This window comes from Phlebotomus papatasi, chromosome 3 (assembly GCF_024763615.1).
Source record: "Phlebotomus papatasi isolate M1 chromosome 3, Ppap_2.1, whole genome shotgun sequence".
Lineage (NCBI taxonomy): Eukaryota > Metazoa > Arthropoda > Insecta > Diptera > Psychodidae > Phlebotomus > Phlebotomus papatasi.
Window position 1 is genome coordinate 8,153,037 of NC_077224.1, and position 72,089 is coordinate 8,225,125.

Below are 72,089 nucleotides of genomic sequence, written 5' to 3' on the forward strand. Positions count from 1 at the left end.
CTCATGAACCAAAGGGTAACTCATTCCCTTTATTTTCCGACAAGGTTTTGTGTTTTCGCTGTGCAATTCTTGGGTTTTTCGGTATTCGCGATGCAAAGAGTGAATTTCTCAGGTTTCGCAAAGCGTTTCTCGAATATTTGGCAAGGGTTTCCCAATATAAGTTACCCTTGTTATGAACTCAAATATTTTATAAAAGTCAACCGGTTTAAGACCGATTTACGGATTATCAACAAAAGATTGACCAAATTGTCACATAAGTAATGTAATTCAAATTGGAAAAAATACAAATTTATAGATTCATTAGCCAATTGGAACTTATTCAAGCTTGTTGTCCTAAGGTTACCAGATACGCTCTTTTGTAGAAAAAAAAATAGTTTAAAGCCATTTTATAAATGCTACTTCGAAAAACAGACCTTAATTAATAGGGCGTTTTTCCATAATTGTTATAAACACAAGTAGACTTTGATTCTCCAATAGTGTCTTGGATAAAAAGTAAATGGAAATGGAACTCTATTTTCACAAAAAGGCATTGAAGTTCGAAGAATTCAAATTCAATTTCGAATTTTCCATACTAAATTTTCGAACAGGATGGGGAAAATTTATCAATATCACACTAAAAAGCTGGAAAAAGAGTTACTCAGTGATTATGGAGTGATTAAATACTGGGGCAAGAACAGTAAACGTCGTTGTTCTGTTTTTTTTCCCACAAAATGTGAAGACCGTCATATTTTGACACTTGAGCACTTCGGAATTCGAACAGGTTGTAACTTCCGACACCTTGCGAAAGCATTAAAAAGTAAGAAAGTCTCTTTTTTGGATCTTCAAATAGATTTTCGAATTTTTCAAGATCTACTTCTGTACGGAAAGATTCGCTTCAGAAATCGCAATTTCGAAATGAGGACAGAAAGACCAAAAACGATTGAAAATGCCGATCTAGAAGGGTTATTGGGCTAACACGATTTCACTAGTTTACAAGGATATTAAATATGATTCGGCAACACATTTTCAAGCATTTCCATTCCATGAGAAAAATAAAATACAGGAAAATGAATGCAGAATAAGTTATCTGAAGGATAGACCAAAATTCAGAAATGCACTTCCGAAATTGATCATTTGCGGTACGAAGGAAAAAGTTTCCAGCAATGAGGTTTAGTATGAGGTGATACCTAGAAATCATCCAATTTAAATTAATCAGAGTATATCTATACCAACTCAGATATTGATCTATCAACTGGAGGTTGAAGTTGATATCTGGCCACTCACCTTACACTGTGGTTACATTCTTGTGGTTTATCCAGAGACCAAATTACAATAAGGGTGAAGTATAAAATTCAAAATAACAAAGATGAGAATTCGTTGTGGAAATTGCATTTGGAGACTATCAAATTTCCAACTCCAAGGCTTCATCTTCAGAACTTGGTGGGACTTCTGAATATCTTTGTCATTTCCGTATGCAAAACAGAAGTATCAGGGAATGTTTGTCCATATGAAATTCCACCCCTTAAATACGTATTCAGAATTAGGGTGGCAAATCCACTGTGCATCTGAGCTAATTTTAGTGTCATCTGTGGATGGCAACTGAATTCCTCAATACCTTTGGGACATTTTGCCTCAGTTCCCATTCTCTTGCCCCAAATTTCCATGCTCCAGAGCTGCTTTCTAGATCCATGACCCATGACCACTTGAGGTCAAATGCTTGATGATTGGACTGAAAATTTGGCTATTCAATAGCAAGAGAACCATGATAGACTGGACAAGAAGATAGGAGAGACATTTCTTGTACAAATGAACAGAAAATCAATGAATTTCCTTCGAATGGTTTTATTTTGGCAACTAAAAAGTCAAGAATAGAAACCAATTGAGACGATTGCCGAATAATATTCGAGTCACGTTGATCAAATAAAATCAAAGATACATTTTAAATTGTCTCTATTGCTTTCGCAAATAAGAGCAAGGAAGTTCTCCTTCCAAAATTCATCCCAGTGATGTTTCTTTTAGACTAGCAATTTTGCAAGTTTTATTTGGACTTACGGGAAGGATTCCTAAATAGCAATGTCTGGCTCTGTTTGTGTTTAAAATTTCATGCCGTAAAGGAGGAGAATTACCTGGTAAATATCTATCTTAAGAGAAGACTCACAAAGGAGTAATCCTCCTGAAATTTCTAATTAATTTCCGGGAAATTTCTTTTTGAATTTTGAGTTTTATAATATCCTTAAAGCATTATTGACATACAAAGATAATAAAATGGTAAAAGATAAATGAGCCAAAAATGATTAATATTGATATAAGAAATCTCTATTCCTTAGAAGAATGGCTTTTATTTATTATTTATATAAGATAGTTACAAGAAAATTGAACATCTATTTATTTGGTCCTTACCTAAATGAGCAATACAGAGAATAGATTTAATTAGTTACCGAATATGTACTATTTATATCTGTTCTAAGTATGGCTGTACTAATCTACTTTTCTACTTATTGATAATCTACTTTCTACTTATTGATAACTTACTTAATCGGTGAGTACCGAAAATTATATAGGATGAGTTAATCTTAACACTAAGTGCTTAACAAAGTCCTTAAAAAAGTTTTTGATTAAGTTGATTTACTTTTTCACCAAACGTGCTACTTTCACGAGCATTAGATAGGCCTGCTGTCGCTAAGAAACCAGCCGAGAGGAAAGAACACTCCCCGCGGTACCAGAATCTAAGCTCAAAGTAGCCATAACTGTAATCTCGTTTAAGGATCGTGCCCTAAAGCTGAGACTAATCAAGAATGTCTAATGCCAGCTTCAGACTGGAGGTTTTGCCCAGTTCCCGAAGGTCTCAAAAATCTAAATAACAAGCAATTTTATTGATTTTTCAAAATCTATTGGATCATTTGCCCTTAATATCCAATTCTAAACAAGAATTTCCTAAAAAATCGTGCCTGATAAGGAATTAGAGGAGTTACAAGAATAAGGATAGGTAGTTTATTGAGATCAAAAGAGATAGGCCAAGAAGAAAGGAACATACTATCCCTGCAGAACCCACGCTGGCATTTCTTATCCATATCCAGGGTATCAACAAGTTGCCCTCAAAGTCTGCAAAATCCTGCAGCTCTTCCGCCTTCGGTAGTCAACAATGCAATGGAGCAGAGGTACGCAAAAACCGTTTGAAATCGAACAAACGTCAAATAAAAATGGTACAGTAGACTCTCTCAAATTCGGGCATATGGGACAGAAATGTCAGCCGAATTAGACAGAAATTCGGGCGACAAACTTTTTGAAATGCAACGATTTTTTATTCATGTGCATATAGATACTGAGTTTACACACTCATATAAAACGTGAATTGCATGAAAATCCCTCAATAATGCAAAATCACATCAAAACTAAGACAAACCATGCTAAATTTGAGCATATTTGATTCATTTGATAATCATAATCAAACTTGAAAAATGACAACAAACTTTTTTCAAATGTAACCGCTGTCCGAATTAAAAAGTAGCCCGATCTTAAAAGAGCCGAATTTGCGAGAATCTACTGTACGTCAGTCAATGGTCGAAACCCTGAACAAATTTATTTTGGCGTATGTTCGGCTTTCAAATGGTTCTTGCACACCCTTGCAATGGAGTATTTTTGAAGCTGAACAAGGCCACCATCAATATGCTGCCAATCTATGAGCTCTACATCGCCTGGGGCTACTTCAACTTCAAGTCCATCCGGGATTTGATCTAGAAGCGAAGTTTCCTGAAGATCAAGGGACCGCCAATTCTCATCACCTACAACCCCCTCTTCCAGCCAGGGTTTTGCCTTTACATAGTAAAAAATATTTTTTTTTTACATTTTACATGGAAAAAATATGTAAAAATGTAAAAAAATTGCATTGAAATTTGTTTAATTGAAATGTCAAAAACATCTTTACAAAACAGAAATTATAAAGGGATAAAATTGCAAATAAACAGTTCACAGCTTCAGCAGAAGATGATTAAAATCGTGAACAAAAACGCGCACAGCTGTAGCATAAAACAGTTAAAGTTGAATGTAAAATCCTCACAGCTTCCGAACGAAACGTTTAGCCATTTAGATCGTTTTTACTCGAATTCTGTGCAGATATTATTAAAAACCGTTATAATATCATAATTTCTGTGTTAATTTTTGTTTAATGCGTTAGTCTCATTTTAATAATAAAGCATAATAGTTTTTAGAATATTAAAATAGAAACATCCATTACCACAATATCAGTGTTAGCAAAGAGACACTGATTTGTTTCATGAACATAGTTTTCTGGAATGTGATGTCTTGGACAAGGTATATAGCAAAATCCCTCAAAAAAAATATCGTTATGAAGAGAGTAGGAAATAAATCTTAATTTCAATGATTTTTACAATATTGATGATTAGCAGAAACCACAGAACAATTGGAAAATTCCCTGAGCATGTAGATATAGAAGTTCAAAAGTTATTAATAGTTTAGATGGTTACTAATTGTATTGATTTAACCGGGTAATAGAAAAAATAAAAAAATATGAACTTGATATTTGATAGGTATCAATCAATTTTACATTTTTTTACATTTTAACTTTACATGTTAAAAATGTATCACATGTTAAAGGATTTTTTTTTACTATGTAAAATATGATGTAAAATGTAAAATATAAAAAACTCGACCAACCCTGCTTCCAGCGTAAGCCGAAGGTGAAGAGCAATATTCAGTGCGTGGAGGATAATCGTGCATGAGATCTACACCGTTGAGCCTCACTTCAAGTACGTTACCAACTTCCTCTGGGCCTTCAAGCTGATCACTCTCAACGGGCGGAGACGCGGAGACTGACAATTGCGAGGACAAGATCAATGCTCTGCTCAAGAGAATGGTCTAACAGACAGCTTTTTGTGAGGAAAATGAAAGATGACTGACTTTAGTACTTTAGTATCTTTAGTTACTCGAAAGATCATAAAACTTCTTTAATAAATCATATTTATTTTATTTGTAAAAAAACATTACTCAACACTTGTTTTCTTGTCATAATTAACAACTTTACTCTGAACTCCCTTGGACCGGATGTACTTTACTTGAATGGCTGCAACGTCCCTTTAAGATACCGGACCTCTCGCACTATCCTCCACCAGTCCTGGCGACTCTCCGTCATTTCGCTCCAGAAACGTAGCATAGGTCGCTGTCGAAAAGTTCGTCCTATCGGAGGCTTCTTGCGAGTTTTCGTAACAATCTTGCTTTTACCGGGAGGGGTTGTTATTCCTTTTTCCAGACTCTCTCTAGAAGGATCAGATCCCTTGTTCGTTAGACTCAGGTTCGTGACTTCCCACTGGGGTTGGTTACCGGGCTTACCGGGCATCTAGCCTGCTTGTAGGTGAACATAGGAATTTAGGGGGAGAGGCTATGCGATTATGTACGTTCTGGTGGACTGCACTATCTGGTGAAAACGGATTAAGACCTCTTTTCTTTTCTTTCAAGTTTTATTCGTCACAACGTTTCGGGAAGACTATTATTGTATTACCTCTATGACATCTTTTCGGTTCTTTCAATTTTGTTAGCGAATAAAAATTGAAAGAAGCGGAAAGAGGTCTTAATCCGTTTTCTCTAGATAATGCACTCCACCAGACCGTACATAATCGCGGAAAACGATCATCGTATTCCCGAAACGTTGTAGCGAATGAAGAATGAAAGAAGCGAAAAGAGGTCTTTATCCGTTTCCTCCAGATATTGCACTCCACTAGACCGTACATAATCGCGGAATACGATCATCGTATTCCCGAAACGTTGTAGCGAATAAAATTCGAAAGAAACGAAAAGAGGTCTTATTCCGTTCTATTACGTGCGCTAACCGTTGGCGTTTTAAATAGAAATTATTGCAGCGTGAAGTAGGCTGAAAGTGTCACCGGGATCTCCAATTGGGTGTACAGTGTACTTTTGTGTGTATGTGTGTCTCTCGTCCCATCTTCCGGGTGGTATTAATTATCACTGGGCAAAATGAGGTCAGTCTGGATTGGATTGCGAAAGAGGAAAGGTGATTTAACATTTCTCTCCCCCTCAGGAAGAGAAGACAGTAGTGAGTGGAGTGGAGTTAGTGGGTTAAGAGGACATCGGAAGATAATCCTGGTCAACCCTCAATACCACGGAGGTATCGAGGTGAGGAACAGCGCAAGAAGTGTTAAGCCAGATCCGGAAACCTATTTCCTACGGAGGAAAATCGGCGGAGGCAAAAAACTTCGGTCTGATCGGAAAAGTCTTCGGAGAGAGTCTTCTGTGTCTACACGGTTACCCTCCACAACGAGAAAGTAGTCACCTGAGGATCCGGGAATTGTGCCACCCGACGTAATCAGCGTGCGCATCACCACTCAATTGGAATCTGCAAGAGCCCACCCTGGCACAAAGAATCCCAGCATCTTGCTAGTCCCTCAGAATTTGCGGGAGCCCCAATACGGAGAGGGAGAAAGAACGGCCACCGGACTCAAATAAGCGAACAAACCTTAAGTAGAACTCTGTGTTGTATAATTGTTTAAATTTCGGTAGAATATAACCTATTTTATATGGGCTTTAACTGAGGGTCTCTTCGGGAAATCAAAGGGGGTTTGTGATTAATTCTGCTGAGGAATAAAGTGTTTAATTGTGGAAATTGAAGAGAGAAGAATTTGTGTTTATTTGTGAGAGGGAATATTGAGAAGAATTGAAAGGTGAAAGAATCCTGAGTCGGGTGTTTGGGTTTGATGGATATCGGGTAAGGATTGAGAAAAAGTGCCATCAGAACTTCAAATTAAAAGCAGAAAATTAACCGGTAGCAGAATAATTCTTACATTTGGCGCCCAACATTAGCTCGTTTATCCCATATTTGATACGAGTCTCAAGTCTTAACTGAGTGTTAGATTGATTTCTAGTTTTAGTATCATTTTCGGCCCATTTTAATAGTTTTTGAAATAATTTTAGATTTATTTAATACAATTTTCACCTAGTTTCGGGAAACTGGGAAGCCTTCTTCGCTATCCAGGCAATAAAAAGTGATAAAAGATAAAAAAAAAGCTTTATAATTAATTGGGATAAATCTGATATTTGAATATTTGTTTGCTTTTGTGCTGTTTTTGGTGTAGGAGTGTGCTAAAAAATTAAGTTTCTGATTTAAAATAATTGAAATTGGTTCTCATTTGGGAAAAATCGGGCTTAAATAAAATTAAGAGCGTAAAATTGTCTATAGTAGATTATCAGTCTATAAGTACAAAGACCACAGATTGTGGAAGTGCAAGGCAGTAACAGTTGGTCAAATCGGATTAACGGTTGGACCATCTACTCTTTGTACTGGGGTTTATCTCGTCTATACAATTTAAATTTTCTGTGCCTCATTTCTATACAAATATATAATATCATTTAAATTACAATTAATTTCGGGACCATTTTTCATATTCTAATAATTATCGGCCTTTGTTAAATTAAAATTTTTCTTTATCCAATATAGCAGTATTTTGTAATTTTAATCACATTTTTTTCGTCGAACTTTGAACATTTTTAACATCATGGTGATCACAAGAGACGATCCACGCGATCGTAGACCCCAATCCCCTACTGATTCTGTGGCATCTGGAAGTTCCGCTGGAAGAGGTCGTGGGAATTTAACAATCCCTATTAGTTCGAATCTCCCATCTACGTCTATGGAAACTCGAATGTCCCAGATGGAAAATTCCATAAGAGGTCTTAGTGATATAATGGCTTCCATGATGACGAGATTTGATAGGATGCAAAATCCAAGTCCAGATTTAAGCAATTTTCGAGATAGGGGGAATGATCAGCCTAATCCAACTTCAGGAAACCCTTTGCCTAACCCTTTGAATAATTCCGGTCGTCCGAATGATTCGTCCCAAACTGAAGAAGTGGATCTCACATCCGGTGGGTTTAGTGTCCGCGGAAGGCAGGCATACAAGCCTATCCCAGTAAAGGATTGGGGTATTATCTTTTCTGGGGATTCTAAGGGGTTGAAAGTTAAGAATTTCCTTCGAGATATGGAAAAGATGGCCCTTACCCAGAAAGTACCTATTGATTCTACCCTTTCCGCCATACATTTGTGTCTGGCTGGTGATGCTTTGACCTGGTACCGCTCATGTGAGCTTTTCCCTACCTGGACAGAATTTTCTAGGGCAATATCTGCCACTTTTGGGCGATTGGATGGGGATCTTTCGGTGAGACGTAGGCTAGAGGATCGCAGACAGAGAGATGGTGAACGGGTAGGGGTATTTTTAGCGGAAATTTATTCCCTTTTCCGGGAATTAGAAGTCCCCATGGACCCTCGTTCACAAATCCAATTAATCAGGCGTAATCTAGCACCTCAAATCCGCGATGCCATCCTATTTATGAACTTTAATTCCTTACAGGAGTTGGAAAAGGCCGTGATTACCGTTGAAAGTAATTTCTTACTCGCCGCTCCTGAATCTCGTTCCCGCAGTGCTAGGGTCAATGAAATCGACGAAGTTTCCGCCATTTCAAATTCCTCGAGACCCGGCAATTCCCAGCAAAACTGGAGGAACAATTATTCATCACACAAGAAGGAAAATCGCAATACCTCCTCAAAGTCACCATCGAGCTATCCCCTCTGTGTGAATTGCTTCTTGGGACATCACTTGGTGAAAAATTGCACACAACCTCAGAGAGCCCCCTTCCTATGCTTTGGCTGTGGGAGGGAGAACACAATCCGCGAAAACTGTCCTAATTGTCGTGACGCGGGGGGAGATGGTTCGGGGTCGTAGGGAGGACGCGAACCTCGAAGAAAAATTGTGCATCGGTCCTCCGGAAGGGAAGGAATGGGGGGAGTAAGAAGAACGTGAGTTTGGAACCCATAGAATTCTTTATTGACGATGAAGTGCATGATTATTTTTTGTTTGATAATTTTTCGGGATCACTTTCTTCAAATAATTCATTATCTTCTTTAAATTCTATTGATCAGCTCCTTTATGATAATGTTTCCCCTCAGGAAGCATTATATTCCGATTCACTCGAACTCGACGATTTTTTGGATGAGTTTGATCCACCTTTAATTAATTTTGATGAGCCACAGAAATTCTCAGATGAGTCTCTTATAGATTTTTCCTCCGAAAATCTTCAGCCACAGCTTTCCACATTACCCGTTAGTGTGTGTGAGGTGAATGACACTTCCATTGGAAAGGAATATGTGGGTGACCCTAGGCCTTATGCCACAGTAGAAATTTTTGGGAAGAAAATGGTGGGGTTGTTGGACAGCGGGGCAACTCACACATGTATTGGCCCTATGGCAGAGGATTTGTTTAGGGATACACCTCTTATGAAGAGAAAGAGCTCATCTCGAGTCTTTATTAGAACGGCCGACGGACTTATCCATGAATCTACTGAGGTCTCCGATATACCTTTTACTTGTAATAATGAAACGAATCTACTATCAGTATTATTGGTCCCAAATTTATCTTCACCTCTCATTTTGGGGGTAGACTTTTTTAAGAAGTGGAGGCTCAAGATTGTTCAATCTCCACCCCCGGGTCTGTGTGAAGTTAAAGCGGAAAGTTCAGCCCACAGTTTGACCCTCGAACAAAAATTGGAGGTTGATGCGGCAATTTTAGCCCTTCCGGCTACAACACCTGAAAGCTTTGGATGTACTCCGTTAGTGACGCATCACATAGATACAGGCGATCATCCCGCGGTGCATGAACGATGCTATCCGATCCCCACACATCTTATGAGTGCCGTGGATAAGGAGATCGACCGCTTGGTTCAATTGGGAGTTCTTCGCGAATGCGAACCTACTCCTTGGTTAAATCCCATAACGGTGAGCGTGAAAAAGACTGGCGCTATTCGTTTATGTTTAGATGCGCGAAAGCTTAACTCGGTGACCACTCGCGATACCTTTCCATTACCACACATTGAATGCATATTGTCTCAATTGTCGGGAACAACATACTTATCATCGATAGATCTTTCCGAGGCATTCTTCCAGATTCCCTTGGACGAAGAAAGCCAACCTAAGACTGCATTTGCATTGCCTGGTAGGAAACTTTATTGTTTCAAGAGAACCCCATTCGGCCTTGTAAATTCACCGATGTCCATGGCAAGATTAATGTCGCAGGTTTTGGGTCATGATCTTGAAAACCAAGTTTTCCATTATCTCGATGATATCTTAATTGTCACACCTGACTTTGAATCCCATATCAAAATGTTGAAAGAGGTAGCGAGTCGCCTGAGGAAGGCTAATCTTACAATTAATGTCGCTAAATCTAAGTTCTGCGTAGAAAGCCTTACCTACTTGGGATTTACTTTATCTTCTTTCGGTATTGCGACAAACAATGAAAAAGTGAGCGCTATTTTGGAGATGCCCGTCCCAACGACCGTCAAGTCCCTCCGTCAGGTCGTGGGCATGTTCTCTTGGTATAGGAAATTTATCCCTAATTTTGCAACTGTTGTCGCTCCGATGACTGATCTTCTGAAGGGAAACCCGACAACTATCCAGTGGAATGCTCAGGCGGACCAGGCTTTCCAAACCCTTAAGTCCCTGTTAGTTTCTGCCCCTATTTTGGCCACACCGGATTATTCAAAACCTTTTCGGGTAAAAACCGATGCTAGTGACTTTGGCTGTGGGGGGGTTATTGTTCAGGAGGTTGGGGGGGAGGAAAGGGTTATCGCCTATATGTCTCGGAAATTTACATCTGCAGAAAAAAATTACACCACTACTGAGAAGGAGCTCTTAGGGGTTTTATACAGTATAGAGAAGTTCAAGCAGTTCCTAATAGGTGCTAAATTTTTCCTAGAAACGGATCACTCAGCCTTAATTTGGCTGTTAAAACTAAAGGATGCGAAGGGTAGGTTGGCACGGTGGATTCTCCGGTTACAAGGCTTCGATTTCGAAGTAACCCACCGACCAGGCCGTGAGAACGTTGTACCGGACGCGTTATCACGATGTTTGAACGTCGATGCTCTCGCGTATTCCATTGATCCACAATACAGTTCCTTGTGCTCTTTGGTAGCTGCTGATCCCCAAAAACACCCTCAATATCGTACTGAGAATGGCAAGCTGTATAAAAACTGCCGAGAAAAGAACTCTCTAGGAGTGGTTGAACACCATTGGAAGTTGGTTGTGGGGAAGCAAGATCAGGAAAGTTATCTCAAAAAGTTTCACAATGACCCCTCGGCTGGACATTTAGGATTTATGAAGACCTATACTCGTCTTCGGGAATTTTATTATTGGCCGAAGATGAGGAGTGATATACGGCGTTGGATTAGAAATTGTGAGGTGTGTAAAGCATCCAAGTCGCCTAACACCGCGTTGGCTCCTCCCATGGGAAAATTTGTAGAGGCTAAGCGCCCTTGGCAGACAATTTGTCTGGACTACGTTGGCCCCTTGGTTCGGTCTCGGCAGGGGTTCACCGACCTTCTTGTGGTCCTGGACAAATTTTCAAAATTCGTCCTGCTATTTCCCTTGAGAAACGCAAAAACGCCACTCCTTGTCCAAACGTTATGTAAGTCTGTGTTTTATGTTTATGGAGTTCCGGAAATAATTGTCTCGGATAATGGCGTCCAATTTCAGTCTAATATGTTCAAACAAATGCTCGACCAATACGGAGTTAAACACTTTAAGACACCTTTTTACCACCCCCAAGCAAACCCAACTGAAAGAATGAATAGGACTATCATCACCTCTATTCGGTCCTTTATTCAGAAGGAACATAGGGAATGGGCGGACCATCTTCCCGAAATTCAAGGGGCAGTGAACTCATCGGTTCAGGAGTCCACTAAGTTTTCTCCGTATTTCTTAAATTTCGGTCAGCATATGATAACTCACGCGGAACAATATGATATCCTTAAACAGCGCCCTCCTGAAGATTTTAAAACTCGGTTAAAGGAATTGGAAAAAGCCCGTAAACTGGTTCCGGAAAGGTTGAAACAGGCTCATGATTTAGCTGCAAAATATTATAATCTTCGGAAAAGGCCTCAGACTTTATCGGTCGGTCAAATAGTCTGGAGGCGCAACTTCGGCCAATCGGATGCGGCTAAAGGCGTTCAACACAAATTTTTGCCTTGGATCAAAGCCAAAGTAACGGCGCGTCATGGAGACACTTATCACCTGGAAGATGTTCTTACAGGCAGCACCGGTCGTTACCATAAAAAGGACATTAAGCCAGATTAGTATCTTTCTCTTGACTTTTTTCCGGTATGTTGGGAGTGAGGGTATTGTAATGAGTGAGTAGCAAGTCATTCCGTTTTTACTCTAAACATTCACCCTGGACTGCTTCCTTCAGAAGTTCGGATTATGTCATTCAGGGTTCTTCTAATTTCATCGGAAAATATCCTACCTTGGACTTTCTCTTTTGGGAATGTGGGCTTAGGCCATTCAAGGTCTTCAAAACTTTTTCGGTATAATAATCTCGGACTCGGACAGCTTCCTCCGGAAGCAATGGCTTATGCTATTCGAGTAGTCGGACAGAGATATCTTGTGATATACTCTTCGGTATTCACCCTTTTAGGTTGTGCGCACGGCCTCTAAGGTGTGATCGGTTTATCATCGGAAGATCGGGTCAAAATCGGATCAATTAGTCGGATAGCCCGTGCCCACCTCGGAGCCTTATAAATTCCGCAAGGGAAGTGCTTCTAGGGCGGGTGCAGCGGCTTGGACTTTGCTCATAATGAGTATTTTCGGTACAGAAATCGGTCTTTTTTTTCTCTTTTTCGGAGAATTTCTTCACTGTTTTTTTTTCCTTATATCCTTTTCCTTTATCCTAATTTAAAATAATATTTTTCTACACAAAAATACTCGGAGTAAGTCTCAAAACCGGAATTCTATTCTATCAAATCTAAAAAAAAAAAAAAAAAAAATCACTTTTGGATACCATTTATATTTTTAATTTTGAGCGTTGGGTTCTTTGCTGTGCGAATGACAGTTTGAAATGCGGAATTGTCGGTCGGATCTCTACTTTTCAAGGTAATGATGTTCAAACATGAAAGCTTTCCAGACATTCCCTGTGGCGACACTGGATTGGTTCCGAGAGTTGCACAAGTACCCTGCCGAAACGGTGTTCATTCCGGTGTTTAGAGGGGTCAGTGTAGCTCCCATAATCTTGTAACGTCAGGTTATTCTATGTTTCACCTGCCAGTGTGATACCCATTGAGGGATGATCCGACGGCTTTGGCATTCCGGCCATTGCCTTTCTGAAGGCAACCTTTAAGGAGGCCTGCACCAGACATTCCCAAGATGTCCTCACAGTCAAAAACAATGGCGAACACCTGAAACATGAACTAGCAGATGAACACATCCACCATGCAGAACGTTAAAAGCCTGCGAACATCTGAAGAAAGCCTCACCGTCAACAATGAGGTATTAAATCAATGAAAGGAAGCAGGAAGCAGGAAGCTTCTGTGGTGATTCCCCATGACATCTTGAGGATCAGAGTAATCCACCGGTCGATGTGGTGGTTCTGGTATTGACAACTTGTTCGGAGCAATCCACCAGACGATGTAGTGGTTCCGACGCTGGTGCAGCAGCAGGACAATCTCCAACAACGTTGAAGTGTTGAAGTTCATCTCGTGGACAGCCATAGACCCCAAACAGTCAAACGGAGTGGTCTCAGTCAATCACCGGGTTCCGGATCGCAATGCTGATCATATCAAGAAATGAGCAAGTCAGAAGCTCAAAAGAAATCGGACCGGATGGCTGGATAATAATGGAGTGTTGGAGATACGCCGAAGTCAATCCGGCGAATGGAGAGAGAAGGTACCGTGGTTGGGTGCATCCGAGCGAGGGGGTACCGTCTATTGGGTGGACACTGGTAGTGGAATATCGATGACAGTCCCTAGTGTCAGCTTATTAATTTTTTTTGGTCCCTTTGGCACATCCGGTGTGCATTCTTCGCCGAGTGGACTTGTGGAGCTGAGTAGGGGTTCAGCGGGCTCCTCTAGGGCGGTTCTGGAAGCTGATAGAAGTTTATTCTTTCCTATCCGATTACAGCAGAGATCTTTCGTTCATTATTTTGTTTTATTATTTTCCTCTACAATGATTATCTGAGACTCAGAGTATCTCAGAGGGGAAATGCGAAAGGAGAAATTGAAAATGATTAATTCAATCTGAGTATATTATTTACCAATGGTATCTTTTCTGATTTTGAGCATCCAATTTACGGAATTTTTGTTTCGTAAACCACTTTATTCCTCAATATCCCTTCCTAACCTACCTGAAATTCTCCTAGAGAGATGAGGATTGTATCCATTGGGTGGTGGGAGGAAGGAGATCTTCACTGGAAGATTATGAAACTTAATTTTGCTTACAACTTATAATATATACTTATTACCGGATACGGAGACTTGCGAACCCTCTTTATGTTCTGATCTTTCTGGCCATTCCTTTTGGTAACGAGTCTTGTGCTTTTTCGAACACTGACAGACTGTCTTCTACCGCTATTCTTTGATTTGATAGAGTTTTCAATTTTTCTTTAATTTAAACCAGTTTTAGATATCTAATTTTTCCTCCTAAACTACATTTTTTTTTCTCCGGACACCTCAAGACATTTTTTTCTTTTACCGTTTTCTTTTTTTCGGAAGAAAGGGGAGATATTACGTGCGCTAACCGTTGGCGTTTTAAATAGAAATTATTGCAGCGTGAAGTAGGCTGAAAGTGTCACCGGGATCTCCAATTGGGTGTACAGTGTACTTTTGTGTGTATGTGTGTCTCTCGTCCCATCTTCCGGGTGGTATTAATTATCACTGGGCAAAATGAGGTCAGTCTGGATTGGATTGCGAAAGAGGAAAGGTGATTTAACATTTCTCTCCCCCTCAGGAAGAGAAGACAGTAGTGAGTGGAGTGGAGTTAGTGGGTTAAGAGGACATCGGAAGATAATCCTGGTCAACCCTCAATACCACGGAGGTATCGAGGTGAGGAACAGCGCAAGAAGTGTTAAGCCAGATCCGGAAACCTATTTCCTACGGAGGAAAATCGGCGGAGGCAAAAAACTTCGGTCTGATCGGAAAAGTCTTCGGAGAGAGTCTTCTGTGTCTACACGGTTACCCTCCACAACGAGAAAGTAGTCACCTGAGGATCCGGGAATTGTGCCACCCGACGTAATCAGCGTGCGCATCACCACTCAATTGGAATCTGCAAGAGCCCACCCTGGCACAAAGAATCCCAGCATCTTGCTAGTCCCTCAGAATTTGCGGGAGCCCCAATACGGAGAGGGAGAAAGAACGGCCACCGGACTCAAATAAGCGAACAAACCTTAAGTAGAACTCTGTGTTGTATAATTGTTTAAATTTCGGTAGAATATAACCTATTTTATATGGGCTTTAACTGAGGGTCTCTTCGGGAAATCAAAGGGGGTTTGTGATTAATTCTGCTGAGGAATAAAGTGTTTAATTGTGGAAATTGAAGAGAGAAGAATTTGTGTTTATTTGTGAGAGGGAATATTGAGAAGAATTGAAAGGTGAAAGAATCCTGAGTCGGGTGTTTGGGTTTGATGGATATCGGGTAAGGATTGAGAAAAAGTGCCATCAGAACTTCAAATTAAAAGCAGAAAATTAACCGGTAGCAGAATAATTCTTACAGTTCTTACCAGAAGAGGCTATGTGGCGCATTACTCCTCCCGTTTAGATCCCCGTTGATTCGGACGCATACCCTATTATGAACCGTTTAATTACCTGTTCATAATCGATAATCAATTTTTATTCAAAATTTAATTATATTACTTTTAAGATATTTTTGGCAATATGAGTAATCGTCTATTCAAATCGTCTATGAACCGGTCGAGAAACGGTTAGAAACCGACAAGGATATTTGTATCATTTCTAAGTCTATTTTGGGGGATCTTTTGCGCGTTTTATGAATCGGTTCAGATCAGGAGAACCGTACTTTTGAGGTATAGCATCCTCGAGCATTTCGCGAAGCGTGAGGCGCTTCGTCACCTCTTTTGATATCTAAAGTTAATTTTTACAGCTTATTTGCATAGTGCCAATATTTAATAATAACAAAATAAATAAATTCTTACACGTTTTCTATTTGGCTAGAGATTTAAAGTTTTCAAAGCTTAAGTCCTGCCGAGAATGCGATGATACTAAAATATTTGTGTGATTGAAAATTTAATCACTTTTGGTCAGTTCAGTTCTCTTTAATTCAATTGCAATCTTCGTCTGAAATAGAAACTACTTATCTTGTTCTCTATATCAGAAATTTATTGAGAAAATCAATAATTTAGAACTAATGTGTATAATTCCTTGAATTATTGTTCCATAAGACAAATTAATACGTTCGTCTTAATACGAATTTCGTGAGAGGGAATTTCGTTCAGCAATTTCTTGCTTGTTCATCTGCAAATAAAGTGATTTGCTAAGTTTCTTTGAGGAAATGTAGAAGAAAAAAGATGTCTTTAGGAACAAATTTAAACAATTGTTCTGCAATTATACACGACTGAAAGAATTTTATAAGAATATCAATGGATTATGCTGTAGACAAGGCGACACGATGCAAAGTATGCAATTGTCTATGAAACTACAAAATGAAACTTTAATGGAAAGTTAACTGAGGAGATTGGATAAAAGACGGTTTACCTTCTGGAATCCTGGTGCTATTCAACTAGCATGCTTCCTAAAGAGAGTATTTCGTGTCTGACATCACTCAGATTCTTCAATTTACAAAAGAGAGACTCCCTCTGAATTTTCTAAATGAGTTTGTGTGAGCTCTTTTAGCTGTATATGACCATATCATATTAAAATGTGCTTGCAGAAAGTTTATTGAGATTTGTTTACGCGGAAAATCTTGGAAAATGGTAAATTAAATTTTAGACAATAATTGAACATTTAATTTGAAAATAGAGAGTACGGAATTATAAAGGGCTTTTATTTGAACGGGATGTTAATTAAATTTTATTTGATGTACTGTCTTAGAATTGTCGAAGGTCTTATTTAAAAATTATAAAGATAACCTTAAAAACTTTATTTTTTTCTTTTTTTTTTAAATCATTGCTTCTGAAGTAGCCAAATGAAGTAAACGTATGGTAGTGGGTCTCCAATAATGGGTTGGTGAAAGGTTAATTTTCTGATTAGGCTGGAAGACCCTAGCTATAGAGACTTGAAGTATCTATAGTAAGGTGCGGTAACCGGATCGTTTTCCGTAGAGTGGTACTTAAACACTTCTTTTTGGACTGATGAAATTCTTTTTTACTTCTTCTAAATCCATAGAATTATTCACTGTTTCATTCAGAAACATAATATAAAAAAAATATATAAGAAAATTTATCAAATAATGATAATACTGAAATAACTTAGCGTTCACTAAGTGGATCGCCTGTTTGCTAATTGGGTCAAATGGTCTTTTAATAGGATCACTCAATTTATAAGCATATTAAAACAAGAAAATAATTTTTTGTTGGAATACTTCATTTAATGTGAACGGCAATCTTTGGTGTAATATCAGTTATATGAACAAACATAGGAGGAATAAGTTGGTCAGTAGCAGACACCACGAAGAATGTTGTGGCATATGCCTTCGGTCCAGAATTTTTAAGAGATGGCACACGTGAACCTTCCTGGCCAATACATTTCCATCTTCTGGTGTCAAGAAAAAGGCACTTTCGTGGATATTAAAAACCCAGTCTGATGAAATTCTGAAGCCATTCCGTCAGATCTTTAGCAGTAACCACATCCCTTTCCAATGAGAAAGATTTTGGCTTGCGCATGCTGAGCTCTGGATGACACTTGAGAAAATTCCTGAACCAAGCATCTCCAGGCCTTCTATCCGTGAAATAATTTGGAATTTAGAAGGTCTCGCAGATGATTTTGACGCTGTCCAGAATTTGTTCCTTTCCGATGGGATGCCAACCATCCGGCCATCCCAGGATCCACACCAATCCACACGACAAGTTCTTCTTCTTGCTCTTTTGTAAGTGTCGTTGGCCTGCCATTGGGGCACTCTTCTGGGTATCTCCCAGACAATTTGTTGTACCGTTGTACAATGTCCTTGGTATTCCTTGGTACATCAAATATTTTGGATGCATAGGTTATGGTAGAACCATCTCGTACACGTACACTCTTCAAGGCATTCTTTAGATCTTCCTTGGGAATCTTTTCCTTTGTTCCCTTCGGCATTTGAAATAGTAAAACAGTGCTGAACAATGCGATTCCCGGAAAGATAAATTTATTTGCGAAGAATCCATTTAGAGCAAAATGTAAACAGCCACAAATTCACTAATTTCTTTACAAAATATTATTTTTTCATTAAAATTGATTTACTCACCTTGTAGAGGAATGATTGCACTTCACTTTTAATTAAACCTTTGGATTTAAAACGTTTTTTCTGAAGGAAAAAAAAAACAATAAATATTTTCAATTAACGAAAATGTTTAGCGAAAATATCTCTGAAAAAAAAAATTTGTTACAGAACCCAGCTAGTACAAGATTGAAATGAGTCGATTACACTTACTTATTTAATGGATATAGGGTAAAGGCTCATAATTTTGGACAGTCTGCTTATAAGTATCGATGTTCCAAGTTTGAAGTGCGATATTTTCAATACTAATTGACTTTTTTTGTTACACTCTTTTCGGAAGGGTTGTTTATAAACTTGGCAAGGGTTTATTGTCTTTGTTTTTACTAAAATTAGTCTTAATACGTTTAAAAATGAATTGATATGTAGAGCTGAATTTGACTCTTATTTTGGACAACTTGCTTATTAATTTTGGCAACTTGACTGTAAATTTGGACAGCTAATCCGTCTCAATAGGATGCCCATTGTTCTCCATTTCAAAAATCTATCTTACCAAGTCCTCTTCCTGTTCATGTAAGGGAACCGCTCATTCCCTGGCCTTTCCGTGAGCCTTTCAAGGCTCTTCTCGCTACATCTTGTTCGTAGACATGATGCTTCTTTGTTTCTCCAGGCATTTATACAATCCAGTCATCACAAAAGCTAAAACTTCACGAAATTTCGAGAGAAAAACACCTGTCCAAAATAAGGAGTATCACGTCACTGGTGAATGTCTTAAAATATTTCCCATTTTTCACACAAAAAATCTAATTCACAAGGCAAATCTGACTTCAGGTCAAATGTACAAATCACCACTAGCGTGAATCAAAACAATATTCAATGAGTATTCAATAATATCACTCAAAAAAAAAGCGAAGAAACATTGTTAGTACTTCATCACACCTAAATAAGACTGAAGTAAAAACGAGGTTCTGTCATATTTCTCGTAAGCAATTGCTCACACTGAATTTTCAACAAAGCAATTTCATCTCAAATCATATTCAAAATTTAACGTATTTAGTGTTAAAATCTTCCAAAAAGAACAAATATTTAGATATAATTCATTATTCATCAAATATTGGATTAAAAATCCATAATTTTAATCAATTTATTTTTAGTGTCCAATTTTATCCTCAAAGTGTCCAAAATAAGAAACTGGTCAAAATTATGAGCCTTTCCCCTAAATATTATTTTTTACTTTTTCTCAAAGTTGAATAGTTATATAGGGTGTCCCAAAAATCACAGAAGATTTAAATTTAGCGGCATTTCTGAAATAAAGGCCCGCAACGAAAAATAAGAATACTACGTGACAGTTTATAGATTAGGGTTTTTAAAAAATCCATCACTAAATACCAGACCACGTTTTTTTGCTCTTAAAAAATATTTAAAAAAAATAATTAATTAATTTGGTTCGAGAATTGGTCAGAAAATTGATTTAATTTCGTAAACTATGAAGAGTCTAATTGAAAAATTCACAGAACTGAATCAATTGTGGAGGATAAATACACTTGCCATCCAAGAACAAGCCCATCAAATGATTAATAATAATGAAGCAGTGTATTATCTGAAAATAAAACTGATCAAGCGTTACTGTTACTGTCGTTCGATATCGCGACATGATGACCGAGTTTATGAAGCCTAAATTGGAGGATTTGTTCATCAATAAATTAATTAATTATGAATTCATTAATATTGACGACATGTGGCTTTAGCATGATAGTGTGACATGTCATATAGCCTATGAAATAATGCAATTCCTGCATAAGACATTTTCTGATTGTTACTTTCTCTATTGGTGATTAGAATTGATCCCTTAGATCATGTAATTTTAGATCATTTTTTTTATTCGGTTATTCAAAGTCACAAGCCTAAGTCAAAAGGCCTACATCCACCTCTGTGCATTAAAAGATAATTTGCATCATCGTAATTTAGGCACATTTGTCCAAAAATGTCAGGGAAACCTTCAATGAAAGGATACATATGTCAGCAGACCTACGGAGGTTAATTACTGGATGCAATAATTAATACATAAACCCTATCATATGTACTTTATTTTTCAATTTCTAAAAAAATTAATTGAGAAAAAAAATGTTTTTTATTTAATTTAAATCTTGCGTAATTTATGGGACACCCTATATTATGTTACTGTAGTGACTATATTACGGAAGTAAAAATAAAAATATTATTTTAAGTGGATTATCTTATTAGTGTAGTCAGAAATGATCGACATAGCGAAACGCCCAGATTATTGCACTTCACAGTATTCTTCTAGGGAATGCCCAATAACGGAGTTGAATGAATTTGTTCTTAACCCTTTAAGGACGATTGGAACACCGGTGTCCCATAAAGAAAATATTTTTCCTGACTACCCAAAATTATTTTTTTCTCATGTTTGTACAATCTAGAACAATTGGAATCTAGAATATTTTTTACAAGTTTCTAGCTATTTGCTATATAGTAAATATTTAAGCTCAAAAATGGCGAATTTTTAAATTCTAAAATTTATAATTGATTTTATTTATTTTTTATACTTCCGATTTTTTTAAAGCTAAACCCTTTTGGCAATAAAAACTACAATACCCATACTTAATATTTTTCATTAACCCATTCAGTCAATGTACCAGAAATACTTGAGATAGAATGTTCATATTTTATGATTGGTTTCCTACAGATTAATAGATGAATTTTTTGAAAAGAAAAAAAATTTTATCAATTAAGGCGTCTACACATTGGGAGCAATTTTCGTCAAAAATTGCGTTTTTGACAGAAATTTGACGTTTCCCCCTACAACGCTGCAGGGAATTTCCTTCAAAAAAGCAATTTTATACAAAAATTGCTCCCAATGTGTAGAAGCCATTATGGGGGCGCGGGGATTCGCCCTCAAACACACGTCTTAACGGTCACTGAATTTAAATTCTGTGCATTAGTTCATTACAAACTCTATCGCTTTAGATAGAGTAACTATCCAAGAAAACAAATTGGCAAACAGCATTCAAATCAGGAAAGAGGAAACAGGCTAATTTTAATAAATTCGACGGGAAGTCGAATTTTCCGTCCGCCATTTTGAGCGAAAATTTTGCATGACCTTTCGCGAAGCAAGAAAACAATAACAAAATGTATTTTCATCTCTGTCGGACTATTTTTTCCAAGTAATTGAACACCTAAAGTTACTAACAATCCATTCCCGACAGCAATTCGAGTATCAGTTGCCTAGGAATAAATCATCTAAAATCACTCAATTTGCGTATGATATATAATACCATGGTAAGGAATGGGTAAAAGCGAAAAATATTATTCATTGGTATTGTCAGAAAAATTACTTAAATTTTTGGGCTATTTTTGTACCTATCGTTCATAGAAGTACAAAATACACCGAATCGGCTTCTGTTTAACTTTCCAAGGTCAGATGTAAGACTTATCATTCATTTTTATTGTTGATTTTCAGTCCGTAAAATGTGTCTCGTTGTTAAAGGGTTAAAGTAGTGAAAAAATAACAAAACTTCAGATAAATCATAAAAATATGCTTTAATTTATCTAAAAATGCGAAAAACTTTTTTGGATTTATCAAAGTCCGTAAAAATATTAAATAACTTTAAAATTTTTATTTCTTTGCACAAACAATTTCTGAAGTTTCACCAAACACTCACTCAATGTGTATTAGTCTGGAAGATATTCGGTAAGGAATCCATTCAATTTCTTTTAAAGGCAAATGCTCTGAAATTGTGTGGCAATGGCACTAGAAGGGCAAGTGGTGGATGTTGTCTTCTAAAATCTGAATTGCATATAGAATGTGATGAAAGATAAAAATAGAAATATCAAATTTCACATGAGTGAAACATTCGAAACAGAGGGTGTGTACTATCTTGATACGTGTAAAGGGGGACTAAAGGAGACAAAAGCTCTCTGTATTAGCCACAAAACAGCGTGTTGCACATTGTGTATTAGAGTGTAATGCTCCAAATTTATTCCATTTGCTCCACATCCCGATTCTCCAGGCACAAATCCACGCCCAATGTCGAAGGTGAACGCAAAACATTTTGTATTTACAAGGCGACACTATGTTTTCCATTGTGCAGTATGTAAGGTCGAAAACAACCCCCCGTGCCCCCCAAAGATTCTCTGAATTTGGGAGATGCGAATATTTTGGATGAAATAGGAATGGATGGGGGTATATGGCTTAGAATTATTTCCAACTTACAATATTTTTCTTACACATAAACCCCAAAATTGCTTCATATAAGAAATAATTCGAAAATTTCTATGCGTAACCTTTCTGCCGTCCTATTTTATGCTCTTCCTGCCTTTTCTTGGGCCTCTTCAGATTTTTTTTTCTGTACTTCTTGCTCTCCTACATCTATTCTTTTGTACTTTTTTTTGCAATTTTCCCATACCATCTATTTGGCAAAATATGCTGAATATGAGTTGAGGAATTTTATTTTGAGAGTTAAATTGCGAAAGGGAACTTTTCGGGAATCTCTATCAATACCCCAAACCTTGAAGCTTTTGCAGTGTCTTAGTTCTCTCAGTCAAGGGATTTTTGTAAATTTTCTTCGTGGAAATCTTACGGATATTGAAAAATATTCATTATTCGAGTAGAAGACTTTGTGAGAAAAAAAAGAAAATTGAGTTAAACTGGGTAGTACAAAGGTAAGGTGATACCAGTGCAATGTCGTAAATGAAAAACATTATTCATGCTCCTATATAAAAGCTTTGGACAAATAAAATAAGTAGGGTGAAAGGAACACTTATTGACACTTTAAGAACTCGTGTCAGGAGACCTATTGACATCTTACTCTGTACCATTTAGAATACAAAATTTGAACATTTATCTTTATCGGAAAACGTAGATTAATGAGAAAACATCATGTTACTTACGTTTTATGAGATACATTAAATAAATTTCCACATTTTGACAAAAGTGCCAATAGGGGTTCCCTGTCGAAGATGTGTTCCTTTGACTCTACTTATTGGCTCCGTTCAGTAATAACCTTTCGAAGAGACAAAGCCACTCCAAAGCCAAGCCAAACCCATTCGAAAATCTATCGGAAGCCTAAAGTGCAAGTTCATGTGGTCGCCGCTTTAGCCCTGATTGTTCTGCCATTTCGAATTTCGATATTCTTGACACTTCAATCGTCATCAATGTCAACAACAGTGTGCAAACGCTTACTGCAAAAAATTAATTTTTGTGGAATTTCAGGATGGCAGAATGTTTGAATTGCAATTTCATTTAAATAAATGTCCTTTTCATGAAAATGCTCACTTTTTTGTAACTCGTAGGTTTAAATTTTCGAACTTCCAACGGGTTTTTAGGTGATATACCTTCGAATCGGTAAAGGCAAAACCTCAGCCGCAGAGAGTTCTGAAATCGGAAAGGTTATTACTGAACGAGAGGATTAAGTCCTTAATTAAGGCATTTTTGGCGAAAGTATTAACATCTATCGACAAAAAGCGGTGGTAATCTGAAAATGTGAGTTTATCTTCAAACAATTCTGAGTCTGAGTTTAGTGTTCTGTAAAAATCAGTGAAGTCTATCAAATCTATACATTTTAATTTGGTAAGCTGAACTCAATCTGATCGTGTTTCTCATATCAGTCAAAGGATCTATTCTTACCATTCACAAATAGAGTTTGAAAAATTCAAAAATCTATTTGAAAAGCCTAAGAACAGACATTCTTACTTCTTGAAACTTTCGAAAGGTGGCTGAAGTACATCCAGTTCGTATTTCCGAAATGCTCAAGTGTCAAAATATCACTTTGTTGTGAGGTAAAAGATAAAGCAACGACGTTTACTAGTTCTTGTGCCATTATTTAATCATTCCTAATCACTCCCACATTGTGCGAAAAAATTCGAAATTGAATTTCAATTCTTCGAAATTCAACGACTTTTTGTGCAAATGGCTTTAAACTTATTCGATTTATAGACTACATTCTTTGATTTAAATGAAAGTTGTCCCATCGTGTTGCTCAAATCATATTTAACTATTGATGTATTCTGTGAAAAATAGAGACCTCTAGCGGCCAAAACAATACTTATTTGACGCAAGGTAATTACTTAAACATTTCTATATATTTCTATATTTGAGGAGCTGATTCTATTATTTTAGCCGCCACTTATATATGTGTAATTATTGATGGTTACTCTTGAGGTTACTGTTAAAATGCCTTAGTGTTTCGCATACATCTGCAAAATAGAGTTCAGAACCACAAGTCATCGCTGGGATGACAAGAGATCTAACGACAAGCAGACGAGATACGTGGTCCGTACGTCCGGCGTGTGCATGAGGGGGGTCATTCCCAGTAAGTCCACGCAGCTTACAAAGTAGAAGCAAAACAAAGTGCGTAGTGGGCTCGTTAGTAGCGGCTTCGGCAACATCTACCAGAGGTGTGCAAGAACCGTTGAAACCGAATTAACGTCAAATGAAACGTGTACGTCAATGGTCAAAACGCTACTAGATCAAACTTATTTTGACATTTATTCGGTTTCAACGGTTTTTGCACACCTCTGGATCTACGGAAAACATCGGTCAAAACAGGGTTTCCGTTGGGGAACTATAGACAGATAGATTGGATAGGGAGCATGGTACGATCTGTGGACTGCAGACACCTAAGCTCTATTTGAGCCCCTTATGTCTGCCCAACAAACCTTACTCCAATTCTTTAAAACCTGGCTGAATTGCAGAACATCCTGAGCTGCCGCTCTTTTGATATCCTCCACTGTCAGCACTTTCCTTAAGATTTTAAATTTCTGGCTTGAGAATTTGGAACAATAATATGAAATGTGTTCTACTGTTTCCAGACTCTCTCCAGAACCCCTACAAGTAGAGGTAACGTCCACACCCAACTTTGCAAGATGAGAATTTAGCCAGTGTCCTGTGTAAATTCCAATAATTACCCTCAAGTTCCCCCTGTTAAGATTTAACAGGAGTTGAGATCTACTCAAATCTAATCCATCTTATTACGGATTTTGTGCAACTACAGCCTTTTACATTATTCCAAAGTGCTATATGCTCTATGCCTGTAATATATTGGAAGTAATCTTTCCAATGGGGAACTATAACTTAGAAACTCATATCTGGTACCTTCCCCCCTTCCCACACATCCTGGTGAGTACCGCTTGTCAGTCTGCAGAGAAAAGATCGTTCAACACGACAAAAGACTATACAGCCTGAGAAAAAGCATTTCCGCTGTTTGGCTTTGGAGGCTGGTCGTCAACGCTAAGACGGAGGCGGACGCTTGGTATGGGGGGCTAATGTAAAGGCACATGTTGGCAATAAAAATACATTACAATTTATAAATCCATCGTCTACTTTTAGTCAACAATCACAACCGACAGTAACATCTCAACAGAAGGTCGTGTACAGTAGCTGAAAGCTAACAGAACCTATATCAGGTATAAAAACTAAACTCCTATTCCATAGCTCTATGATCCAGCACAATTGGGAACACTTAGCCGCGTTTGAGCGAAGGATTCTACAACGAATTTTTGGCCCCGTAAGTTAGGTGAGACGATTTTGGGACCTATACAACCATAAGGTGTATAAGCGTTACGTTACCAAAAGGTAACCATCGGTCGTCAAGCAAATACGCTTCAATAGGCCCCGATGGGCTGGTCATCTGGTTTGTAAGGATGAAGAGGACCTAGCCTGGAAAGTCTTTAGGGGCGGAATCAATGCTTCGAGCAAAATAAAGGGGGGGGGGGGCGTATGGAATCGGAGAACCCCGGAGTGGTTCCCGCCAAGCTCGAGTGGCGATGGGACCTAGGCCTGGGTCAAGCCAATACCAGCAATTGGCTGTAACACCGGTTAAGTAAATAAGTTTGTATGTGGTCTCGGCACTCGTGATCATATTTCTAGGCACAGCAGCATTCTGGTGGGTTGCGATCTTCCATCACTCTTCCGTCAGAGTGAGGTTTCTTTTCTGTTTATTCGGTTTAGTCTGATTTTATCAGGAAGACCGCATTATTTGACCTCATTTCTGATTCCTGGGGTATCAGTCAAAGTGCGAAAACTGAGTGTTGTCTTGTTCAACTCCCTTCCCTTGCATGCTAGATCATCACTGATCGTTGTTGCTAGATTTTATCAGACCGAGTTAGGTAACCATGCAAGAGTGATGGATCTTACAGGCATTTAGTAATCAAGTTCAACTTTTCAATGTTCACAATACTGTTCCTTTTGTCGACCTAAATTCATTTTTTTAACCTAAAATTGGTTTTATTTGTATTAACCAAAATTGCTTTGTTATTGACAAAATAATTTTACGGTTTTATGAAAACTTTTCATCAAATGTCGACGAACATTTCTCACAATTATAGGGGCCTGTCTGAACGAATTGGATTTTTTACTAACTAAATCCTGTAGGATAAATATAATACTACCTCCGTTCCGAAATAAGTCGTACGTTTGGGAAAAAATCTTGTTCCGAAATAAGTCATACGTTTGGGGAAAAATTGGAATTAAGGGAAAGTTTGTTGGTAAATGTATTGTGCATCAACAATTATCTCTTGTAAAGAACTATTGCTAATGTCCAGTACTAAAATTGGGGTCCAGTCTTGATGGTATTTTGAGGAACGAATGTCTTAAAAATGTCTTATTTTTGGCGTTTTATTTTCAATCTAAAATAGGTGCAGAATGGTGAGAGATAGGGACTTGGGACCTTCGGGGGACCCCCCCATAAGTTGATCCTGGGACCATTAATATGTTTTTTATTTTGCTCCCACCCTCCAAAATCATCTTTTTAGGATTGCTCGAAAACACGTCGTGCGACTTTTTCTTCAATTCTGTATATGTTTTAGAGAAACATATAAATGGTCCCAGGGTCAACTTATGGGAGGTCCGCTGAAGGTCCCAAGTCCCTATCTCTCACCATTTTTCATCCAGATATTCGAACACATAAAAAAGGATGTTCTTTTTATTGCTCATTTTGCAAAATTTGAGATGTAAAAAATGTCATATCGGTAATAACTGTTGAGTTGTAAGGTAAAGTACCCTTACTCGACCGGGTTCCTCTATTCGACCGGTGGGTCAATTTTTGAATATTTGATGGTGAATTTCATCAATTTCTATGAATTTGTCACTGATTCGTATTATTTAAAGAATAATTGACCTATTAATGTTAGATCATACACAAAATATTATAGCAAATATAAATAAATTGAATAAATAAATCTACCGGTCGAATAGAGGAACCGGTCGAATAAAGGGTACTTTACCTTACTTGTGCATACTAAAAATGTTGAACAAATTCTAACCTGTAATGTTAATCACAGTCCATTTTTTAGTAATTAACTATCTACCGGAGCTCTTTGAAAAAAAAAACGCGAAAAATGGGCAACTTCAACATATCGATTCCTCAACTTACTACCCAACTGACCAAAGTTAACAACCAACAGCTCTGGGTACCAGAATGTTAACAGCGCTGGTAACAGTTTTGGGCCAGTGGAAAGTAGCATTGAGTTGGCCTAAAATTGTTACCAACGCTGGCAAGTTTTTAAGGTACAGCACACGAGTAGCGTAACGGCGAATTTCGTAACTAAAACGCGTCTTGTTCAGGATGACATCTGGACATTTTCCACCGCGGAAAATGTATAAAATTTAGTTTTTTGCGGTATCTTAGTGGAAAACTTTTCTTCTGAAAGGTAAGTTTAAATTAGTGTGCAAGTTTTTTCTTTATTTTCCTCAAGAAATACTCTCTGAAGTGCCTGAAATTGCGTAGATTCGTGGTTTTTTAAGATTTTCCGATTTTCCACGTCCTGCTGGTCTGAGATCGGCCAGAATCCCTTAAATATCGCATTCGTAGACCTCATTGATGAACTTCCAAACCGATTTTCCACTTCCGGCCAGATATTTTCGCCCAAAAATAGAAAATTTCCCACAAATTATGCAAGTGCGCGACCTCCCAGATTTTAACGTGTTTTTCACGTCCTGCTTGCCCCTAATTGGCCAGAATTCTTTTCCATTCTCCTCACTGATATACCCTCTACACGATTTTCCACTTCCGGCCAGAGATTTCTATCCAAAAATAGAAAATTTTCCACAAATAATGCAAATGCGCAACCTCAAAGATTTTAACGTGTTTTTCCGTCTTGCTGACCTGAAATTGACCAGAATCCTTTAGATGCATCATAAATAGCCCTCACTGATGTACCTTCTACCTATTTTTCCACTTCCGGTCAGAGAATTCCACTCGAAAATAGAAAATTTTCCAGGAATTGTGTGAATGCGCGAGCTTGTTAATTTAGATATATTTTTCGCATTCTGCTTGCAAAAATTCATCCTAAATCACTTGGATTTCCCATCCAAGGTCTTCACTAGTATACCCTTTCCACGATTTTCCACTTCCGGCTAAAAATTTCTATCCAAAACGAGAAAATTTTCAAGAAATCATGCAAGTGTCCGCATTCCGGAAGTTGCACATTTGTTCTTATCACGCTGACCAAAAATCGACTAGAATAAATTGGATGTCTAATTCACAACCCTCATTGGAATAATATTTTTTACGATTTTCCACCTTCGGCTGGAAATTTCTTCCAAAAAATAGACAATTTTCCAGAAGTTACACGAGTACGCGGACTTCGGAATTTTTATACTTTGTTGATCGTCATTGTGGCCAGAGATCTGCTCAAATTCCTAAAATGTGTTTTTTACATCACTTATTGGCATACTTTCTTCAGGATCTTCAACTTCCGTTCCGACATTTCTGCTTAAAACCAAAAATTAGACTTATCATTTTTTTTATTTTTTCTTACATGATCCTGAGGATGAATCACATGAACCTGTGGGCCTGAAAGCGGATTTGGGAAAGTCTAGCACGGAGAAAATTCCGACAGATCATCCCAAAGGCAAGAGACAAGAGGCAAGGAGGCAAGAGACAAGACAGCACCAGACAGCTTGAGAATAAGTGCAACAATTCCTGCCTCATTCGGTATTTTTAAGATATTGTGATTTTCTTTATTTTTTTTTTTATATGAAATAAAATGTAATTTAATTAAAAAAATGTTTTATTATTTAAAAAAGTAAAAAACGATTTTGAAAAACTCTTGTTAACACAGAAGTAACACTGGTGTTAACAGAATGGTAACAACTCTGGTAACAGAATGTTAACAGCGACAGCTAAAAATTTAGCTATTAGTTCCACTAGTGTCCACCATGAACGCAAAAGTGTCTCATTTTGGAACAAAAAGTCAGATGAATTTGTTAGGCAACCTAACAACTCTGTTAACAGAGTTGTTAACAGCTGGTTACCAACTGTTAACACCTGGTCAGTTGGGTATCGTGGTAGGATCCCCATATTATCCCTGAACATGGAAGATAGTTCATACACAAGATATTTGCAAATAACAAAAACATTCTCTGAAACCATTCCTTAACCCTTAGTTTTTCCTCAAACGTACGACTTATTTCGGAACGGAGGGAATATTTATTTGGTCGTTATTCAAAAATGAAAAAAAGAAATCGCTGAATGCGATTTCGAGCGATTCCAAAATGTAAAGGATCTCAGTTAAAAAATATGGTTTTGGTGGGGAGTGGGGGAGAATGAGAGACATGTTAATGGTCCCAGTGTCGAATTACGAGAGGGGTATCCTTCGAAAGTCTCAGGCTCCTATCTCTAACCGTTTTGGTTGTATGAGTGGTAACGGCCGAAATATAGACAGAAAGACTGACAGGCGGATAAACACCGTAACATGAGTTCTCAGAAATCGTCTGAAACGCGGAGACATGTTGAGCAAAGTGGTCCCCAGGCAGCGAAAGTGGAAATTTTGAAGATGAAAAAATTGAGGAATTAATATACTGCTCTCTCAGTGGAGTTCGAGAAGTAAAAATCGTCTATTCGTTGTCTTGTGTTAAAGAATGTTTGATATAAAGCTTAATGCCCTTAAGGTAAATTGATATAGTGTGAAACAGACCCGTTTGTCGCTATACTTTCTTCTGTTCTTGAAAGTTGAGTAAATGTTGGAAATTAAGGAAAGGGCATACTATTCCTCAACTTCACACCCAATTTTGTGCAATTCAGTGGTCTTCACTGAAGGAAAGTTTTCTTAGATTTACAATTTATTGGTGAATTATTGAGGATTACAATGTCTCCGGGATAGCAAACAGGGGGCTTCTAAGAGTTCTGAAGTTAGAAGTTTAACTAAGAGTTTTCTTGTTAAACAAAGCTTAAGTTTGGTGCAGCAACTAATGGGTATATCGGATAGACTTTAATTTAATTCTCCATTGAACGCCTTAAATCGCTATTCTCTCATGATAGTTGGGTTTGTTTAACAAACTAGGTCTATTGAAGATGGTCCTGAAGCATGCCTTGATGAAGCCTATTGAAACATTCGGACTCTTACGATTAGATCCAATTGTAATAGCCATTGATGAAATAAATAGGAGACATTTTAATGATGAGACAGATGGATAATTAACCATAAGTTGTGTTGTCTATAATTAAATTTGCATGTCAAATACATTCGATGATTTGATCTCACCCAGAAATTCTATTCCGAAAGCACTTCACGAGAGAATGTGGCTTTGACTCTGGAAACGTCTATTGAGGAGAAAATTGGTTCCGATTTCAATAGAGTGCAAAAGTTGAGGATTTCACCATTGAATATAAATTTGCCGCATGTTTGACATTGATATGACTAGAAAGCATTGGATCCAACACCATTCTCAATACACCTCCTTCAAAATTCACCATCTCAGCTGGCATTAATCGATTAGATGAATTCAAGTTCCTCCAAGAGTCATATAAGTGAAATTTTTATTTATTCAGCAATTGACAAAGTCCTCAGAGAAAGTTTCACACACACAAAATTATTGATGGTTTAGTATGAAGCATTTGAGAAAATTTTGCTTTACATGTAAAATAGAAAATACCCATTGTAGCGCTTTAACAATAAACCTCGATGTGGAAATTTGTCGTGAAAATGAGAAAAGCCAAAATGCATTTGCAATTTGATGAAAGTTTTCCGACACGAAACACCAGCGATTTGCTAAACTTTCACCCTGACTGATGTTCGATGCGATACTCGAGAGTTCTCTCAACAAAAAGTTGTCACATGATTCCCAGAATTTTGGTCATTTTTAGCCTCAGATGTTAACGCTTGAAGGATAGCATATCCACTTAGAATTTCCACTAAATTTTCCGAAAGAGCTATCGCAGTTCATGTATTAAACAACCATTTACCACATACTTTGTCATTTTCTATGTCACAGACTGCAGAATTACATTTCTGCACTTGACGGCGATTATTTCACGCATATTGCAAGAGAAAAGCATTGAAGCAGACCAATGGAGTTAAGTGGAAATTGTATAATTTAATATAGAAAATTGTAAAAATTCAATAGAAAACTTGAATTAGTGAATTAGACTCCTTTAAATGCGAACTTCTTTAAATGGCAGAAACTGTCTTGGGACTGAAATCAGATTTGAACATAGAAAAGAACGATGGGAAGCGCCCATGCTTTGCGAGGTTCCAAGCTTTATAATGACGAAATTCTTCCAAACTTAAATTTCCAGAGCCAAATTTTAAAAACTAGGGGAAAGTGTATTGTTTTTAAAATATATTGCGTAGCCACATTTATTCAAAAGAAAAAATCTGTTACTATTGGAACCGGTGAACGTCGCGCGTCGGGGAAAGGAGGGTCAGCTTAGAAAATTCTAGATTCTTCCCAAAGCTTTCGGCTCAGACTCCAAGCCTTCCTCAGTAGTCAAATCTTGTCTTTTCTCGCTTTGTCATAAAGTCAGGGATTTCACAGGGCATGTAATTTTGGGCACTCACAAAGAAATCTCTAAGTTAGAGAAAATTGTCTATTAAATATCTAAGTTAGAGATTTCTTTGTGAGTGTCCAGGATTCCATGCCCTGTGAAATCCCTGACTTTATGACAAAGCGAGAAAAGACAAGATTTGACTACAGAGGAAGGCTTGGAGTCTGAGCCGAAAGCTTTGGGAATAATCTAGAATTTTCTAAGCCGACCCCCCTTTCTCCGACGTTCACCGGTTCCAATAGTAATAGATAACTCGTCGGAAAACACTTTCAATACAAAAATTCAGTGATTATAAAGCTTTGATCCGTGCAAAGTAATGGCACTGTCCCCTACTTGTATCATAGAGCCAGCTCTATACCTTTCAACCCATTGCAATCCCATGTTAATAATATTATAGATTAATTAAGACAAAAATTTGAAAAAAAAATCAGTTTTAAGCTCTATTTTTTCAATTTTGACAGTGCTATGACCCTGTGATTGCTTTTTGATTGATCTGTAAATCGCGAGATTTCTATCATATAATCTAAAATAATCTAATGCATGATACTTTGTTTAAATACTTTTTTAAGCTAATTAATTTTCAAATTCTAAACTATTGTACTCGGATTCTGAACTTTTTTAAGATTTTGACAGTAACTTGTCGCGCCATCTTCCAGTCATACTTAGCAACTCACAAACACTTTGTACAAATTAACGTTAAAAAGTTACGTTGAGTATTTAATTTGTTTAAAGAAAATATTTCTTGTGATTATTACAAAAAGCTTCAATAGTGTACTAAATTTGGAAACGCTTTAATTTGAATTACGTTTATTTTCTTTCGTTTTTGGCCTTGTGAAACAGTCAGAAAATTTTAAAAGATCTGTTTATAAATTACCCGTTTTTATTTAGCTGAGATTTTATTAAAATTAAGTTGATGATAAAGATTTATATAATTAAATAATTTTGCTTAATAAATCAATTAGAATATTTAGAAGTTTTTAAGAGTTTTAATTATTGGTCTATTTTACAATCTAGTTTTTCTAAGGTGACCTTTTGTAACAATTTTTTAAAAGAAAAATATCAGTATAATATTAGAAATTAGAATTGATTTGCTTACTACATATTCACAGGAGACAAGTCAAGTGAGGCACTTAATAGCCGTGAAGATTGTATCGTCAACCCAAAATAATTTTTTTTTTCAAAATTACTCGTCACCTTTAAATGGCGTATACTACCATTTAAAGGTATACTGAAAAAATACTAATAAGTAGACTAAAAGCAATTTTACTCAAAATTGCCTGTTATAATTTTAATGTTTCCGCCTACAATGATAGAAGAAATTTTCTTTAAAATACATTTTTTGATTGCTCCTAGTGTGTACACTGAGAAAAAAACGGGTGTGCGACTTTAACACTTTTTAGGTGTAAAAATATATCAACATTTTTAATGTTAATTTTACACCTTTTTTAGGGTAAATTAACATGAAAGAGGGTAACTTTAACCCCTAATACACCTAAAAAGCATAATATTTACACCGATTTTGGATCAATACTGCAGGATAAAATTAACATTTCCGGAATGTTATTTTAACTTTTTCGGATTTCTCTCAGTGTAGAAGCTTTGACATTTTTTGCAACATGTGTTTCTACAGTAACAAATGAAAGATACTTTGCTAAAGACAATTACTAAAAAAAACAGTGAATAATTTTGAAAAAAAAAATCTTTTTATGTTGAGTAAAACGTTTGGTGAATAAAATAAAAAGTTCAATAAAAAAGCAAAATTCTAAGTAAATTAAAAAATCTCAATTTCTTCATTTACTGGGTTGGTGACGAACCAACCTTCATAGTCCATAGATACTTGTCTTAGGCGATCTTCAGATTAAAGGTTAACCCAGTTCTTAATGATCTCAATACGCAAAAAAAACTACTCCCTCCGTTCCGAAAAAATCGTAAGTTTGGGGAAATATTAAATATTAAGGAATGCTTTCAGGGAATGTTTTTGTTATTGGTAAATATCTTATGTATGAACTATCCTTCTTGTTTAGGGATAATGATAGGGGTTCTGCCCTGACAATAAGTTAAAAAACGAAAGCAATAAAATTGACTTTTTGTCGCATTTTTTTCTATGAGCTCCCGGAGATAGTTAATTGTTAAAATTGGTCTGCGATTAAATTTAAGAAATAGCATTTGCTCTAAGCTTTTAGTGTGTAAAAGAAGAAATCAGTAGTTAATTCCGTTACTTCAATTTTTATTGTTCGAACATTGCAGAAAAAACCTAGTTTGACTTTAGAAATGCGAATGGACAAAATGTCCGACTGGACATTATCTAAGGCATACCCAAAAATAAAATAAATCTTTTAAGCTGTTAGAAGATATACCAAAAATTTACTTATGTTTTTAGAAAAGAAGGGGAGGGGTAGGGGGAAAATGAAGGTGATGTAAATAATCTCAGGGTTGACTTATACGGGCTTCAGACCTGCATGAAGTTAAGTTGCATGCAAGTACCAAAGTCTTAAATTTGAAATGTGTAATATTTTTAATACAACTTGATTTTTTTTGTTTCTTCTTTTCAAAGAGTGTTGCTTAGAACTTTGTAGACAATTTGTCGCCTTTTGTTTCTGTAAAATCATTGTTGATACATTTTAATATGAATAAAAATGTATAGACATAACTTTGGTGGATTATTTCGGTCACCTTCAATCTCATAGTTTCTTGCGCTTCCGGAATTCTTCCAATGTCTTTTTCACATCATCTCGTTTGTCGAAACGACATTTTTTGTCATTTTTTTGCATTATAATAATTAATAATCTGTAGAGTTTGCAAAAACTAAAAACTCATGGAAATTCGAGGAACAAAAAAAGTGTCCGGAATTGTCAGCTGGCCGAAATTTTGTACACTTACCTTGATAATGATTTCATTTAATATTTTTCACAGATTTCTCAGAACTTATTTTAACCGTACGTACACGCTATACCTGTGGTAAGATAGTGACTGTAACATATTTTCCAGAGCATTTCTCACATTCAAATTTGGTTAGGGCAGAATCACATTGACAGTAAAATGCTCACCGTCACCGTCAAAGCCCTCACCGTATTTCGTTGATTTACGCATTTTCATTGTAATTTTTACGCAAATTCTCAATTACCGTGTTACATTATCTCATACCCGGTGGCATTAGGTGAAAGTAATATAAGAAAATTGAAGAAATATAACGAAAATGCGATAAACGGTGAGCAAAAAAACTGTACGAAAAACTGTAGCAAAAAAAATCCTACAGTTTTTTTGCTTACCGTTTATCGCATTTTCGCTTTATTTATTCAATTTTCTAATATTTTTTTTCACCTAGTGCCACCGAGTATGAGACAAGGTAATATCGTAATGGAAAATTTGCGTAAGAATTGCAATGAAAATGCGTAAAACAACGAAATACGGTGAGGGCTTTGACGGTGACGGTGAGCATTTTACTGTCAATGTGATTCTGCCCTAACTTCGGCTTTTCAGTAAAGAATTTTAAGGGGCGTGGCTTATATTTCTGTGAGGGGTTTATTCAAGAACTGTTATACAAAAACTGCTAAAAAATTCAGATTGTTACAATGAGTATTTAAAGGTTACTTGTTTTGAGTTTCATGTGTAATAATTTTTTTATAATGTTCTATATACAAGAAGACGCGCATTTATTACACGTGTACAACCGTTCTACAAATTTCAAAGCTATATTTTCAATTCATTATTCCAAAGAACAAAAATAATGTTGGAGAAAAATTGCTTTTGCATCATACTCGTTATTTTTCACTATAACTTCGTTAGAGATGAATAAAAATATATTTTTATTCAAAGGAGGTGTGGCTTATTTTCCACTAAAGGTGCCAAAGAGTTGACACAAAAATATATGAAAACTATTTAAAATTTACAAATTTGAAGCAAATTTGGCTAAATCATTTATTTAAATATTTAATTTTCGGAATTCAAGCTAATTAATGCTATTCAATTTCACATTTTTCTTTTCAAAATGCATAAAAAATCATTTGGAAAAATGTTTGCACACGGTTTTTTATGGTCTATTTTCAAAGGCTAGATAATCTTAATCTATTTAAAACCCAGTTTAAACTCAATTTTGGGATTTTACGGTTGGATTTCGAAGTGTAAATTATTTTAAATGGGTGAGAAGTTGTAGAAAATTGTGGTACTCAACAAACAATCTCATGTGTCGTCAACAGAAATGAATTAAATTAGTTTTCCCCCAAAATAGATCAAAATCTCTTCAGTAAATTCACACCCTTTTTGGTAGAAGTGTAAGTTTTAAGCATGAAGAATCCCCCAAGAACAACATCCTCCTAGTTCATCTGCGTGATTTTCCAGAGGGGTAGAGAGATTTGTCCCAAGTGTCAGACAAAAGAAAACCCACAAACATTTAATTTGCTGAAGCGTGAGTGATTCTGAAGAGGGAAATTGTAATGAATCCATTAATTTTCTATAAAGTACCTTCGTCTACCACTCAATTTCTCTGTTCCATTTCACCAAGGCAATTTAATCAAAATTAGGGCAAAAAGATACATTCCACACCCTCAATACACTTTCCCAGTACAAAATTTTCTTCGTGGCCGTCAATTTTGGGAGTGGGGCTCAAAAAGAATACCACAAATGAAAATATAATTTAGCACTAGACTGAATGTAAATGGCACAAAATTGGTGTTTTTCACCTGGGCATCAGGTGAATATTGAATTATATTGCGCATCAATATCGGGCATGAAGAAAATTAAATTCTCAATTTTAAATTACAAAATTGAATTTAAATGCCAATTTCAATAGACCTTTTTCGCCGTACAATTATCGTGATTGTTTCAAAAATTTTAATACAGTCACGTAATGCTATTTTGGAGTTCAATCAATCATTTATTGTAATTAATCTGGTAAATTCAGTAAATTGTCCTTCATAATTAAACAATGGAAGGTTTTTTAGTTCTCGATGCTACCTGACGGAGTGGAATAAATTCTATTAAACAATTTAGTTAAAATTACTAATTGTACTGCATGAAATGTGAATTTTTACAATAATTTATATATGCTAAACATATTAATGATATTATAAGAATATTTTGAGAAAGGAAATGCAGAAAAAATCCCTGGATGAACATTTGCGTCATATTATATACACATTTACCATCCTGTAATTTTTCTTTCAATCTGTGGAATATTCTTTCGATTCTGTTTGATCATCAAAGTTGATAAAGTTGTAGAAAAGAATTTGAGATCGAGTGATTTATTGAAAATTTTCATTAAATATTGGAAGAATTCCCGAAGGGCAAGGAGCTATGAGAATGAAGGTGGCGGAAGTAGGGCACCAAACCTATATCTATATTTTTATTCATTTTTAAAATGTATTAAGAATGATTTTAGAGTAAATAAGGACGGTAAACTCTTTACAAGGTTCCAAGCAACACCCTTGAAGAAGAAAGAATAAAAAAATCAATTTGTATTTAAAATATTACATTTCAAACTTGAGACTTTGACGCTTGCATGCAACTATGCCGAAATTTGGCACACTCGCCCTACTAACAATTATTATTATTTATGTGATAATTTTTTGTAAGTCTCTTAGGAAAAAAATAAAAAAAAAATAACATTAGGGGAATGTGGGCATGGTTCGCACAAAGTGATCCTTTAAACGATGCGAGTTTTCTCTTTGTTTGCAAAGAACTGGTTTACCGTTTCTCATCTCATCTTGTGAGGTTAATAATAATCAACTATCGTATGGATAAGATGGGACGACCTAGCTCTTTGCAAACAAAGAGAAAATTTGCATCGTTTGAAGCTTCACTCTGTGCATATCATGCCTACATTCCCTTATTGGAAGGCATGAACTTTCGAAGGGAGAGTACTTTCCCCTACTCTTTATTAAGTAACTTAATCTACGGAATCAATTTTCTTGTAGAATTTTTTAGGAAAATTGTATGTGTTTATAGGAAAATATTTTACTGTTCGAACTTAAAGAGAGATAAGTTATTATAACCCTTTTTTTAGTTTGTCACCATTCTGGAGCTTAAACGGTATGAGTTATCGATTTCCGGCCTTCGACGGGTCCCCTCGCCGTATGTCAATATTATGCAAAACAAGCTTTTCTTCAAAAAGAAAAAAAAACATATTTCTATGGTTCAACGGATTTTATTTTTTCCATTTTTTAAAATATTTTGATTACTTCGATACCGAATTTTTTTAAATCAAAGTTAAACATCTTTAGGGGATAGTTACTAAACCAATTTGTTTAAATTTGGATTTTTTTTTTTGAGAATCCTTGAAATTTTCAACCCGGCTGCATCGAATTTGTGAATTGGTAAAGTGTAGGGAAGTGCGCTACCTTCGTACGGCTGAAGCTACGGATAATACAATTTTTTTTACTATTTTCGTAATGGATTTCATCCATAGCTCTTTTCTGTACTTTTTGAGGCATTGGACTAGCTATTAAAATATAATATTATAATGGGCCAAATGGATTTGAATCACATTGAAACAAATGAATTGTTCAAAGCTTGAGTCGTCCGAAGGTAGCGCGCTTTTCCCTACCCGTAAATGGTTCACGTTCCTCTAATTTACTTTTTTATTTGTTTGTATTTTTGTTACTTTTGCTAAAACATTCTAAAATGTGCTCTTTTTTAAAAACTTTCTATTTCGGAATGGTTTACTTATTTACGAATCAATTTAATCGGTAGTATCGCGGTATCCATCCATGTGAAAAATAATTCATGGAGAACTTTTGTTTGTGACTTCGAGCACTCTAAGAAGCTGTGACGTTTTGTCATCTTTTTTTTTAGTAATAAATTATCAAATTTTATGAGAAAAAAAATCTAAATTGGTCAAAAAATAATTCAAAATGGACAGTAAGAAATTAAAATCGTTCATAACCTCATAATTTTCGCTTTATCATTTCATTTTACTCTAACCATTTTTACTAAAATACTGGCATACTGGCCAATTCATTGCAGCTTTTATTGAACTCCCATTTATCACTCAGTTACTTCTAAATTATCCATTCTTCACTTGATTAAATACTATCAATGCGGCTTGCATAGTAGGGGAAGATGGGGTTACACTGAAAATTCTATTATTTCAAATTGGTAAATATTTTCAAAGAAAATCTAACTTTAACTTATTTAAATTAAGAGACGAAATTTAGATATAAAAATCGAAATGATTGTGGGAATATGTGAAAAATTGCGTTGCCAATGTGGCCGATATGGCCCTATCTCCCTCTTCACGATTGCAATTAAATTAATTACTTTCTTAATTTTTTTAATGGATTTATTTTGATTTTTGTTTGTTTTTGATTAGTTTCAAAATTATTTTAAAAAAATTGTGCTCATATTTTAAGCAAATTATAGAGAATTTTTTTTTAATCTGACGATCTCTACTTAAGCCACCTTACAAACCTCGTACAGCTGTCAATTACTCTGCATGGCAAAAAAGAAAAGTAATAAAGACAAGAAAGTGAAAATGTTCTACGACGCTGACCTAAAAAAAATAGTTTCGATAGTAGGTTAAAGTGATACAAGTTGGACATAGTGTTACAAGTTGGACAATTCGCCGGTACAAGTTGGACAGAATTTTTTCTTGATAAATACAGTACTAAATTCTTTTTAAGCACAAGAAACTTGTACCATGGTCCAACTTGTACCACTTTACCCTACCTGAGAATTACTCGAAAAGCCCTAGGTTATGTAGGGTCCTCACTTTTTTTAAGGTATCTCCGGCTTACCAATGGGCTTGCACTTGCATTCCTATGAATAATCGAAATTTCATACGGGATGGTAAGAAACTTTGAATTTGAAATTTTCTTATACCATGAATTACCGGATTTTCTCAAAGATTATCCAGATTTCTCGATGACGGCTCTGGAACCTTCCCTTGATTAACTCTTAAAGGACGAGTGAGACACCAGTGTACCAAAAGCAAAAAAACTGTTTTTTTGACTATATCAAGTTATTTTGTCTAGTCCAGAAAAACCGTTTTTTATTTTTGGGACACCGGTGTCCCATTCGTCTTTATGGGTTTAATGTTTATGACGAATTGCTTCGAACTTCTAAACATTTCTCATATTCTCTGAAATTTTCTGGATTTTGTACGGGTTTTGAGACTGTTACAAAATTTTCTGAATTCAATACAAGGTATTCTGAAAACATGTTTTCAATATATACAAAACCTTCATTTAAGTTAACCCTTTAAGGACGAGAAGGTAAAAAATAGAGGGTCAGAAAAATCACTTTTTGTGACTTTTTAGAGCAAAGCATAACCTTAGAATATCTAGGAAAAATTTAATTTTTGGGTCACCGGTGACCCAATCGTCCTCTAAGGGTTAAATGAGCCTTTCCAAATGGTTATGAACCCGCAATAAACCGATTATTATTATTAATCGTATCGAGGTATTTGTACAATGTAATCATGTTATATTGTTGTTCTATCCCGTGCTGGAGGAATCCGCTAAGTCCATGTGCAGACCGCCCAGGAGCGCCTTCCCCGCAGGGTGGATACGGTCCCGGAGTTATTGGGCGAAGGCGGTGCATTTTTCTAGCATTCTAACATTCGGTTACATGCACAGGGCAGGACACGAACTCACAACTTTGCAAGTCGAGTCAAAGATCTCGTCTGCCCAAGATCCAACGGTCTTGCCTATTGCGCCACTGAGATCCCCATAACCCGATTTCAAACCGATTTAATTTAGATATCATGAACTAAAATAGAAAAACATAATTTTTTTAATAGTACCTATCTTTCGGTATATTTTTTGAATTCAAGGAACTAGAAGAAATCTTTAATCTATCACCTTGTCATATCTAATGCCTCGTGAGATTTTTCAGTGGATTTTTCCTAGAGTCAGGAGCACACAAGGAAAAACATTATTTCCTCATTCTTCCAACTGATTGTAATATGTCCTCCCCGTGGTTCACTGTATTTATCAGAAGCAATTGCGGCCAGTGCGAAAAAGTTGCCAGGAGTAAGATGGAAAATGCGACTGAGGTAAATTGGAAAATCTACCTTTTTTCTCTCTCTCTCTCCCCAAAAACCTCTTCTTACTTCTTCCTGAGACATTGTTGAAAGCGGCGGAAGGAATTGATTCGTTATGTTGAGCCTCGATGTGAGGACACGAATGAAAATTGCCTGTGGGAAACAGCGTGACGTTGGAAAATTCTATGGGAAATTGTTGAGGTAAGACATATACACATTTCTCTATTAGTGACTGACTTTTTTTTCTCTAGCAACTTGGGCTTTTCTACCTTGTTTAATGTGTCTCCACAGGATGCTTCTCCTTGAATTGATTACCTTTGGGCAATTTTCTCATCCTTCAAGTCTTTCTCCTTCAAGCTTTTGGTTTTGGTTGTTGAGTGGAAATTTTCTGTGAGTTTAGGCGATAGCCTTTCCTATTCTAGATTTCCCAGCAAGAGTCCATAACTGTGTTCTATTAGGTCGTTATGATATGCTTATCCATGGTCTTAAAACCATCCTCCTTATCGCAGCTCGATGGATTACATGATGTTTCGCGTGAGTTGGTGGAAAGTCTGGAAAAGTCTGAAAAATAAATGACTGTCATTCAAGTGTGAAATATCCTAGAAGGACTGGTAAAATGGCACAATTACCATTGTATTACCATTTCCTTCTTCTGTTGCTGCTATGTCACGTTCTGGCGTGTCATTTGTAATCTCTTTTTTAAGCTAAAGCTTTAGAAATAAGAGGGGTTCATTCATTCTAATTTGTGGGGGGACCAAATGAATTTTGCTTTCAGAGCTTTCAAGACTGAAAAAGCTTAAGGCATTACATCCATTGTATGGCGTGCGTCCATTGTTGAAGATTCATTTTGGGGAACATATCAGCAATTATTTTAAAGTAAATTGTTGTTAAACAATGATACAATTTTTATTCGAAACATAATATTCGTGGGTATTTTATCTGTCTTGTCGCAATCTATGGACTTCCAAGCTTACGATACCCGTCACATGACCCACTGCAGAAAATCAAGAAACGAGAAGTGACAATTGATTTGAGAATAAGAACTGCATATCTATTTCAGCTGTTGATCTCTGGATGTCCTGAATACCTAGTCTTCTGACGTTTTAATCTTTTGCACCGGGCGGGACTCGATCTCACAACTGTGACCATCGAGCTAGAGGCCTCAATGCCCGAAAGCTAAACGCTCTTACGAATTGCATCACAAGATCCCCCGTTTATTAATTTATTTTGTAACATTTTATATAGAGTTTATTCCGAAGTTTTGTTTTCTTATTATCAGTAATATTGGACACGTAATCAGGGTTGTGCCTTTACATAATAAAAAATATGTTTTTACATTTTACATGTAAAAAATACGTAAAAATGTAAAAAATATGTAATATGTAAAAAAATATTTAAAACGTAAAAAAGCCAATTTACGCATTTTTGAATTTTCTAAATATTTCCTGTAAGCAATATAGATATTGATATTGCTTAGGCACTAGGAATATCAAGGAAATATTCTTGGGAAAACCATGAACAAAATTTAGTTTTGAAAACCTATAGATGTGAAATAGTTCAACGATTTTGTACACATAAAACATACACTCTGTTGTAAAATAACATTACTTTTTTTATAATTAAAAAAAAACTTCGTCCTTCTTTTACAGATATGTATTTCAGAATGTTGTCTATATTAAATCCTCAACCATTTGAATTTTTTTGATCGTTAAAGAAAAATTGAACCAAAATTAAAATTAATATTATAAGTAAATGTAAAACAATGCGACATATAAATACATTTTTTGCACTATTCGCAAATAATTAACCATACAGAAGAAATGCTACCATTAAAGATATGGTATGACTTGATCCCTATATCTATAAAGTTACTTTTAAATAATTTTTATAGTATTTATATAGGTTATTTTTAGCAGACTTTAATATAATGATACGTAGAAGAACTTGCGATTTAGTGCATTTGCACAATTTCAATAATTGCAATTTAAAAAGGTGTGATCATGTAAGAATCACACCTGATATAATATAGCGATATATTGTCTATATTATTAATGATCATTTAGCCAGAACTTCAAACTAAAAGAAAATGTTTCTAACAGAAGTGGTGGTCAAGAATTATTTATCTGTTCGTGTATATTTAAAAAGTCAATCAAAACTCTACAAGAATAGAAAAAATTAAGGATTTTGTGTTCCTAATAAAAATGGTTAAAGCACTCTGCGCAAAAAATAAGGCCGGAATATATATTTTTAAATCAATCTTTATTAAAAAAAAACGACCATAATTGTGCATAAAAAAACTCGCACTACTTAAGTCAAATATGGTTTAAGTCACAGAACTGGAACAGCTTCAGTATAAAAAGTTTAATATTATTTTCAAATCCTGCACAACTTAAGCTTAAAATGGTTTAAGTTGTATGTAAAACACTCTTAGCTTAAACACGAAAGGGTTAAAATTGCAAATAAACAATTCACATCTTCAGCATAAGATGGTTAAAATCGTGAACAAAAACGCGCACAGCTGTAGCATAAAACATTTAAAGCTGAATATAAAATCCTCACAGCTTCCGAACGAAACGTTTAACAATTTAGATCGTTTTAGTCGGATTCTAAGCAGATTTTATTAAAAATCGATACAATATCATAATTTCTGTGTGAATTTTTGTTTAATACGTTAGTCTCATTTTAATAATAAAGCACGAAGGTTTTTAGAATATTATGGTTTTTAGTACATTTAAAAAATATGTAAACATTCATTACCACAGAATCAGTGTTAGCAAATTGACACTGATTCTCTTCATGAACATTGTTTTCTGGGATGTGATGTCTTGGACAAGGTGTATAGCAAATTATCAGAAAAAAATATCAATATGGAGAAAGTAGCAAATAAGTCTTAATCTGAATTATTTTTACAGTTTTGTTAATTAGTAGAAACCACAGAACAATGGAAAACTCCCTGAGCCTGTGGAAGTTCAAAAATTATGAGTCGTTTATATAGTTACTATTACAGTAGTTCACCCAGGTAGTAGTAAATTTGAATTGGGATTGCCAGTAAATTTCACCATGCGTTTTCGACGACAAGCTTTACAGAAAAATGCAAAATTTTTTTTTCTGATTACAGCGAAATCTTTGATTGAGTAAAAAACAAATATCTGAATTTGATATTTGATGTATATCAATTAATTTTATATTTTTTACATTTTAACTGTACATGTAAAAAATGTAGCACATGTTAAAGGCTTTTTTACTATGTAAAAAATTATGTAAAATGTAAAAAAATCGCCCAACCCTGCACGTAATGGACTAATCTTTGTAATGCACGGGTCTCGGTTTCGAATCCATTTTATGCAACACATAAACTTATTTATATTAAGTTCATTAAAATTGTGTAGGGGGAAGTGGTCCACCTTCGAAATTGGGATTTTTCTCATATGTTTAAGTGGAACTGAACCATATCATAATGTTGTTTAGCTTCTCAATATGTTCCTGCAGCTAAACTATACCATGAGAAGGCTCAGTGTTATTTAAATATAGGTGAAAAATCCCTATTTGAGAGGTGCCCCACTTTCAAACGTGTCCCGCTTCCCCCTATCATAAAATCGTGAAGAGCTTTCCACTTTTTGAATTTATTTAAGTGAAAAATTGAATTAAGTGATTTCAAAAATATCAGATAATCACCAAATTTGCAGCCACTGTAGAGCTTAATCTTGGTAAAAGTCGAGTTAGAACACTATGGATTGCGACAATCCATTTACATTGTGCATCAATTTTCTTCTTAAGAATTTCCCACCATTCAGTTTGTTTCTTCCCTTTTCAGTTTTATCCCTTCTGGCATGACGAGAATGCACTAAGCACGGACCTGATTCATATTCAACGAGCACTGTAGCATGAAATTGTGTGCAAAAATATTATTCAGGAAAAATGCGTGTGAAATGTTTCCAGACATTTTTTCCACAGTTAACCTCTGGGAGAAGAAAAATCTTGTATAGAGCTCTGGAAAATAGGGCAACCATAGGATACCCTCAGAAAGAGGTACAATGGCGAGATTTTGGGAAGCAAGAAAGGACAGTAAAAAAAAGTCGGAAGAACACATTGAAGCTTTGGCTGAAAAGCATACTTGAGGCGTCGTGAAAACAATAAAAGCTCCACCCACAAATTGCCTATCTCTCATGAATTTCCATCTTTTTGGCGGAAAATCAGAGAATAGAATTGTTGTTACTTCCTCATTTCTTCTTTTCACATTCCTTTTGTTCATCTTTTTATTGTCTCCTTGGTGTGTCACATTTCCCAACCAGGCAATATCTAGAACACAAAACATCCCCCTTAGCTCTTACCCAGTAAAATCGATTTGGTAGCCAAAGAAATGCACGCTTCGTAGCAATTTTTCATTGAGTTCTTGGAGGTCAATTCGCCAAACCCCTAAATCATCCTCCAGCAATAACTCTCGAATGACTTTTTTTTTGTTGCTGTTGGAACTGTTGCAAAAATCCTCAACAAAACACCATTCCAAATGATCTAAGCACAATTTTGTCGTACTTTATAACGCTAACTAACTGGGTATCCTGCTTATTTGAAATAAAATAGAATAAATATCAATAAACAACTTGTGAAAGTTGAAATGATCCATATAACATTTTACTGCATTCTTCCTGTTGTTTGCTCAATTTATACCATCAGACGACAACTCCAGCTCCAATCACTTCCTATTAGCCTTTTTATTGCCACCCTGGGAATTTCCTAAATATTTCATCCGTCTTCCTCCTGGATAGAACTTCTGCACGTGGCAAAAATTGAGGACAGGTGAAAAAAAGACATACGAAAAGTTTTTACTGATGAATTTTCTATTGAGTGAAAAATTCCTCAACAGAGATTTTATAAACTTTATCATCCATAAAATGTCGTCACGTCGTTTTTCATACCTTCCACATCATCTCTCCATTCACTGTTGGAGAATTTAATTATTCCCACTTTTATGTTTATATCCCCTAGGGTGTGCCCTTACAATAGGGCTAGGTAGCACTTGAAGAATATTTTGAGGAATTTTCACACCTATCTTGACACATTAATTGCTCTAAAACCCGGTATTGTTTGTGCTATTGACCGTTAAATGAATCGTTAAAAGACAGAGCTTTCCATTGAGCTTTTGGGATGATATATAGCAAATTGTGCCTCCAACTGCCAAACTCCCCACATTTTGATGACAAATTGATCGTAAATTGGGAATTGGGGGATTTTTCGAGGGGGATAGAACAAGTATCTGTGTGATTGATTGTACAAATTCAAAGAGGTAGATCTTGAAGAAGTTTGAAATTTATGAGAACTCGTGTATCTGCCCACTTTGTCCCCCACAAAATAACATTGACACGTGTTTTAAGCTACCCATAAGTTTAGGAGATGTTTGTCATTGGGAAGAACTTGATGAAAAAAATATTTTTCTCACAAAAGCAACTGATAAATTCAGGCAATGTTTTTTGGTGAAACTCATGTAACATCATGTAAGTTCGAAAATTTCATATTATGAATTATTCGGTAATATTTATTTAAATCACAAAAATAGATGCATATCGCTTGCAATTGTGATAAAAAACGATAATAAAAAGCGGTGGTAGCCAAAATACTGTAAAGATCAATATTCCGAAAGCCAAAATTCCAATCCCGAAAGCCAAAATTCTGAATTAGCCAAAATCTTGAATAGCCAAAACCCCAAATAGATCGAAATTCAGAATAGGTTGAAATTACAAACTAATGGCGCTGGCACACCTTTTCAATTGAGTGAAATTCAATCGTTAAAAATTTTACCTCTTACTCTTTCAAATTTTAATCAGATATAGTTGTCTCTTTCTGAAAAATGAAATTTAAAATTGAAATTGAAAATCACGTTGAAATTTCAATTTCCATTTGACAGAAAGAAATAGCTATGTCTGAGATTTCAGTTTGAAAGAGTAAGTAGAGTTGGTAAATTTCAAGAAATTTCATGAATTTCCGCCTAAAGTAAGTGGCGACTGCTGTGAAATTTCTGAAATTTTACCATCTCTAAGTAAGAGAGGTAAAATTTAAATCGATTGAATTTTACTAAATTTAAAAGATGTGCCAGCGCCATAAAAATGTTAATTGAGTTGAAATCCAATAATTCCAAATTATCCAGAATCTCGAAAAGCCAAAAACCCGAAAGCAAAATTTTTGAATAAGGCAAAATCTCGAATAGACTGCAATCGCCGCAATCCTAAATGGGTTGGAATTCAAAAGTAAAAATGTTAATTGAGTTTAAAAAAAAAAACAAAATTTAAAATTATATATGGGCCAAAATCCAGAATTGCAATAATTTAAAGAAGAAACTAGAAAAGCCAAAATCTCTAAAGTCAAATTTCTGAATAAGTCAAAATCCCGAATTATTTAAAATTCTGAAATCCAAAATCCTCTATGAGCTAAAATTCCAAATAACCAAAATCCATAGTAATTAAACTACCGAATAAGCTAGAATCCCGAAAATTAAAAATCCTGTATGAGTGAAAATCCCGATTGGGTTGGAATTCTTAAAGCCAAAATCCCGAAAAGCAATGACCTGAATATCCAAAAATCCAACACCCCGTGAAGATAATTTATCATTGGAAATTACTAGGGTCCAATGTGTTTTAATTTTACAAAACACGGATACATTTAAAAACAAGACTAGAAGTATCCTCGAAAAGTCTACGTTGGTTCGCACGCATTACGTATTATGTTTAATTTTTGAACGTTAATTTTATTTAGGGGAGACCGGGGAGGTTTGGGACAGGACTAGTGTGAGACGATCCGATTTTCTCAATAATTATTGAAATAAATGAGATTTAACCACTATACACTGCTATCTAATTTTTAATTAAAGAATCGCAGTGCTCGGTTCTACTCCTTGGTTAGGTGGTTCCCCAGTTTTCCCTATTTATCGACACTAACAATTCGATTGTAGGGTGGTGGTATTACTTGTGGCCTGTCATTACTTATGGCCTTATCGCAATTTTTGTCAGAAAATGATTCCAAAACTCAAAAAAATGATGAGTTATAAGACATTAACATATTTTTAATTTAAAGATTTTTCGAAATTATTTTGTGACATTGTAGTATTTTTTTGCGAGGAGGCCATAAGTAAAGAAAAAGGCCACAAGTAATGCCGCCGCCATATCGAAAAGTCATCATTCCACACCAGGTTTGAAATTCAATAAACTGATTTTGGTTCTTTGAAATATCGAAGCATTCGGAAGTTACCTTCCTGGATCTCGGTTTATCCGGAATTTTGTTTCTCGATTTTTTATCCTGAATTAATTATAATTGTATTCAATTTCATAGAACCTTTAACTGAAGATAGGCCCCTGTGAGTTTAATTGAATTGTTTCATTTTAAATTATTCAATTTGATAAATATTATATTTCTCTTTGTATCGTATAAATAGGATCATTTCCATTTGGGTTATGATTACAATATTATCATAAAAGTAGTTCAACCGGAAACAAATTCTTAAATTCTTAAAACGATATCCAGATATCCTGGCGGGACATTTTTCATAAATCAAATATAATAAAATTAATTAATTAAGATAAACTTGAGATAAAAGGGAATTTTTCCTTTTTGAGACTATTTCGTAAGTAGTTCACTAAATCGAAATAATACGATCTTATCAATTTATTTTAAAGACTTCAACCAATTAGGCAGTATTTTGGTAAAAATGGTCTAAAATGAAATTTTGAGCCCTGTACCACTAATTACGAATAAGTAATTCGATGAATATTGAGATTTTTATAGAATTGTTGTGCAATAATTGCTGTTATTGGGTGAATATGGTGAATATTTACACATTTAAAATATAACTTTCTGCACAAGACAATTTTTTTTAAGTCGAACATTTTTTTTTTGTTTTCATTTCTATTTTTTTTAAAGAGTGTTTAAAAGAAGAATTTAACAAAATACTGACCAGTTCATTTCAACCCAAATTATCTATGAACCAAAATTGTTTTTTTACGAACCAAATTTACCACAATAATTCCCAAACTACGCCATTTAAAAATATTTTGAATTACGATTTTTATGTTGAGTTCAGCAAGAAATGTTATTAATAGAACTTAATGGATTGAATGGTTTTTATAAAACTATTTAAGTTTATTGAGTGCGAGTTTTATACGAATCAGGGGATACTTTTATACGATATTTATGGCCATGTACTATCTAAATGCAACAAATGTCGTAAATGTCACGAAATTTATGACTCATGGTATCTGTACTAAAGTCTCGCAGTATTCTAGAATATTGTCTCATATGTTTTGAGATATAATATAGGAGTAAAATATAAAAGTAGAGTAATGCAAGACAAATAGAAGGATAGATATTTCCGTAAAACTTAAATTAACAAACTTTATGGGGGAAGCTTGAGGGATTACGTGAATTTCTTGTACTTTTTCATACTTTGCTTATTTAAATCTGTATTTAAATAATTTTCAACATCATAAAGATTTTCCTTAAAGTCGCTATTGCAGTTGGAACTGACGAAATGCTATTTTAAGGAAAGATCAAAATGTTCTTCCAAAAGGAAATTGTGGATGGAACCATGATATTGTCTTACAAAGACTTTAACAATTTAATACTGAAGTTTGATGGATCAGTGAATAGCTATTCTTTAGTGGAAGTTTACCTTTTCTTGAAGATCCTCTTTGCATGTCTTTTTCTGCTGCATTTCCCACTGAAACTTGAGAATATTTTCTGTAAACTCCACCAGTTTAGATTTTCCCGAATATTTTATTTTCTACCAAAACTTTCTTAAGTCCAATACTCTGGAGGATTTGGAAATAAGAAACTCTTTTCCTGGCGAAAATTATTCAACTCTTTTCTGTGAATCATTTCCTTACCATTTGTCAATCTTTCAATCTTCATGCCGTATGAGAAATTGAAAAAAGAGATAGTGAAAAGATAACAAATAGGCAATTACGAGAAAATTTCCAAAAATTGCCGTGATGGAAATAATACTGGGTGGCAGGAAAAGGAGTGTAATGAATTTTCCTTTTCTCGTGTGTCATTTTCCTCGAGAATATTTTCAGCACGCAACAGTATGAAAAATTTATTCTATGTCAATCATTTTTCATTCTCATACAAATTTTCCTTCTTTAGCATTTTCTTTGCTGGCAAGAAAAAAATTGAGTTGAACATAACGAAAAAACTTACATTGAATATACTTTTTCAGGAAGTTAAAGCTTTCACAAGATTTTCCACCTAAAACCCCTTGAGGAAGTTGTTGGAAATAAGAAAAAAAAACGGGGAGACAACTGCACTGGGAAATGGGATATATTTTATGCAACATAATGGTACCCTTTTTGCAAATCCCATTTGCAGAATTGTGCTACTGTTTAGAGACACTTTCGATGCACAATTAATGCAAATGCCGAGCTTTTCGCTGGAACACATGTGTGAAAATGCAGATAACACACCCTCATGAGAGTGGAATTAAATTTAAAATAAGCTTCGATTAAAGCTGTCCCAATTTTCCGAGCAATCCTTCATGAAAAAGTTAAATGAACTGCGAATTGCTAATAATTTAACGAGCAATTCCACTGAGTTCATTATATTCATCATTTTCTATGATTTTGCAGTTTCGCATAAAGCTCTCAGGAGAGTACATACTATTGAAAGCTTTCGTCGGATTTTATGAGAAACTTTTGCAGCTTCAGTAGCTATTTGGGTAAAAAACTTTTAATTGATTTCACATTTTGGACCTTCAATTTTTTTCCTTAGGTTAGGATGGAGTCATGCATTAATAGTTAAAATTATCATTTATATGCAATAATTTCTTAAAAGTCCACTTCTTGTTAATTTTTAAAATAATTAAAATCCGCTTCAAGGGTCTCAATACAACTCTATCAGTTGATTTCTGTAGCAGGATGTATGATTATTCGGCAATGAAAACTGACATAAAAGCAACAGATGTGTTTTCCCCTTGCAATTTTTTCAAAAAATCGCAAATCTCTTCGAAAGGTCGTAATTTTCAACATTTACGTTCCTTTGAAAAACTAACAGAATGATCGGAATCACTACTTTAGCAATTGAATTTGGCCCCTAGACTTCTAATTATTCGATATGAATTTTGAATCTGAAAAAAAAAGAAATAAGTTAATCCCTTGCTATGCTTTTTTTTCCATAATATCGAAAATTTTCTCTTAGAATTGTAAACTTTAATATTCCTGCGGAAAACAAGACCATAATGCTCAGATGAATGATTTTTTGTCACTGGATTTATGATTTTTGAAAACAAATTTTAGACCAGAAAAAATAAATGTGCTAACCCCTTTCTTCATTTTAAAATATCAAAAAGTAGAAGTCGTAATTTTGAATATTTCCGCCGACAATAAATATAGAATTATCTGAAAAATAAGTTTTAATCCAGAAAAATAGATCTGTGGAAAAAATGTTTTATTAACCCTCTAACGTCCAACATTTAAATACGTGAAAATAAGTAGTGAGATATTTTTTCTAGATTAATTATGGTCCAATAAACACAAAAATACTATCCGTTCTTCATCATCTCTTTTAGTTTAGGCGCAAAATACGAAAATATAAAAAAAAACCTGAAACTCTTTTCGCTCCTAAATCGTTAAGATTTTTAGGTGCCCATAAAAATATCCAACTATCTCTGTTTCTAGTAATTTTTTCATTTTAATTAACAACACTTTCTAAGTCCTTGTGAAAGTGGGTACATAATTAGGATGGCCGAATTAGAATGGCCGGACACCTTGATTGTTCGCCATCCTTGTGTCCATTTCTTGTCGAGGTTTTATTACTCATAGCGCGAGCCCTATATGATCACCTCAAAGATTAAGCAATCTTTAAAACGAGTCAACGTAGATCACCCACTTTACGAGATTTCCAAGAATAGAGGGTGCCTTTGTTTGCTTAATTAACAAATGCATTCCTCTTTTTGATCACTCATATCTCATATCTCTCATATCTTGATAGTGATGATTTATATTATTGTGAATAAGAGAAACGATCCTCAAGAAATCAAGAAAAATAGTTTAGTCGAGTGATTAGGTTTGAAAATGCACAACGAAAAAACGACCTTGCACAAGAATAATTTTTAAAATGAATAAAAAAATAACCTTATAGCCACTGAAGAAAGTCAATATCCAGACCGAAAGCTCTGGGGAAGATTAAAAAAAACTCTTCTTGATATTTCACGAAGGAACCTACGCGATCATGAATATTCGAAAACCGAGTTGTGATGCACAAAATGCGTCACAAAAAAAGTTTATAAGAAGGAGATCACTTTTTAGACTTTCTATCAAGATTAAAAAAGGCTGTGAAATCAGTGCGCTAATTGCTATGTCTTGTCAAAAAAAAATTAATATTGACAAACAAGTCTGCTATTTTCATAATTTACGGAAATCTGACAAACAAGCTTGTGAGGATTTGTCAAAGGTTTGAAAATATTCATTTAAATACTCTTTTTACAATTATTTCCATTATTTGTAAAATTGTTTTTAAATTGAGGATTTATGAACCTGAATCAAGACCTTTGTTAGAATCTTCCCGATGTATAAAATATCCTTGGTTTAGAAAAATATGAAGTTTCCTTTTAACCTTAAATTTTTATTGATTTAAAATTTGGTCAGAAAAATTAAATTTGGTAGGGGAAAGTGCCCATGCTTGATACTGTAAAATGATGTCCAAGGTTTGTGATTATTTTCTGATTAACACACAAACCAAAACGATTTCTCCACTATGACAAAAAAATGCCTCACTTATTAGGTTTATTATCCAACCTCAAATAGTTCCTGGAAATCCTTAGATTTTCCTCAAGAAGAAAATGAAAATTCAGTAGCGATTTTTATACAAGTTGGGTCCGGTGCCTTCCTGTATAATAATTGATTCGACAATTCGGAGGCCTATTTTTACTGCAAAAATTTCACCGGATACAAAAAATTGCACATCAATATTGAGACGGAAGCCTAATCTGTCTGCTTAAATCGTTTGTACGACTGGTTATTAGTTTTAAAATCACTTTTATGTAATTTTTCTAATCCGTGTTTTTATGACATTAGGGCGCTAGCGAAAACCATTTTTTCACTTTGAGTCCATCAAAATGTCACTCTGCAACCTTAAAATTCAGGCAATAGGATTGAAGGCTATGTCAATTGTCGATAAAATTGGCGGATTACAATAAGTGTAATTATGAAAGAATCATATCTAATGATAGAGTTGCCACATTAAAATTATCATTCATGGACCCTTCTTAAAATATACGATGGACGGATGGACACAGGTAGAATTTATGAATTTGCCACCACCCACAAAAACAATGTCCCCAAATAAAAAAAAATACCTAAATATTAATACTGATGAACCCTCTATGTGCCTATGATAGTAGTTTTCGTGAACAGCGACATTGTAATCTGATCAATATTTTAATTATAATTACGTTAAACCGTCTCTGGGCTTAAGTCGTAAGTGTGTATTGGGCACAAGTTAACGTCTTGTTCTTTTTTCAAAAATGAAATCAAAATCCGCTCTAAAAACCGTAATTTTTAGTATTTGATTAAGGTCAAAGGAACATCTATCGGCAATTTAAGAAATTGTACCGTGACCTATTGGTACCTTGTTTTGTACAATTCTGGATATGAAATTTGATCATTTATCCTTATAGGAAAAAGAAGATTAATAAAAAAACGTCATATTAACTTGCATTTCATTAGATGCATTAACTAAATTTCAATATTTTGACGATACTGCTAACAGGTAATCCCTGCCGAACAGGTGTTTCTTCGACCCTAGGTAGATTAAATTTCTCTAACTATGCTTTAAGCATTATTCTGGCCCTAGTAAATGCTGCCACTTAATATTGAATTTCTTAGTAAATTTATAACTAACTTTTTTAGGTAAAAAACTGATTTTTGATAACATAAGAGACTTTGTAATTGATTAGGTTAGATTTAAATTTTTAAGTTAATAGCTGGGCCGGAAATGTTTTAATTTTAAACGAAGTAAAAGGATTGAGGGGCCTATTACATACAGATTTACAGCCAGTAAGGAGAGTTGGCCAGGAAATTGGCTCTTGTCCGATTCTAGATCATATTTTCCCTCAAATCCATTGGGCTGACTGCGCTGAGGGTTTCTTTTTCCTCCAATGCAATGTTCAATGCACAGTGGTGCTCCCCCGACGGTATCCCCCTAAGGGGCCGCAGGCCTCCCGCGTTGGCGACGAGACGTCCCCCGGAGGATGTTCCGTTGGGGCCCGTCCTCAAGGCAAAGGATCCTCACCATCTTCACCATCTTCCGGAGGTAGCCCCAGAGCCAAGCCCTGAGGAGCCTTTCTCCCCTCTCTCCACACAAAACACTTCACACTGAACAAGACACAAAGTGCACATGCACACTTTTTGGGGACTAATCACAAAGTGATGGGAAGGGAAAAAGATCGGGAGCCGGACAGCACAGAATTGGTACACACATCGACAATCCAACGGGATCCTTCCCGAATAATTAGAGTGGGAATATAGCTTGCCTCCAGAGTTGAAATGAGGCAGATAAAGATAAAGTGACCGTAATAAATTTCTAACAAAAATCTACAAATAATTTTCAAAACTTAATAGTATCACATAACAAAATTTATTTGCTCCTAATATTGCCTCAGATTGATGGATAATCCCGAGGTAATATCCTTAAACAAGGTGGAAAGCTCATCATTTGTCCATATGAGAAGGAGATTTATATCCTGCAGCGCTAAACTGAAGCTTTCACGCCAAATGAATCTCGCATGAAAGTTTTCCGATCACCTCAAGGGATGGCTGGAATGTTGGTGCAGCTTTCGTCTTTTTACTATATCCGATAATCCCAGGAAAGTTCCAAAACTTTACATCAGAGATTTGAGGTTTCTACCTATCGTGGAAAATTGAGGTATGTGTGTGTGTGTGGTGAAAAGTCTCACCGGTCTCACCGGTTGGATCTGAAGTGTTTTCGGGATCGCCTCTTTAAGGTTTTGATTTATTTTCTACAACCCAAAAAGGCACACAACTTCCCCAACATGATGACAATTTAATTAACCAAGAAGCTAAACCTGCGTCATTGTACGATGGAATGTAATTTCAACTAATTATATTGTCAGAAACTCATGTGCTGAAGGAAAGCCTCTCGTGTGTGTTAATATTCCTTGAAACTTTATCGGATTTCCCTAGTTAGCACGACAATTTCTAATCAAGGGGTTTATCAATCTCAGATTTATATGAATATTGGCTTAATTATTTAATTAAAGATGGAATCAATTGCAGTGAAGCTTACTGGATGCAATTCGAACACTTTTAATGCCAAAATAATTCCCTGCGACCTAAAGGGGATTCGAATCCGGGACACTTGCATCATAGAGCGAAGTGCTCTACCACTTGACCCATTGAGTGCCCCTTTTGATACCCAAGTAGCAAAACCTAGTCTTCTAATGTATTTTTATTTTAGTAAAATTTACGTATTAACTAATGCCTTGGGCACATTTACGATTTAACCCGAGAGACAACTTAACGCAATTACAATCGAAATAATGAATATATTACATATTCATCAGTTTATGACTATGGGCCTTGACAGACTTGAGGATTAGCCGAGAGGCGGCTTAGCGTAATTAGGGTCGGAGGAACGTCTGTTCGACAGGGAACCTCTATTGACACTTTTGTCATTATGTTGAAAATTATTTAATGTATCTAGTAAAATATAAGTAATATAACGTTTTCTCTGTAATATACCTTTTACTATAAACAGAGATGTTCAAATTTCGTATCCCAAATGGTACAAAGTAGGGTGTCAATAGGTGCTGACACGAGTTCTTAAAGTGTCAATAGACGTTCCTTTCACCCTATATTATAAATAATGGTTAAAGTGCATTTCCATAATTTTCCACTAAGTCGTCTCTCGGCTTAAGTCGTAAGTGTGTCTAGGGCATAAGCTGTCTCCCGACTTAAGCCGAGAAACGGCTTATTTAGTGGGACTTTGATGGGAATTTAGTCAAATCATTATTTTGATTATAATTACGTTAAGTTGTCTCACAGTTTAAATCGTAAGTGTGTGTATTGCATAAGTCATATCTGAGGCCCCAATAAAGGTAATCTGTTTATTTCATGTAGAAATTGCATGCAATGTTGTATGTCTCATCTCAGAAAACGAGTTTAGAAAAGAGGATGGTACTCTGTATAGGGTGGAATAACCGGCTATCGCCATGTTTAGGAAAAAATTAAATTCATTTAATCATAACTTTTGAATCCTTGTTACAAGATAAGACAAATTTGACACAAAGTTACTTAGATGTATTGGCTCTAGATACGTGAAAGCAATAATCCTAGAACATACCGCTGGACTACTTAAAAAACTGATTTTTATTAATAATGCAAAAATAACCATGTCGTAGCCACTTTTTACCACTTTTCGCCAGTTTTGTAAAATTTGTAACCACTTCTCGCCACCCACTTGAAAAGAACCACACTCGGTTATTTTAGGCAATGCTATGAAAAGAATACATTCACCATTTCTCTTTCCTTGTGATCACTTTATTATTACTCTCTTTAAATGATTTTTCTTCACTTTTATTTGAGAAATCAAATTATGGGGCTTTTGCAGAAAGTAAACAATGCAGATTTGACAACTGAGAATGTACGAAGTGAAGTTAGCGTCGCCTATTGAAAAGATATGGCGACAGGTGGTAAAATCAATTCCAGAATATTACCACTTCTCGCCATGCCTCATTTTTATATAAAAATAATATAAAATGAAATATTAATTGACTAAATACAAATTTTATGTATTCCACAAGTGCAATTAAATATTCAATAGACAAATTATTTACCCAAATAGGTATTTTTGGCCTGATGAAAATTTGACGACACTTAGTACATTTGGTAAGAGATGTTGGATTCGATGCACTTGCTTAAAATATTGCTCTAAAAAGTGATCAAAATCGTGAATCTAAAACCAATAATTATTATTTTTCGATTCTATGCGTAGAAGCAGAAACAATACAAAAAAATTGCGACTCATTTATTTCATAAATTGCGAAAAATAGCGATTTCAATGTAAGTGGCGAGAAGTGGGGCATTGGTGAGAACTGGTGATTCCACCCTAGTAGGGCGTTTCAACTAGGAAAAAATTTTTTTGGCACTATTCTCACGGTGTTGCATTTGATGAGACAAGAAAGTTTTTCTTCTACGACCATATGATCAGACGCTGTTTAGAGGTGGCTGAACGACCCTCTCTGTAGTGTAAAATCCGGTAAAATCAGAAATTTGTTCTACAGAGAGGGTCGTTCAGCCACCTCTAAACAGCGTCTGATCATATGGTCGTAGAAGAAAAACTTTCTTGTCTCATCAAATGCAACACCGTGAGAATAGTGCCAAAAAAATTTTTTCCTAGTTGAAACGCCCTACTGTATAGGAAAATTGACAGGGGCCGTCACTATTATTATTAACAATTTTATCGGTTCGGTATATATAGTAAGGTGGGGTAACTGGATCGTTTTCAGTAGAGTGCTACTTAAACGCTTGTTTTTGGACCTTGAAAATCCATGACAAACTTCGATAAATTTCCCCGTCTAGGACTAGAATTGTACACTGCTGTTGTAGTATTTGAGACGTTAACGCTACGTTATCATTACTTAATTTCGTGTTCTAGTTATACTGTGCCACTTAGGTATGAAATTTTTGAAAATATTAACCCAAGGGTTAGCCAATATTTTTCTTAAACTGTGTATTGTTATTCTTAGCGTTGATTTTCAGCTGTAATAAATCCCTTCAATACATTCTAGATTGATAACATTCTAAAGCAGTGTTGCAAATGTCTCCAGTGAATAAACTTACGAGGAAAATCCAATTTGCTGGAAGATAAAGATTGACATACACATATATTCCTAAATGAGCTGCCTCTTCATTGACTCCCTGAAGAAAAAGATGATTCCACAGTAAGTCTTCTTGTATCAAATCAAAGATTCACTGTTTTTTTTTCTCCTCTTTGCCAAAGTGAAATTGAGACTTGATTTATGGGATGTACGGTAGAATGGGATTGAAATTGCAATGGGATATTTACCATCGAAGAGAGAATTTTTCATCTCAAGCCACTTTAGTTAGTGTACTTCAAAAATTTTTCATGCTTCACAGAAGAATGTTTCACACTCAATATTTCCCTATAGCTCTTTCCCTCGTCATATTTTCTCACCGGGAAAAAAAGGCTACGATACACATTCTCAGCTACACCTCCAGAATATAAATCAAGTGCGGATGAATGGTGCAGAGGTGTGCAATTCCTCTATGATATCACTCCTTTACTTGCGAGAGTTGTGTATAAATTTTGAAATTCTTCCTTTTTTCTGTCATCTACATGTACGGGAGGGTGGGGCAATTTCACCATGGAATTGTGAGTTCAATAATACAATCGCGATCGTGAAGAACAACGAACAGAACCCAAAACTATTAAAGGACAAATAGAGGTAGAACGCTCGCTCAATAATGCGAGTGTTCAGCAAGGGAATTCTGTAATAATATAACAAATTTTCGTGGTAAATTTGAGAGAATTAAGACATTGAAGGCTAGTGAGCCCCGACTTAGTAATTGATATTAATCGTATTATCATTTAACTTTCCGAATTTTTACTACACAACAATTTTAAATGTGTCATATGGCAATGCCATACCATTACAGAAATCACCTAAGGGAAGGTGGGGCTACTTTGAGCTGTGGGCTAGATTGTTATACGACTTTTTTGCCTATTTCTAAAAAAAATCTGGTCCTTAAAATTGTTTTATCTAGATCCAAAATTATTTCGTCTCTCCAAATTACATCATCTTAAAACCCAGTTTCCATTAAAAATATGCAAAAATATGCAGGCCCACAGTTCAAAGTAGCCTCACCTCCCCCTAAAGGGTTGAAATTGTTTTAAATCAACAGAAATGGTATAGAAGTCAAAGTGAGCAAACAGCATCGCCAGTGCAAATACATAATTACATAAATTTCATTAAAATAACTGATAAAAGAGGTAAAGGTTCTTCTACTTGTAATTTAAATACTATCCCTCAAAAGTACTTTCGCATCATTTACCATTTACCGGTTCTCAACCAATTTAAACCAATTATCCGATTTGTAAATCACTGCAAAGATCCTACAAAATAATTTTAAGCGTAGGGGAGACCGGGGCAGAATTAGCCACGTATAGGATTAGATAGTGGTATCTTATAGTTTGCCTGTGAAGGAATATTGAAGAAACCACTCTTTATTCTAAATATATACATCCCTTCCTACTCATTGAAATATTTATCAGCCTCATTCAAACATTTTTTGTACAAATTATACGCGATGAATACTTTCACTTGGTGGCTAATTCTACCCCGTAATAAAATTGATTTTCGGACAAAAATTACTTATCGGTTCATACCCTATTCCCTCTATTCATTATCGGTTCACAACTGATTTGAACGGATTTGTAAAGCACTCAAAACATTGCGAAAATTAACTTAGGACTAATGCAATTGAATTTTTAATAAAAATTAGTTATTGGAACTGATTCAGTTTTGTCGGAAATTCCAAGACCTTTCTAACGAGCCCAAACCTGTCCCCATTCGTTTCAGAAATACGCTCTCTAGTGTGTTTTTAACCTTTGACATTGAAAAATTTTTATAAAGAATAATTCAAAGGTACGTTCATATAAGAACGAAATGTCCGCCTGGGTAATCTCTAATAATATATCCGAAAATGAAAAAAAAAACATCGCACTAGGGTGAATTGTGGAAAGGGAGACGACACTTAAGAAAAAGTTCAATTTCAAATGCATTTTTAAGCCGAATAAATATTTATTATTACTTGTGAAATATTCTAACAGAATCTTAACAGCTTTTATTAGAATTTTCAACCAATTAATTAGAATATTCAATCAAATTAGAAAACAACACATCGCTCCTTGGAAATTACAAGGGGCCAACTCACTTTTTTGCGATTTTGGAATTCTATTTAATAAATTTTCAGATGATATAAGTCATTAAATTTCGTTAATGGAAAAGTTTTCAAAATTTTAATCTTTTTGATTACTTGCAAAATTTTTTTTGAAGTAAAGGGGCACAAAATATATTCACCGTTCATTTTTTTGTCAAACAAAGGGACTAACTCAAGCAAGATGATCTCTTGTCATTCTAATTTCAGCAAAATTTGCACATCATTTAGAACGACAAGGACCTAACTCATTAAAAAACATATTTTGAAAGGTAAAAATATAAAAGTTTCGATGTTTATATTAGTGCTCATACAAATAGGAAAGAAATAAATTGTTTTTCTTCAGTCATTAAATTGAGATACTTATTTACACAAAGTTCAATCTTTCATGCTGCCTCCTGAAAAATGGCCGAAAATTAGTTGTCCCCTTGCAATTTCCAAGGAGCGACAATTTGAAAAGATAGACAGAATTTTGGAAAGCGGGACAAAAACTTTTGGAAAGATGGACATAGTGATATTAATGACAAAATATTATATGAAATATGTAGAAAATCAATTGTTGAGGGTTTTCTGCTTATACTTGCACATTGGATGCTTATGCTAATCCCTGCTTTATGTCCGAGTAACGCTTGAGGAATCCTAAGTACCAAGAATTTCATGGACGTCCAACCAAAAAGAGGGTCTGTAAATTTCACTTCAATACCCAGGTCCTTTGCCACTTGCTTTGGGAGTTCTGTAGAGGCTCCTCTTTGTTTTTCTCCCGGTGTTTTTGCGACATTTTCTACCCACTCTATCAGAAAAAGTGGTCTTCGGAATCTGGAAATCTTTGCAGCCTTTTCCAGGAGATTTTCTCCTTATCAGCTACTAACTGCTGTTGCAACTATTTTTTTCGGGTACTTAAGGATCTTTGTCTTCCTTGTGAACATGATTTCACTGCACAAAACCACCAAATTCATTAACAAAATCAACTTGTTTAAGATTTCATAAAACTGTTTTGAAAGCAACACGAAATTAAATCACTTTTTTATCCTTTTTAAATGTAATATTTCACAAATATTTTTTATTCACCTTTTAAATGGATGTATGTCCTTCGATTTTCACTACGGCCTTAATAATATTTCACAAATTATGCCGAAAAATCAAATAAAACACTTTGATATATTCCTAGCAACTTCCATTAGAAACAGAGAAAATGACAACTACCGTGTCAAGGTAATGAATATCACGCATGCAATACATTTTTTAAATTCTTCTTGCAAGTCACCCTTTGATTGTTTAATAACGACTTTTGAATTTTCAATTTCTCAAATAATTACAAAATTTTAGGTTTAAAAATCTTTTTATCGAAAATTGGAATATTTAATTGATTTATTATCAAGTTTTTAGGGAGGTGTCTCACATTCCACACTGTTTTGTCCAACTTTCCAAACTGTCTCGCTTCCCACTTTTTACCCTAAGTGTTTTCCAGCAATCCCAAAAAGACAAGGTTTTGGTGGGGAAGGGAGGGGTAGAGAGAAAATGAGTGAAATGTTAACGATCCTTGGCTCGACTTATGGAGGGGGGGTCCTGAGGTCTCAAGTCACTATCTCTAACTGTTTGGCCTCTAGAGCTGCCGTCATCCGGACAGACGTTAACGGACAAACTGTCAACGGACTGACAGACTGACAAACAGCGTGACGACAAATCGTCTGAAACGTGATGATTTGTTTAGAAAAGTGGTCTCCGGGTGGGGGAGGGGGGAAATCGGGGGATTATATATACTGCTCTCTCCGTAGAGTTCGAACAGTCAAAAAGTTGAAGATAAAATTGTAGTGCAGTAAATTATGAGATAGTGCTGATTAGAAATCTTTGTTTTTCAGGATCTGTCCTAACTCTGACAAAAATGTTCCGTAAAAATCTTGTAAAGTCTTGTTGCCGTTCTTAGAAAGTAACATGTTTAGGTATGCCAGTCGTCGAAGGGATTCTTCAAAAATCTATTAATTTTTAACAAGATATCCTGCTTGAATTAGATATACCTCAATTTTTACACATTTTAAAAGATCTTGTAAAAATTTTGTCAAAATCTTTTTTTTTTTATTCATATGAAATCCCGAATTTTCAATCGGGAATTATTTCTCTGCTCCAATTTGACAATTTTCGACGCCGCATAATTTCGAAATAATAACATAAGATATGAAAATTGTGGTTTTTATTTCTATCAAATTGATGAACATTTTTAAATTAAATATTTCTAGATCATATTGAAGGAAAGAGACAAAAATGAATGAGAATACTTTTAAAAGAATCCCCATAACGGCAGAGATATCCAAACATCTTGATACTTTTCATACAAATCAAATTAGATTTAGATTTCAGTTTATTTCCTGCCTTTTGGATTCAACGATCTTTTCATAAAACTATATGTAACAATTAATTATGTAACAGGATTTTCACAAGATTATTTACAAGATATTTTCTTTAAAAGAACTTTTCGTATTGAATTTCAATTATTTAAAAAAAACATATACTAAACTTTGATCTTTGCTACTTAATACGATTATCAAGTTGCAGAATCTGCTCCAATTCCCTCTACTATGTTTTCTGAAAGTTGGATGGGACAGAGAGCTTATTCTTTTTTACAACCCCACATCCATGTGCATTCGATAAATTTGCTTCCTTCACGTGCTTCATTCCTTTTTGTCGCGTGCAGAGTTTACACAATAAAATCAATCATATACTGGGGAGCGCGTGAAGGGGTGCATGGAAAAGCTGTTGCGAGTGAAGAATTTATTTATGTGCTTCAAGCTCATACAGAGTGGATTTTTTCTGGAATTTTGATCAAACAATCCACCTGAAAAATATTGCAAAAGTTCCTTTATTTTTGAAATTCTTTTCTGATGGATACAATGTTCGTTTAATTTAAAACGAATTACTATCATTTTTTTCCTTTTGTTCTCAAAGCTGAGGAACAACTTCGCCAATTAACTCATGTATAAATACTTTTGTGTGAATTATAGTTGAGGATTAATTCGAATAGTTGGTCTGAAGTAGGTTAAGATAATCCTCGACTATCAAGCCATAACTGCAATAAGTTATCCTTGTTAGAAAATTGAGTGTCAGTCTCATGATGCTCCACAGCAAATCGCAACTAAATTGTGCTTTAAGGGGAGCTTTCTGTCTTAATTGCAAAAGCTTAAAATTACAATGAATTGCGAAAGTGTTTTACAATGGCTTTTGTCCAGGATGATTGTGTGTATGCTGGATTTAAAACGCAAATTAAAATGCAACTGCAGCTTCTTTGCTGGGAACAAATATATAGGGGAAAGCAGGGCAAATTAAACACATTTTTCTGACTGATTTTTGTGAGTATTCTAAATGTCTCTTGAGTACTTTTAGAATGTAATACAGAACCTTATTGAGATAAAAAATGCGTAATATAATTTTAGCACAGGGGATTAAAGGATTAGTTTAGCTGATTAGAGCGACTAATTGGAGCCGATTAGCCGATCTCGGTGGCGATCTCAGTGGCGCAATAGGCAAGACCGCTGGGTCTTGGACGACTCTCAAAGTTGTGAGTTCGAGTCCCGCCCGGTGCAAGCAACTCAATGTCAGTAATTGACATTTTCACTGTGATAAAACGTAATATAATGCACCGCCTCTGCCCAAACAACACTACCGGGGAAGGCACTCAGAAACGGTCTACACATGGGCTTAGCGGATTCTTCCATCAGGGAATACAACAGCACTATAATAAGATTTATGTTATAATCAGGGGCCTCTCGATATTTCGTTTTTCCATACGTTTTTGCATAGAGGCACTAAAGACTATTGGCAAGTTTTTTCCTAAAGAGAATTGACAGTCTGATATATTTCGAAATTGTGTTTTAAAAGCTATCTAAAAATACATAGTGGAAATTTTCGGAGGGAAGCTCCGTCCGGACGCGGCAACACAATCTGTGGAGTCTTCAACCCTAAGATCAAAAAACTCACTCTTCTACCAGAGCTTTCGATACGCTCCGTGTCTTTCTCAGTGGTCGAGTGATGTCAAAGATCACTGGGTTTCGTTATTTGGGGGATGTTACAGATTTGGCGGGAGGGTTCCAGGGTGCCCACACAAAGATCTCGGAGACACAGCACCAGACACTCTTCAATCATCAGAAGACAACTGAACTTTTTGGAACAACTGAACCCCAAGTGAAAAAATATCTTCACTTTTTAATAGGCTTGATGGGCCCCTGTTGTAATTAATAAAGTATTCCGATACGATTAATAATAAGGAATTGGAGAACTCTCTTGTATAACAGGCTTGAAAATTAGGAAGATCACAGAAGGAGTAGGTTATTAAGGGGTTGAGAAAACTTTCTATCTGACGATTTGTCATAGTTCAAATAAGCAAAGTTCATAGTCAAAATAAGCTAAGTTACGGGTTAAAGCTATTCATGCTCAATGAGAAGACTGAATGGGCTGCCTCTTGAGCGGGTACCATTGGTACCAAATATCGCGTTCTCCAGCTAACCGAGGGGCAGCAATTTGCCTTTGGCGATAAATTGGTATTACGCTAGAACCGAGCGTGGTTTACCACCCTTTGGGAAGTGCCGAGGCCGTTGCCTCTTCCTGGTCTGATGCTTCATTGTTTTAGCGGGCCCAAGCATCCAGCCTGAATATTTCTGGCTCGGTTCTTTGGTTGGTTGGCGTATTGCCATTGGTCGTGACGTGACTCCTTCCATTGGCCGATGAAATCAGCAGTTTCTTCCCGGATAGAGTACCGAGAGTCTCGCAGCTGTTGCCTTCTCTACCTAATTGAGTATCCTTCTGCTCAAGGAAACGTCAAGGTTATTGCCCCTTCCCTCTGTGGCAGAATTGGCGTACATCTCTCAGTAAGTGTTCAAGGCTTTTACCCCTTTCCTTGCTAAGCAAAAAGAGAACACAGGCTGTTGCTCCCTCTGCCTGCCCGAGGGTGTCTTCGCTCGTCTGAGATCTTTCTTTTGAGGCTAATACCGTCTTCAGACTAGAAGTTTCTGTTTTCTTTTCCACAAACTGGTTAATGGTTTAATGGGGATTGGAGGTATGTCCTCTAGACTAGACAAGAGTTTGGGTGAAGCACTGAGGATGAAGTTGTTGATACTGAAGATTCAGGACATGATGCTTTATCAGTGTTTCAATGTTCCATCGCAGACTCCGTAGTTGTAGTCTCATTCTGGCTCAATTCATCATACTCTTGAAATAGCGAGGAGCGGTTAAAAGGTCAAATACCACTTTTAATTAATCTGGAACGGATGTTTTTCTCGCCGAAGGCGCTTTTTATTGCATCTGAAGACATCCGGACAATGTTGTGTGTGGTGATTCTTTGCCCGGATTGTCACTCATCCACTCATTGAAGCCGAAATCACTGCTCGATGTTTTTTTATATAGGTTCTCATTTTTGACTGGAGTAGAAATACAACACCAATAGAGAACACATACGACTAAGGCAGTTTTCTTTTCTTATTTCCGTAAACTTTTTGTTTATCATTTTTTTCACTATGCATAAAGTGAAGTTAAATTTTAGCTCCAAACTATAAACATTTTTCTTAAAAATGTGCACGAGTAAATTATATTATTCGACATTTCCAATGCCATAAAAGAAGAAAAAATCTTTTAAAATCGTACTTACACAGTCACTTTTCAAGAATTTTTCCACTCTCAAAACTGACAGTAGATAAACACTCCAATCGTTTTGACAATCGATTTTCACCGCACTAGTAATTAGGCGGCCTCTATTATCCCTCATGTTGGTGTTGCCAGTTTGACAGGCTACATCCTTCCCGGAAAGCCTGGCTATATCTTCCCCGAGAGCTGTTTTAGTCATAATAATTGTACAGATAAAAGAAGGTTTGGATCATCAAAGTCAAAAATATCTAATAATAAACCTCAATGAACCAGGAACAAGGTAATGCCTTAAAATATGATCTAACAATTCAGATGTTCAATTGCCAAGGCAAAAATGTACACAACAAAATTACAGTTTTAGGTCGATTTGACAGAAAAGCTTCTAAATTGCAATATAGGAGAACTAGACTGATAAATATTTCAGAGGATATAGGACTGTGCGCCTAAATTGAATTAGGAATAGTTTTCTTAAAATTGTGTTTAAGACAGACTAGATAATTTCACTGTCTAATTCTACCCCTGGCTAATTCTACCCCGGTTTCCCCTACATTAGAGAAGTTAAGCCTTATGGCTAAGCCTTAGGTCTGACGCCCGTATAAGTCGTCCTGCCTATGTCTTCTGCGTATCTCTTCTGTCAAATTTATCGACTTCTCATTATAAGTCACGGGTAGCATAGTACTAGCTGAATGAGAACCCAACCATTGCTGAATGAAGAGCCCTATCGTCTTAAACCCTATAAAAGATGAGGTAACTTATGATTTAAGACCACTCGTCTGGCCCTATAAGTTCTCCGGTCTCATTTGACGTAGCTTCGTCGACAGAAATGTTGCGTAGTACCTACAGGATGGCCGTTGTTTTTGGCCTGACAAAGATACGCCCACGCTATCAGACTAGATGTCGCCTTAAAAATCTAAATGAACCTTAAGAAACAGCAATGGGTCCACTATCCCTTAAATCGCGACCACGAGCCCAACACTTAACTCTTTCGCGTCATTAGAGTCATATATGACCCGGGGAAAATTTTTTTATGACTATTTACATTAATTGAAATCTATCGGTTTGTGCACGACATCATAATAGAAGGATGTAAGATTCTTGGCTAATTTTCTCAAGACTCCAGATATTCAGGAAAAGAAAATATTTGAGATCAAAAATCAATAATTTCGAACTTTGTGATATGACTTTTCATTTTCAAAATTTTTTATATTAATTTATTTTTTCAGCAAAAAGTTCTTTAGAAACACAAAATAGAATATCCAAAGATTGTATATTGCATATTTTGATATAATAAACTCCTCTCAATTTTCCAGAAAAGGGTGTAGATCCGGGTCATATATGACCCTATTGTCAGCAAGGGTAACAGTGTTTTCGTCCCAAACCCATAGCGAAATGTAGTTGGACATTGTTTTTCTTTGTGAAATCCAGAAGGAAAATATCTTGCTCCTGGACATTTCATGTTAAATCTGATGAATTATAACATATTTTGCAATATTTTAGAGTATTTTGCAAGCGTCTCATATTGTGCAATTGTATTGTGTGTGAATAAATATGTGTATAAGTTAATTTTTGCCAAATACCACTCAAAATATAGTGACAGTGACTGTTCAAGGGATTACCAGGAAGATTCCTTGAACACCTGGAGTACAGTGTTCATCAAAACAATAAAGTTTGCCATGGTTTTGGCCAAATTAATAACTTCAAGCAAAAAAAACTCTTAAAAAGCCCGTGATATAGATTTTGAAAATGGTACACACAGAAAAATGAAAACTTCTTAAACAGAAGCACCCAGGAATTTAATTTCAAATCCCAACAAATGAATACCAATACCCTAATCCTAAATCCTTGCTCATTTAGTTTTAATCGTAATTTGCAAATCTCAATACATTTTTCACATTTCAACTAATGCTGAACTTAAGTTCCCGATCTCTTAATGTGAAAGAGGTAGGGATTCTAGCTCATTTCATTTGCTCAGAGCTTCTAAACTTAAACGCTTAGGGTATTCACGTCCAATTTAAGTTCCCAGGATCTTATATATTCTTAAATTTAGAGTCAAAATTTTTCTGTGTGTATGTACACTTCCCTTGAGGACAATAGGGTCATATATGACCCGGAGTTTTTGCGAGTTTTCACGCAATGGAAAATTTGTTTCCTCTCTGAACTATTATATTTGATCATAAAGCATTAGGAATAACTCAATTTTACATGAATTCACTTGCTGAATAAAAGTGTGACGCGAAAGAGTTAAGTCCAATAAATCGTTAAGTTTGAAGTTAATCCTAAGTCTTCTGAATGTCGCTGTCCCAAGTAATAGTCTCTTCCTCCCACTGAAAGGTCGCAAAAGTCTCATCCACAACAATAACTTTATATTTAATATACAATGTTAATAATTATTATAAATAATAATTAATAGATAGATACTTACTCAATAATCACGGATAAATCAATAATGCTTTATAATCACTAAAAAAAACCATCATTATAACATTAACTATTTCCATAATTGTTAATTCTGACAAAAATGTTTCTATTGTAATTAAATAAAGATATTATCAAAACGAAATAAAATATTAGAAATTCCCTGCTATCCCCTATAAAACTTTCTGCAGTGCAGACAATAAATATTATTACATTTATCCTTTTTCACCTAACTTTTCTTCCCTCTGGATGGGTAATTGTTGATTTTGTGTCTTAAGAGTGATTAATTCATCATTTAATTGTGAATCTTTTGCATCCTCAATAATTTGCATTTCTTGCTAAAGGCATGACAGGTTTGTTTATGAAAATTCACACTTGCTTGCATCGTGGAAAAGATTGGTGGTCTTCAAGAGGAAACTTTAAAAAGTTTTCTACATAAAACCTCAATGGATAGTTGGAATTTCATTTTCTTTTGTTCTTTTAGCTGCAAAATATATTTTTCATTTTGTTTTTGTGAATTTACAATTCTTGGAATAGTTTTTGTTCATTCTAGGGATGTACAGCTATGATTTAAATAAAATCATGTCAACACGTCTTTTCCATTGCTCGAATTCAGAGATAGTATAAAGCTACATTGTCCATAGGGTTTTTAAAACCCTCAAATTTTCTTGTAGTCAGATCACTTTGTCAGAAACTAGATCAAATTTGTAGGCGAAACGGGTTGAGATAGGGACTTTAGACGGAAGAACTTCCTTTGTTTCCAATTCAGTAATATGAAAAAAGGAAAGAATTTAATGATTAATGTCAAGGTTGCATTAAGTTAATTTAGAGGATTATAGGGGAAATTTCCCATGATTCGTTACGATCCCATGCTTCGCTACGATCCTAAGCTTCGTAATGACTAAATTTTTCCTATGTTTATCAATAAATGTGACTCATCGCATTGATATTTAAAAAAAACCAAGGGAAAAATTTTGTCATTGCGAAACTTGGCGTCGAAGCCTGGGCCCTTTCCCTAAACTTATTCCATTTATTTTATTTGTTCTTCTTAATGTGAATACTTTCGTTTAAATTTTCTAAATTTCATTCTCCATTAAATATTTAAATCAACATTAAAAGTTGATTTCCATTCTCTGGTAAACACTTTTATTATAATTAAAATTAAAATTGAGGCGAATAGTTCAAAATTATTTCAGCTAATTGTGCTTTCTACTTAAAATATCATGAAAGTTTAAGCTTCATAATCAATTAGATCTCAATTTAACTTTTTCATATACCGCAAGAAACTATAGATGTAGCATTTGAAAACATATTTCATTGTTTTAAACAAGTTCTCTTGATAATTATCCTAATTAATTTGAATTTTCACTCATGATTGGAGGAAAACTTTCAAACAGTTCAGTACATTACAAAGAAAGAACTGCAGATTCACATTTTATGTTAATCCGTTCAGATAATGTATAGTAGAAATGTTTTCATATTTTTTTTCATAATTCGGAATTAACTCTTTACAGATTAATAAATGTAGGTGGAAAGGAAAATTTCATCTATAAAGGAAACTCAGGAAGACCTTAACAATCACCAAATGATCAGCAACAAAATTATACGAAGGATAATGTATGGATTAATTTCCCAAAATACAGAAAATTTCCCTTTGTCACCAACAAGCGCGAGTGCAATCAAGGGAATGGCAATGACACTTTTTAGAATTCGAGATCTTGGTTTTCGGCATTTTGGTTTTCGGCATTTTGGCTTCCGGAATTTTGACCGCGACATATCGCAACAGTCACTGAATTTAAATTCTTGACATTAAACCTTTACAAATACCATATTAGGTGAGATTCTTAACTATCTCACCTACTATAATCTTAACGAAATTTCATGTCCTCCAACATTATGATTGATCGGACTCAAATTTTAGTATGTTATAGCTGGACCTTAGATCTTTCGATCAATACCAAACTTAAGGTCCCCTGACCCCCCTGATCCGAGCTATAAAGGGTCAAAGTTCGAATATTGACCGGCCTCTATCTCCGGTTCTAATTAACATTTTGACCTAAATTTTGGGTTTTTCGGTTTCGTCTCGATGAGCACTTTTACACTCAGTCCCAGCATTATTCACTTCGAGACTATGTACCTGACGACATTATGCATATACAATTATGCAATTTGCCTACTTTTGGGAGTCATTTAATGAAATCATTTTATAAATACTTATTATGAAATCATTTTAATAATTTGAAGACACTAAGCTTATTGTTCAGAATAATACTTTAATTTCCTTAATAAGGTAAAAAATTTAAGTATTGTAACGATTTATTGAAGATCTCTGGTCAAACAGTATTGTTTGTTGATGAATTTCTTTTAAACAGTTGAATTTTATTGTTATAACTACTTTTACTCCGCGCGAAATTCTTTCTACAACCGATTCATTCAAAAGGAATCGCCTGCGGGTATGCAAATTTTGTCGATGCATAAAGCCATTTCGTGCGTTTTTTGCGGTCCCAAAAATGTGCATAATCCCGGAACTGAGTGTAGATGGAAGTCCAAAAAGTCACCACGGGTAGCGCTGCGATAGCGTCAAAATTCATCAAAATTTAAAATCATTTTTCTCAAAAACGCCATTGTGCGAGTTAATGAAATTCTAGAGTGTTGTAGTCTACGCTATAAGGTTTCCAAAACGTGGTGTAGGTTCGCTGTGGTTATAATAGAACCGGAGATATGAGGAGTCAAAGTTCACGAAATTCAAAAAAGCAATTCTTCGGTTCTGTTTGACCGATTTTGATGAGTGAGGGCTTAAACGAAAGATTTCACCAAATGCTATAACTTTCTGGAACATTTGAATTTGTGACCAACACCAGGGGCGCCACAGTCGAAAAACCAATTTCAATATCACATAACCTCTATTATCTCGGCACGTGATTAACAGATGTTGATGATTGCTTCGGCATAATTGTAGAGGACGCTATCTCTCCGATTTTGTCGTTTAAGTGTGAAAAAAAATGACTTTTCCCATAATAACGCTTTGAAACCACTCAGATGCCAATTTGACTGCTTTTCCTCGCCCAAGACACTTCAAATAGGGTTTTAAATAGAAAGTCTCACAAAATACAACAATTCTTTGATATAGTTGAAGTTCAAAAAATGAACACTTGGGGCGCTCTGGTCGAAAAAACGAGTTCAGAAACAAACAACCTCGATTATCTTGGCTTCTGATTAAGCGATGATATCATGTTCTACGACAAAATTATAGAGAACATTCTGGTTTACATTTCACCCATATATCACTTTTCTGGCAGTCCATCCAAATCCTTGATATTTTGGTTTAAATACAAAATTTGCATAATTTCACGAATTTGATTCAAGATAACTGAATGGTGTCCCTCAACTTCAGCTCTAAATCGAATTTGCATGCATTCCGATTTAGCTCACATTAAGAATCTCACCTACATAAGCCGGTTACGATTATCTGTCCCTTTTAATAGGTAGTCCAAAGCCTAAATTATTCTGAATAAAGTCATGGTTCAAATCCATTAGAAACATTGAAAAAAACATTGAGTCGACCGAAAGTATTACGTTTTCTATATTTATTTAAATAATTTATTTTACAATAAATTATCATAAAAGGTCAAAATGTGTGAAATGATTTGATTTATAAGACACCACATGAGCTTTATATTAAAAACAAACAAAATTTAAAAGCAATGGTTACATTGTGCATCATTCCCAATGGAATTACATATTTAATGATGGCTGCAGCATAATGGTAGGTATTTTGGTAAAATGGTAAATAAAAAAATCAAAAATAATAAGTAAAAAATGCTAATTTTGTAAGTAAAAATATCTAAAATGGTAAGTTAAAAAACACGAAATTGGTAGGTAAAAAAATTGAAAATGTTAAAATGTTTCACTGTTAGAACAATGGAAAATTTTCTGTTTAGGAATTTATCAGTAACGCATTTTGGTGCAAAGTGAAATTTTCTGTGTTTTGGGAAATTAATTGTTCTGCCCATTGCATTGGGGCAAAGGGAAATTTCCGGGTTTTGGGAAGTTATCAGTTCTGTCTTTTGAGACAAAGGGAAATTTTCTGTGTTAAGTTCTGCCCTTTGGGGAAAAGGGAAATTTTCTATCTTTTGGGAAATTAT

General features: G+C 35.4%; 3 long non-coding RNA genes across 3 annotated transcripts; all 3 read left to right on the forward strand.

Annotated features, from left to right (window-relative positions):
• The first annotated feature begins 5,928 nt into the window (after positions 1 to 5,928).
• LOC129806621 (uncharacterized) lies at positions 5,929 to 6,618 on the forward strand. Its single transcript, XR_008752185.1, has 2 exons — positions 5,929 to 5,972; positions 6,032 to 6,618. It is a non-coding gene; the product is annotated as an uncharacterized LOC129806621 (long non-coding RNA).
• Positions 6,619 to 14,494: 7,876 nt separating this feature from the next.
• On the forward strand, positions 14,495 to 15,354 carry LOC129806622 (uncharacterized). The gene is made up of 2 exons (XR_008752186.1): positions 14,495 to 14,708; positions 14,768 to 15,354. It is a non-coding gene; the product is annotated as an uncharacterized LOC129806622 (long non-coding RNA).
• Positions 15,355 to 27,580: 12,226 nt separating this feature from the next.
• Positions 27,581 to 29,485, forward strand: LOC129806623 (uncharacterized). The gene is made up of 2 exons (XR_008752187.1): positions 27,581 to 27,850; positions 28,972 to 29,485. It is a non-coding gene; the product is annotated as an uncharacterized LOC129806623 (long non-coding RNA).
• The last annotated feature ends 42,604 nt before the right edge of the window (positions 29,486 to 72,089 follow it).